This window comes from Halichoeres trimaculatus, unplaced genomic scaffold, assembly GCF_033239565.1.
Source record: "Halichoeres trimaculatus isolate MK-OKI-2021-1 unplaced genomic scaffold, fHalTri1.1 fHalTri1_scaffold_1, whole genome shotgun sequence".
Lineage (NCBI taxonomy): Eukaryota > Metazoa > Chordata > Actinopteri > Labriformes > Labridae > Halichoeres > Halichoeres trimaculatus.
The window spans coordinates 11349557-11421645 of NW_027437179.1; the positions used below are offsets into that span (position 1 = coordinate 11349557).

Below are 72089 nucleotides of genomic sequence, written 5' to 3' on the forward strand. Positions count from 1 at the left end.
CTTGTCCACCTGGCCAGTCGAACAGCCACTTTTAGAATACAGTTGGTCCAGAGGTACCTCACAGGACCTCCAGACTTAGTATGGAGGGATGTGGCCAGCTGCATCTTCAGGCATGTGAGTAACCTGGGGCTGGATGCTGCGTTGTTTTTAACTGATCTTAATTTTTTAAAGTTAAATGGGTTACCAAAATTTGATCAGGGTGTTTTTAAATCATGCACCCTGTTCAAGTTTAAAAGAAATGAGAAATGTGACTCTCTGCTCTGGTTGTTGATGGAGCCTTGAATTCATGGTGCCAGACTGGATGTGTGTTGCAGCTCTCTTCCAGGACTGATGGGGGCACTGACTGGCTCCCAGACGGTAACTTTGAAACAGCTGGTGGATGCTGCAGGACCAGACCTTTTGGACGTGGAGGCTGTGGGTACTATGATAAGTATGCACTCTGCCAGACTGATTAAGAGGAGCCTGGAGCTCTGGATACAAAAACTGTCGAAAAAAGAGAGACACCTCCTTCAGCTGTACGGAGAGGGGCGAGTCCAGCCTGAGCCCACAGACCCTTTCCCTGATCTTACCTTCTGCCTCGACCTCTCTGACCTCAGTGGTCCCCTCCTGGCTGTCAGTGGAGCGAAAAAGATGACTCTCCACAGTACAGACAGAAAGCTGCTGTACATGAACTGTGTTAAAGTTATCCATAAGAAAAACCTGAATGACAGACCCTTGTGTGTGTGGACAGACAGACTGGCAGGACACACACCTCACTGGAGAGTTTTATATAAGCCTCCATTGAAAAAAAGAACTGGTGACCTCCAGTGGAGGATTTTGCATGGTGCGATCGCCACCAACAGTTTTTATCAGTCACAAACCCCACAGTTTTAGATAAGTGTCCTTTTTGTGGTCTGTCTGAGAATGTTGTTCATGTTTTTACTGAGTGCAGGAGACTTCATCCTTTTTTTACCTTTTTAACTGGAGTTTTTAATCTTTTTGATGTTGTATTCTCTGGCCCTGTTTTTCTCTGTTGCATTGAGTACAACAGGAAGAATAAATTTAAGTGCCAAATTTTAAACTTTTTAATTGGTGAAGCCAAAATGGCTATCTACCTCACTCGGAGAGACAGGCTGCAAGGTGGATCAGGGCTAGATCCTGTGGCCTTGTGGAAGTGCAACATTAAAGCCAGGCTGAGGCTTGAGTTTCAATTCCACAAGGCCATGGGAAAAGTGGATGAATTTTTACTGTTGTGGGGCTTTAAAAACATTTTGTGTGAAGTACAGGATGGAAAACTAAATCTGAAAAATTGTCTGTGCTGAGTAGATGATAAACCTAAAGTAGCTGTTTGTTGAATTTTATTGTGAATAAAGTGTTTTGTTAAAAATAAAAAAAAAATCTTCTTCTTCTTCTTCTTCTTCTTCTTCTTCTTCTTCTTCTTCTTCTTCTTCTCCTTCTTCTTCTTCTTCTCCTTCTTCTTCTTCTTCTTCTTCTTCTTCTTCTTCTTCTTCTTCTTCTTCTTCTTCTTCTTCTTCTACTACTACTACTACTAAGAGTAAGAGTCACAGTGAGCTAAGAGCTGAGCAGGCGAGCAGACCAAAGTGAGCGTCAGATCAGAGCTAACACCAGTGTTCCTGCTCACATTCATCCAGAGCTGCTTTCATCAGCAAACACACACACACACACACACAAACACACAAAAACACACACACACATATACATACTCACACCCTGACTTATACGCAAATTTTATGTTTTCAGATCCGGATCCAGGGCCACCTGTTGTAGGGATTCTTTTTGGAGTTCTTCTTCCTGTTTTTGCTATTTTTGGGTTTGTACTCTGGAGATACAGAAAGGTAAGTTCAAATGTGCAAATTCAATTTATTCAAATGATTCCCGAGAATTTCCTGTTTAGAGTCTCAACTTTCTTCACTTTTTGTAGGCCCAACAGAAGATTCAATATCTTCAAGAGCAGAACGAAGCTCTTCAAAAGCAGGGTAACTCTCCACCTCCTGACTCTGGGGTCGTGTGAAGTCGGCTGCTCTGACGTGTTCTTGGCTGTGTATGATCAGGTGTTTGTGAAGACATGAAGACCAGTAGAGGATGACATTTCAATCTAAATGACCCAGTTCAAGAGAAACTGGATTAAACTTTAACCTTCACTGAGTTCTGTTTATAACATAGCTCAAAACTGAGGAGTTCAGACCAAATGAAACTGATCACACTTGAAGGATCAGGTGACTTTAAAGCAACCAGGAGAGTCCTGTAAGAGGACTTGTGTCTGCACCTTCAGCTCAGAAGAGGCTGAAACATTTGTCCATTCATTTAAGAGCCTGAGCTTAGATTTCACTGACAGGGAAAACAAATTAAGTCATGTTTTGTCTTCAACACAGAGTTCAGATCTGAGCAGAAGAAGGACTTCACTCTGAGCCTTGAATAAGTGTCCATAAGAAACAAACCAAAACCCAAACTGTGTGTGTGTTTATTTGTATGAATGTGAATGAATAACTGAGATAATGAAGCTTTTTCTACCTAAAGTGTATGACCTGAATCTGCTGCTGTTTTTATCTGTTAAAGCTCTGAACTGATGTAGACATGGACTTTAAAATCAGCTGACTTTCTTTCTGCTGTAAATAAATGTGAATATTTATCAGATAAAGTCAAATGTACTGAGACTGATTTTTCTCTGTTCATATTTGTGTTATTGACATGATTTGTGCTGAGCCTGTGTTTCTTCTTTACTTGGTTCAGGTGTTAATCCAGAATTTGACATTTCTCATGAGTGTCATTTCACACACTGCTTCATGGTTTCTGTACAAACCTTTGAATAAAACAGGAAACATGCCAGACTGTGTGCTGGGACTGTTCTTCATGTGTCTGTGCTCAAACTGTGATAAAGACACTAAAGTGGACCTCCCCCATCCACTGAAAGCTGAACTCACCTCTTAAAAGAATTGTTACCTCTTCCTCTCTATATAATGTGTTTCTCTGATGTCAGATGACAGAGCAGAAAATAGAGGTCTATTGTGTCTGCAGCTCCCCCTGGTGTTGGCTGTAGGGAGAACATATTCAGCACCAAGGACAGTTCTGAAGCTGTTTCTCCTTCATGGAGCTTCAAATAATGAGTTTGTGTAGTACATAAAAACAAATAAATAAAAATAAAATGGGAATGGGACGTTGTGTAAAATATTAAATGACAAAATAGAATGATTTGTAAATGTCATGAACACATTTTCACAGTCAGATTAAAAAATTCTTTAACGTATATTTAAGATGAGCTGATTTTTAACAAGAGAGATACATAATTATACAGAATAATGTTGCTTTTTTAATGATCATACAGAACATGAGGTGATGCATTAGCATATGAAGTTTGTGTTTCCTGTGTTTCTCTTTCTGGTCTTATCACTGCCAGTCTTGTCACAGTTTTGCTGCTGACTGATAGTTCTCTTGTGCCCCACCTCACATTGCTGTGAGATTATTTCCAAATTTGTTTTATGGTTAAAAAATGATTTTATAGTATGTTCTGGTATCATTTATGAACTGTTATCACAGCTTAATGTGCAAACAGCTGATTAGACAGCCATACTTTTACTTTTTTCTGCATTATTTTTCTTCAACAGTGTGGTAAAATTATTCTGTCAAGTAAGATAAAGGATCAGACTTTTTTCACAACTGATAATCTGACAAACTTTTTCTCTCCACAGTTTTTTCAGTCATGAGCTGGTTCAGTAGAAATGTGGCTTTTATTGTGAAAGGAGTTTTCAGGAAGTATTACTAAGGGATTCATGTGTTGTCTCTGTGGTCTCTGAGCTCAGCTCTCAGTCAGATGTGTATCAGTGTGTGTTCCTCACAGAGCTGTTAGAGTGATGGTGAATCTTCAGGAGACATCAACAACTATGAAGCTCCTTCCTCTCGTCTGTCTTTGTCTGGTGACTCGCTCTGGATCAACGTTTACTGATGAAAATGGTAAGAAAACTAACGGCTCATATTGACTCTGAATTCTTTGAGATGAAATGTGTGAAGAAATGTCCAAACATGAAGTCAGGAAACAGAAAAGGACCGAGTTTATCAGAGGAGGAGGGAGAATGGTAGCACCTGAAGCTGTTAGCATTAGCATTTAGCTCCATTTGAAAAGAAGGAGCATTAATACAGTTTGTAATATGTGTCCTAATAATTATCACTGTTCAATATTTACACATCAGCCTCCATAACACAGCTGACGTCATGAAATGACAGCTTCAGCCGTTTAACAGACATGCTCAGTGTGATGATGTTGGTGATAGATGAGGGAGTGGATGTGTGGGGCGTCTCCTCCATCCTGCAGACACTAAACTGCAGCATCACTCTGATATGGACCATGAGAAAGAAGAACTGGGGACATGTCTGCTGGGACCTGATCTGTGAGGGTCAAACAGAGTTATATTGACTTTAAAAGACTATGAAATAAAAGTCAGACTGAAGGTTAATGGACTAGAGGGACCAGAGGAAGAAGTTTCAGCCCCTTATTCTTTCAAATCTTTAATTCAAAATTCTTTAGTGTCTAGTTAGGACAGTGTAAATCATGTGTGTGTTTGTCTCTCAGGTCCAGTGGTGGTGACAGAAGACAGTGATGTAGTTTTACCCTGTTCCCTCAGCTCCAAGGAGAACCTGGAGTCAGCGCTGTTTGACTGGAAGAAAGACTTGGAGAAGGGAAAGGAGGAGAGGGTGTTCATGTATAATGCTGGCCTTTACTCTGGCAGAGACTTTGATGATCAAGATAAACAGTTTAAAGGTAGAGTCTCAATTTTTCAAGAGGAACTGAAGAACGGCAACTCCTCCATAAAGATCACAAAGACCAAGGTGTCTGACAGTGGAACCTACACCTGTATTTTCCCCAATCTTCAGCACAGCCCAAAGTTCAGCGTTCAGCTTGTTGTTGGTGAGTTCTTTCATCAAACTCTTGGAGATGTTTCAGATTTACTGTGAGGACTGGTCGAGTGAGGACCATCAAGTTTTTTACATTTCACCCATTCTTTTAAATCTTATTCTACATGTATTTTGATTTCTCTTTATTTGCATATCTGCCTCTTAAACACTTCCTGTTTAAACTGTTTAATAATAACTCATGGGACACATTGTCATTAACATTAGAGCAAAGGAAAAACTGTGAGGTTTCATCAGCTCTGTAGAGAAAAATCTACAGAAATGAGAATTAATAAAGTAAAACAACTCAATAGTTCAATATCTTTACACAGCACATATCAGTGAAAGAACAATCAGAAACTACAAGAACCAGTTTGAATTTGACAATATTTACTTATTTCTGATTCAAGATCATTTGCCAAGAGTGTCTGTTTTCTCCTTTCTTTTTTATATTTCTGTCCTTATGCACTTATTCGTGAGTTAAAAAAAAAAGTCATGTTTTAAAGCAGAGCATCCACCTGAAGTTACACATGATTCCTGTGTCTCATCTCAGGTGTGCAGACTGAGGCTGATCTAAGATGTTTTAGAAAGTGCAGTACAGAGAATCTCCAGCAGGTGTCCACAGAGCTCTCAAACACTTTCACAGAGTTGTGCACAGAACATGTACTTCATTAAAATACTTGATAAAATATTTAAATATTTTTGATTCAACTCCTTAAAAATACTCCCAATAGATGAAAAAAATATTTACACCAGCACTTGTAGATTTATTGTACTACTCTAAAACAGTAAAGTTTATTTACAGACGGACCGAAGAGGCTCAGGTGAGCTTAGGCTGAGTTAATTAATTAAGGCTACTATTGTGAACAAATGATTTTAAACTAAGCCATTCAAAATCATGCAAAAAAAAAACTCACTCATTAAGCAAGTGCATATTTGTTTGAGTAAAAATGCTGATCCAACAAGACTAAAGATGGTTATTGATCATCTTAAAGAAGCGTTGGACATAAATATTTCCTTTTCTATTTATATTGATTTACTTCTGGTACAGACTCATGAAGCAAGATGTAATATTTTACTCAAAGAGCTTTAAATAAGCATGTAGCTTTAGTTTTGTATTGTTAAACAAAGCCAGGTGAGCTCTTAGTCCTTGTTTAAAATCTCTGTGCAGCAGAACTATATACAAAAAAGGGCCGGACTACTTATTTCACTCTGTAATATAAAGTGGGTAAGATAAATTACGTCCCATAAATGTTTGAGGCCAACATTAGAGAATGATTAACATGCTTGCTCTGACCATTTAACACTAATCTTACAGTAACAACACAAAGCAGTCTCATGCTACAGAATGAAGATTGTTTCGTCAATCAGAGACTTTATTTGATCTTTTAGGGAGTCAAATGAAATGTATGAAATGTCTTATTTTAATAACAGTGATGTCTGTATGACATGTTAATGTATTACCAAAGCTCTCTAACTTTGACTATGTTTTGTTTTTTTCTTTCAGAGTGTATCTTAACTGCTTGAGTTTTGACAAAATCATGTATATTTTTGTTTCCCTTCAAACAAATTTGAACTAGTTTATGATTATTTGACATTTAAAAAACTATAAATGTTCATTCTGTCATTGTGAATGTAAACTCTCTGAGGTGTCAGTAAGTACATTATCATGACTTGAATCCTCAGTGTAGACACTCTGGGAAATAATTTAATGAATATATTATAATTTCTTTTTATTTCCTTTTCTCTGTTTTTATCTTTCGGATAAAATTAAACTATCATAATAGCGGCTATCAGACTGAAATTCACAGAATATTTCTCTCAACTTGTCTCTAATGTCTGTGTTAAATTTCATGTTGACAGATTGAAGCTGCTCTGAGATATTTTAGAAAGTGCAGTACAGAGCATGTCCAGCAGGTGTCCACAGAGTTCTGTAAACTTTTACAAAGTTACCAAAAGAAGATATTTAACCTTTCTGATTAGATGAAACAAGAGTATGAAAATTTGTCTTAGTGTTTAATTAAACAGTAAAAAGACAGACTAAGTATTTATATTATGCTTATCGTCATTAGTATTAATGAATAAAGTTTAAAACCAAACATAAGAAACATTTTTCTGATATAAAAACGTCCCACCATAACAGAAAGTCCGTCAGCGGTAACTTCTGTTGATGGTCAGGCAGGTGGTTTCGGTGGTTATGAACTCGGAGTGTTTTCTCTGTACTGGCTTTCTATTGGCTGATTAAAACAATCAGTCAGACAAAGGAGGCGCTCGTGGAGGATGCTGTTCACTGATTGGCTGTTGGGGTTAAAGTTCCAGAATCTTCGTTCCTGTAGATTGTAGAAAAATGCTGATTGGTTCATTTTCTCACGGGGCGTTTACTGATTTCAAAGATAGTAAATATGATTGGTCAAAACTGTGTTGGTGATTTAACGTCAACAATTATAAACTATATCGGAAGTTTAATGAACGTCTCTAATCCTTTCCAGTGACAGGTTTGAGCTTTGTTTAATCATTTTATTTACCCGTGGTTTGGCAAACATAGGCTGTTTATAAGGGACGCAGTGTTTTTTCTTCATAATCAGTCACGTTTGATTAAAATTGTTCAGTTCCAGTCCTGGAAACACATTTAACAGTGAATTGTCAGGGTGGCTGAAAAAGCTACAGACGGATCACAGCTGCAAAGTGAAAGCTGACTGCTGTGAAGACAGGTTTTATTTTTTGGAAATTACTTATTCTATGGATCATTTGAGTCCTCACGGTCTGAAACGAGGTCCAACGTGTGTAATTTGACTTTACAGCCACAATAAATTACAGTTTATATGTATTAATTCTTCCTGAGGTGAATTTCTCTGGTCGCGTACAACCTCCGCATGTTAAGAGATTAAAGGACAGAGGAGAAGATTGCTCAGGTGAGTTCAGATTGGAATATCAGCCCCGTGTCTTACAGGTGTACCCTGAGTTCAGCCACACATGTATGGTATCATTCACACGCCTTAAAATCTATAACTGATTTGTTATATTATCCTACCATTTAGAGGATTATCAAGATTCATACTTTAGGAATACACGTTAACCCACAACACCAAAAAGTTTACTATTCTTCTCAGTTTTATTAAACAGAACAATAAGTTTGTAGAAATGCAAATGTAACACATTTGGGGAACCAGTGACATCATTGACCTGCTCTGATATGATGGGGAAATGTGTAAAAATCACTGATATGGTTAGTCCGTTATTTAGTGGAATGACAACAATTGAGGCATTTTAAAAGTTTGTTTAATCATTTTACCTTTGCTTTTTTTTTGCAGAAAGCAAAGGTGCAAAAACTAATACGAAAATTCCACTTTAAGCAAATAACTCAGTTCCTAGAGAAAATGGGTCAGCTATTAGAGATAACTAAAAAATGAACAGACAGTGTCTTTCCTGTTTGCTGCCCTCTCATGGTGGCCGAATGACAAACCTGGCTGTGTTGAACAGTGTTGATGAAGGTTGCTGATGTAACTGTTTTATTCCTTCTATTTAGGCACATGTCCAAAACCATTGACCAAGCAAATTAAGACGACAAATGACTGGTGGCAGCTGCAGTGTGTTGTCAGAGGAGCGTCTCCTAAACCTGTGGTAGAGTGGAAGGACAGTTCTGGAAACATCCTTCCTGCTGAGGATCCAGAAATCACAGAGCGAGGAGGCCGCTATGACATCATCCTCCAAACTACTGTGAGGAAGAGTGACAACTACAGCTGTGTAGTTACACAGGAGGAGTTTTGCCATCAGCTGCATGATGACATCCTTGTGCACCTACCTGGTGAGTTTTCTTAAGTAGTTGTTTGCCATTAAGATAGTTAAAACTTTTTTTTATTGTAATTGAGTTCAGACACAAAACCATGAAATACATGGGCACAGTTTTAAATCTCAAATCTAAAAAAAACAATCTTCCAGAAACTGGTCAATACACTTCAAAGTATTGTGAGGGAAAAGTATAGACTGACTTTTTATTCTGTGGAAACGTTCCAGAAGTTCACCTTTTGTCCTGTTTGACTGTTCTGGACCATACATTGTACACTGTAAACCTAGATAGGTTGAGTTTACTTCAAAAATGCTCGTTAACTAGCCACCTAAAAAAACAACAAGTAATGAAATATAAAAACTAAATTTTATTTAACTCAATATCTTAAGTAGTTATATTTATCAAGTAAAATCATTCTACTGAATGTCTTAAATCAAATAAACCTGAAGCCTATTTGTTGAAAATTTAAATATTAAGTTATGTTAAAAAAAATCATTGTAAAACATAATAATTTGACCTTACTGAAAACCTAAAGATGTCATATCAATTGATTTGCCTTGTGATTTCAGTAAATGTAATAATAAGAAAAAATGAAGCAGATCTGAACAATTAAATTAAATAACATTTTAAAGTGCAGCTGGATCTCATATCCACGGCGTTCCCTCCTCACTCATGGTTACAAACACCTTTACAACAAAAATCAGCTCTAATTTGATAACTTTGGTAACCGTGGGTGAGAAGAGAAGGCAGTAGATATGAGACCCTACTGTACAAAGAAATATTGTTCTTCAGGAGCACAGGTTGTCTGTGCTCCACGGCACTGACTGGTGTGGGGTCTTTTACCTATTGACTCTTGCAGTGTGCTTAATGATTAATATATTAAATCAAATGTTAGACTGGACCATCATGCTTTTTTGGCCAATTTTGAAATTAAGGGTAAAAAGATTTATTTATTTTTGACACAGTCAGTCCACACCGCGTAGAGCACAGACAGCTGATCGACGAGCTCACACAGCTTGTCCATGCTGTGACACAGAGACAAACAGTCAATGTCATGTGGAGCACAGCCTGTGCCACTGCTCCACTGCTCCACATCTAGGAATACAGCAGGGTCTCATATTGACTGCGTCCCCTCCTCACTCACGGTTACAAAACGCAGTCACATTCGTTTATTCATTTTCTGAACTGCTTATTCTGTTCAGGGTTGCTGGCGGCTGGAGCCTATCCCAGCTGTCATTGGGTGAGAGGCGGGTTACACCCTGGACTGGTCGCCAGCCAATCACAGGGCTGACACAGAAACAGACAACCATTTACGCACGCACTCTCACCTATGGACAATTTAGGCTCAATCCCAAACCGCCCCCTACACACTCTCCCTACACACTAACCCTCCATTTGCGCGTTCTCGTGGAGGGTCCGCCACATTAAGGGCCGTCCCAAACCACGTAGTGCGGAGGGGAAGTGGACCATTCAGTGCCTAAACAGCGAGCCTGCATCGATGCACACTTTCGACGACTTTGACAGGAAGTGCAACGGTGAAACGGAGGAGGAAACAACATACAGATATAAGTGCCGCATGTATCAAATATGTTACCTCTATCACACTAACAGAAACTCACAAGAAGTGTGTTTTGTGTAAAAAGATTGCACAAAACAAGCAAATCTTACTGTATAGTGACGTTTGATATTGTCATGCAGCCCTGGCACTAAAAATGTGGCACAGTTGGCATTATTAATTCATTAGTTTGATTGGAAATGTCAGATGGTGATAGCATTGAAAGATGTGGAATTACTCAAAATCATTAGATTTATGATGTAAATCCTGTCATTGTAACAGCTTCTGATTTTATGATTGTAGAGGAGGAAAAAACGAGACAGCTGGTGCGGCTCCAAACTGCGAATGATTCTCGTTTCACACACACACAAGAGGCATGGGAGCAGGTATCTGCCCTATCCCAATGAAATCCATATGTGTCACTGTTATCTCTGTGTCAATCTAAGCATCATTTTGGCAACATGCAGCTGCCATCAGTCTTGCACAGCGATCAAAGCAACTCACAATCTGTGCCCCAGCATAACAGCGATACACCAGGAGTGTCTTTCTGTCTTTCTTTCCATGGTGACAAGGATTTTTCCGTTTTCCGGTGAAGTGAAGAGGGCCTCTCATTTCTACCAGTCATGTTTATACCCTCCCCCTTCAATTAAACTGCCCTCCACAGCCAGGAGTGCAACTTCATTTGGAGTGACACTTGATAGTGAAGGGGTAGTGTGGGATTGAGCCTTAGAGTGTTCAATTAACCTGATGAGCATGTATTTGGACTGTGGGAGGAAGCCGGAGTACCTGGAGAGAACCCACGCATGCACGGGGAGAAAATGCAAACTCCACATCACATCACACTCCCATCGGCAAAACTGGGAATCGGACCGGTGATCTTCTCACTGTGAGGCTGCAGTGCTAACCGTTGTGCCACCGTGCAGCCCCGATACAGACCAAACTAATGATTTTAAGTTGTGCTTACTTAAACAGTAACCAAATTTTAATCTACTCAGAAATAATTTTCAACACTGAAAACTCAGACATTTGAGTAAATTGAACTCGCCAACAAATTTTAAGTTTTCTTAGCTTAATCCAATGGAGTAATTTGAACTTGAGCTCAGCTGATCTTGTAGAAACACTCAGTCAGATCAGATCAGGCTTTGTTCAGTTTAAGTCCTGAGTCTCTTGCAAAGTGGACGTGTTAATTACAGAGCCATCCATGTTTGTTAAAGACAGGAGCTTTTCCTGATGTGTCAGATCCAAAATGTTTAATAAACCAGTGTGAAGAGGAGACACATTCCTATGGTAACACATTTTTACCTCTAGTCAATGCAGAATGTTTCTGTACATACAGAGATAAAAGATAAAAGATCAACAAAACTCAACAACACTCAGAGCCATAATGTGCCAAACAACAAAACTATAAACATCACCTTTAAAATTCATTGTTCTGTCTTCTCTTCTTTCTGTTTAATCGGGGGCAAAATGAGAATCACAAGGATCAATTTACAAACTTTTAATATTTAATTTAATTCAGGTTTTAGAAAAACAGATATCCATATTAAACAACAAACACTTTCTTTGGGGAGCTCAACCACAGGACTGAGGCTAAAATTCATGTGTTCATGAGTGGTGAGTCTGACAACTTTATCTTTAAGTTGGTTTTTTAGGAAACAAATAATGTCTGAGAGAAAATATCAAAGAGACTTTTCTCTGTCAAACCTGAGGTCGGTCACATGAACACACTCCGTTGGTCTGTGTGTTTCCATCTGATTTTAGCTCAGGTCTGTGTTTTCAGTGTTTCAGAAGTTTCTGTGCATAAATCCACCTTATGACAGCACATTCAACAGATACATGTAGTTTATAGGAACATTTATACCCAGATATTAGAATTATTTTATGTTATACCCAGTCTAACTCCTTATTTTATATTTGCTCTCTGTCACTTTGTTTTGTGCACCATGAAACTCTTGATTTGGAAACCAAACTGCTGCAGAATGAAAAAGAAATAATCCTTGAATGTGTAACTACAGCTCTGAATTAAATGTGTTCATGTTAACAAGTCCTTCCAGTTGACCTGGTAGTTTGAAACTTTTCCTCTCACTAACTTTAACTATGAGGAGTAACTGAGGAGCAGCTGACTGAACTGGTTTGATACAGAAACACAAAAATTGACCTGATCACAGTGAACAGAGGAGCAAAAACTATTTACTGAGACACTAAAACACTGCTGGATTTCATTAAGATAAATTTATATATATTTCGTGTATTATGATGCAGAGAAAACTACTGCTGTAGTTGATGCACAGGTTTGAATATTCCTGGATTAAACTCCTTCATGTTGCTGCTCTGAATGTGTTTTTCAGAGTTTCGTGGTGTGTATTTACTCTCTGACAGAAGTCTGTGTGAGGTCTCTGAGCAGAAGAGCAGCACAGTGCAGTTTATCTTTATATCAGTAAAGCTCCCTGTCTCATCAGCCTCCTTCATTCATTGTTCCCTGCATTGCATGTTGAGAAACTTCAGGAGCGCCTCAGACGTCATATTTCTGTCACATGATTTTCAGTTTATTCTCAGAAGCTGGTGTTTAAGTCTGACCACATCAAAACCAAAGCAGATAATTGAAGCCTGCAGCTCACCTCCTCTCACTCACACTCAGAGCATCAGGAGCAGGACTGACACTGGCACAGTGATGAGAGAGTTTAGTTCAGTCTAAGGGTCACGTCCCATTTGAACCGTACAGATCTGAATAGATCAGCAGCTCATGCTCTCTCCAGCTCTGCAGACTGTGCTTGTTCTGCAGGATGGACAGGATGTTTGGGGTCCAGCAGCTCCTCAGGCTGCTCTCACATCTACTTTACCTTCTGAAGGTTTTTATCATGTATTTCATAAAGACTTTGACAAAGTACAGAGCACATTTAGAAACTAAGAACAGAGTGTTGGTGTCAGAGACCTGTTCACAGTCCAAGAGTTTGTCTGATTAGAAACAGCTGTGAGTAAAATGTGCTCCATCACAGCTCCATCAGTCTCTGTGAGCTCAGAGAGGAATCAGACTGAACTCTGTGACAGCCTCAGAAACAAAGTGAGTGAAGGACAGGTGAGTTAGATCAGACAGGTGAGCTTAATGAAGGAGCACTGAGTGTGTGTATCATCCACACAGTGAGCCCTCACACCATCCACACCTTCAACAACCAATGCTTTATATTAGATTAATTTATTGTTAGAGCAGATTTTTTTCATGTTTTTCTGAAAAGTTAATGATTGAATGAAATCTTTACCAACACAGGTTCAAGGTAAAGTTTTAGGTGTTGTCTGAACTTCTTCACTGTCTGTTCTCCTTCATGATGAGAGTCAGACAATGTGTTTAAAGCTGTGAGTAGTCAGACATTTTCACAAGTTAAATCTGAAGCTTGAAGCTCTCTTAAACAAAGCTTTAATGTGTGGTGTAGATTTCCATGATACATCCCAATTATTGTCTATAATCCCCAAAAATCTTGAGCCTGAATCTCAAACTGCTCAGTTCACCTTTATAATGCTGCTGCTGCTGTCTTAAAAACACTCTCTGTGTTTACAGATCCAGCTGCTGAATCGTCTGGTAGTCTTTTTATTTTGTTTTATATTAAAATGATTTAAATCTGAGAATGTTATTCATTTTAAAACAGAGGGTGTGTTGTGCTTTTTTGGTCTTAATTCTGTCCCTCTGGTGCCCCCGTAGTAAAATAATCTCTATTTTTCCTCTCTCTGGGCCTGTATTCACAAACCATCCTAAGACTAAAAGTAGCTCACAGTGACGTCATTCTTAGAAAAATCTCAAAATTTCTCAGATTCTAAGATTTTTATAAGAATTTTCTCTCATTAAGATTAAAGTTATTCACAAAGCAACTTGAGCCTTAAGAGAGCTCCTAAGGTGAAAAACTGTGAGGAGGAGAGAGGAGGACTTTAAGAAGCCAAGAAGTGAACACTCATACTGGTGATTTTACAGTTTATTCATTACTAGAGGCACAGAGCGCTTTTTTTCCTCATCTTTTTCCTGATCTGTACCAACCAATCACAGCTTTAAGGAGACTGTTAGTGTGTCCCAAATCGCATACTTCCATACTGTGTACTCAAAATTTTCAAATTGAGTGTACTAAGCATACTATATACTCACTGGCTTAGTGCGCAAATTTTGAGGGTGTAGTGCTGTCTTAAATCGCATACTGCCGAGCGCCGTACTTACCGGAAATGACGACATGATGTCGACCTCTTCTTCTTCTACGTCTAATTGTGACCGGCTTCCAGCGGGTTTCCGCCAAACACTGCCACTATTTGCCAGCGAATTTTCAAAGCCTTTTCAGTAGTATATCAAACACAGCTAATAACACGATCAGCGGTGTAGAGTTTATTAATGGGGGTCGGTGCAGCTGACTGAAGCTACCAAGAGAGCTACCGGGGCGCTATGGCAGTTAAAATACATCCACAAATTAAATGTCTGAGTGGTGCTTCTGGTCATGTATTCATTGTGCAGGGTCTAACCCGCTTGTTATTATATTTACCTGGTTCACCGGGTAATGCTAGGGCCCCGGTAACTGTTAGCCCAATGAGCTTTGGCATTTGAGATAGCTGTTAGCTCAACTAGCATTAGCATAGCCCAGTGTTTCTCAAATCTGGTCCTGGGGACCCCCTGCCCTGCATGTTTTAGATGTTACCCCACTCCAGCACACCTGATTCAAATGAATGGCTCGTTATCAGGCTCCAGTAGAGCTTGATGACGAGCTGATCATTTGAATCAGGTGTGTTGGAGTCGGGTAACATCTAAAACATGCAGGGCAGGGGGTCCCCAGGACCAGATTTGAGAAACACTGGCATAGCCTATCATTCGCAGAACAAAACAAACAAAAACAAGTTACATCACATACACAACGTCAGCAGCTGATGGTGCTTGGTGGAAACAACACGTGTAAAAACAACATCAATAACTTACATTTATACATTGCTGCCAGAGGATGAAATGAGTGCGTTAAGTGTCCACAGGTGCATACTCAAAATCCGGGCCGATTTGAGTACATCATCCTGGTACTTTTGCGTACTCATTTTTCGCATACTATGCATACTGCTTTTCATTTTTACGCAGTATACTCAAAATTTTGATTATTTGAGTATGGAACTATGCGATTTGGGACGCACTATGTGTCATACCTAGCAACAGGATCAACCACACCTCCTCACTAAGATCAAAGTTTCTGTCTCCTCTTTGCTCAGAGCTGCTCTCAGAAACTTCCTGAATCACTCTGAAGATAAGATTTCTTGTTAGGAGTTTTCAGGCTGAGTTAGGATCTCTCTGAGAGGACTCTGAGAAGCTTTGTGTTTACGGCCCTGGTGTTTTATAAACCCTCATTTCAGCCTCTGTCTGAGACTCTGCTCTTTAGCTGCTGTCGCTTTAAGGCTCCCTGCTCCACAAACCCTCTTCAGTCTGATTGGACAGAGGCTTGTCAGGGGTGGAGCTATGAGCAGGTTTTGGTGTTTGGGTCCCGCCCCTCCAACGTGTCATGAACCAGTCAGTAGATCCTTCTGTGATGAGCCCATCATTTTCTCAGGTCTTGTTCAGATCTGGTTCAGTTTCTCCAGCAGCCTGTTTCTGATGGAGAGATCTTCCTGGATGAAGACAGATGGAGGGTTTGTTTTCAGGCTGAGTCAAAGTTTAGCTTCACTCTGACTCAGACTGAACTTTGTGGATTCACAGAGGAAAGATGAAGAGTTTTAGTGACTCCAGGAGAATCACAGCGATCTGTAGTTTGTGGTCATCTTTGAGTCTTCCTGATCAGAAACACAAACCCAGGTTAATATTTCACCCAGGAGAGACTTCATCATCAGGAAACTAAATCTACCTCACAGGTTCAGAGAAGGATGAGAAATGATGAAGCTCTGTGTGATGGGACTCCATCATGAGTCCAGACACAGGTGGAGGTGCAGGAGGAGGAGCTGAGGAGAGTAGAGATACAAGAGTAACAACTTTCTCCTTCTTCTTCTTCTTCTTCTTCTTCGTGTGGGAGGAGTGTGAAAGGAGAGCGGAAGAGCGAGGAAAGTTTGAGCTTTGTTTTTTCTATCTTTTTCTGTCTATTTTTCTGTGAATTCAGTCACTTAGTTTCGTTTGTCTGTAGAGTCTTTATTTGTCGGGTTTATTTCAGTTTTGGGGGGATTTGTGTGCTTTTACCTGGCCAGGTGTTGACTGGCAGGTCGGCGTGGTCATGGTGGTGAGCGGCGGAGGCTTCTCTCAGCTGACACGGGAGCACGGCGTTAAAGTCGCTGCGGGCTCTCCGTGCACCGTGGAGGAAGTGGCTCTGGCCGTTGGTGAGGTGATCGGGCATGGGGCAGTTAAATCTGCTGCTCGGATAAACGGTGCAGTGGTTTTGTTTGTGGAGAAGGTTGAGCAGGCTCATTTGCTGGTCGAGGCTGGCATTTCTGTGAATGGACTGCTCGTCCAGTTGCTCCCACTGACTCTGCCAGCGACGAAGATCACACTCTCAAACGTACCCCCGTTCATCAGTGATGAATTCTTGTGCAGAGAATTATCACGGCATGGGAAAGTGGTTTCCCCCATAAAAAAGGTGCTGTCAGGCTGTAAGTCTCCTCTCCTAAAACATGTTGTCTCCCACCGGAGACAACTGTTTATGATTTTGAACAACAGGGATGAGGAGTTCAATATTGGGTTTCGTGTGAGAATGGATGATTTTGATTATGTGCTTTTTGCTACATCGTCCAACATGAAATGTTTTGGTTGTGGTGAGGAAGGACATGCGATCAAAGCATGCCCTCAGCGAGCCGGCATGACTCCACCTGGCGCAGCCTGAGCGCGCAGGGACCCGGTCCGCTTCAGCCGGGAAGGCCGGCGCCGGGGGGCAGCATCCTGCTGCAGAGCTGCAGGAGGCAGCTGTCAGCAGTCCTGCTGCAGCAGCCTCTGAACCAGGCAGCAACAAACAGGCAGGAGATGAAGTGAGTGGAGAGGGGGAGAGTGTCATAGGAGAGACAGGTGAAGGGAGTGGAGCACAGAGAAGAGAGCTGTGCGCAGTGAGGGAGGGTGAGACAGAGTGTGAGTTAAACAAGGTGGGTGAGACAGGTAAAGTGAGAGAAGTAGGTGATACAGGTAAGTTTGGTGAGACAGGTGAGGTGAAAGAAGCAGGTGAGACAGGTCAAGCATGTGAGGCAGGTGAGGTGAGGGAGGTGTGTGGAGCAAAGGGAGGAGAGGAAAATGAAGTGACTAAAGAACAGTTGGGTGAAATTGGTAAGGTGGTGAGCTGCAGTCAGGCAAGAGTTTCAGGTAAGGGTGAGGTTAGTGTAACAGGTGAGACAGGTGAGGCTACAGAGCCGATGGAGGGTGAGGTCTCTGCTGCCCCTCCAAAAAGGCGCAGTAAGAGGAAGAATGTGGTGGCAGCAGCTAAAGCCAGCAAACAGGCCAGTAAACAGATGAGTGGTTTGGAGGTGCAGTCTGACATCAGTGACAGCGAGGGCTGGATCTCTGATTGCAGTGACTTTTCACCAACACACACACAGTTATCCAGTCAGGAGCAGGTGTACTCAGCCAAGATGTTTAAAACCTTCCTGCAGCAGACAAAATGTATGAAGTGTGTAAATCTAGAGCATTATTTCCCAGACAAAAATGTTTTTTATCATTCAGCCAGACACCACATTAAGACAAAAGTTGAATCTGGCTTCACTGAACAAGAAGTATTTAGACTGAAGAAAATAATATTCAAAGTCAGAAAAGAAATTTGTTAAACATTTTTTTTTAAATGACAAATTTAAATTTGATGCTTTTTTTATTGGCTGTTATCAGTATAGTTTTTAACCTCTCACCCACTATGAACATTTTTAAAATCGGGTCTTTAAACCTGAACGGGGCCAGAGAGGAAAGAAAGAGAGCATTTGTTTACGAGACAGTCAATCAGAAAAAAGTGGATGTTTTATTTTTGCAAGAAACACACAGTGATGACAGCAATGAGGTGGACTGGCGCAGAGAGTGGAGAGGAGACGTGATTTTAAGTCACCACACCACACAAAGTGCGGGGGTGGGCTTTCTGTTCTCCAGAGCTTTTACCCCAAAGTCTACAGAGGTGCAACACATCATCCAGGGAAGGTGCCTTTTAGTGCGAGCTGTTTTTGAGCATTTTAATGTAGTTTTTATTAATATTTATTCTCCAAACAACGGTGCAGAGAGGAAACATTTCTTTGAAAGTGTCACAGAGAAATTAAAGGATTGTGGGTCAGCTGATTACGTTTTTCTAGGCGGGGATTTTAATTGTACAGAAAATGAGCTTTTAGATCGCAATCACACAGAGCCTCATCCAGCATCCCAGCAGGCGTTAAGACGGCTGGTCTCATCCCATGGCCTGGTGGATGTATGGAGAAGGATGCACGCAAGCTCCAGGCAGTTCACGTGGTCCCACATTAGTGGAAACAGGGTTTCATTAGCACGCATTGACCGTTTCTATTGTTTGAAGCATGATTTTAATATTTTTAAAACATGTAAGATTTTACCAATGGGTTTTACTGATCACTCTTTGCTCTTATGTAGTGTTTTTATTCAAAACATTTTACCTAAAAGCGCCTACTGGCGTTTTAATTCAGTTTTAACCATGGATCATAGTTTTAGAGGGGCACTTATTTATTTTTGGACTGACTTTAGGCAGAAGAAAAATGATTTTACCTGTCTAAGACAGTGGTGGGACCACGGAAAGCTCCAGATTAAATTATTATGTCAACAGCACACTCTCAATGTTACACAGGACATCACCAGATCGATCAGAGATCTGGAGACTGATGTAGTGGAACTAGAGCAGTTGAGTGAGTCCACAGGAAATCGAGCATATGTTGAAATTTTCAAGTCTAAAAAGATGGCTTGAGCCAACCTGCTGGACACCAGAGTACAAGGTGCACTTGTCAGGTCCCGAGTCCAGACCATCACGGAGATGGATGCTCCCTCTAGCTTCTTTTTCAGTTTGGAGAGGAAGAACAGTCAGAGGAAGGCGATTCACTCACTGCAGTCGGACACAGGGCAGGAACTGAGCGAGCCAGGCCAGATCAGGCAGAGAGCGCTGGGTTTTTACTCTGCTCTGTATACCAGTGAGTACAAGGAGAACGAGGAGCTCATGGAGGAGTTCTGCAGTGGACTGCCTCAGGTCTCTGGGGAGACCAACTCAAAGCTGGAGAGCCCTCTGTCTGTGCAGGAACTGCACGTGGCCCTGCAGAGCATGCAGAGCTGCAAAGCCCCAGGCATCGATGGCCTAACTGTAGAGTTTTATAAAGCCTACTGGGACATCTTTGCCAATGACTTATTGGATGTTTTTAATGAATGTATGGCTGCTGGTTCTCTGCCTCTCTCATGCAGGAGAGCCATCATCACCCTCCTGCCAAAAAAGGGAAATCTACAGGAGATAAAAAACTGGCGCCCAGTGTCTCTCCTCTGCACTGATTATAAGATCCTCTCCAAAGCTATAGCCAATCGGCTAAAAGAGGCTATGGAGCAGGTCATCCATCGGGATCAGACGTACTGTGTACCTGGCAGGTCCATGGTAGATAATATCTACCTAATTCAGGATGTTTTGGAAGTCTCCAGTTCATTGGGTTTAAATATTGGCTTGATCGCATTAGATCAAGAAAAGGCATTTGACCGTGTTGAGCACTGCTTCCTTTGGCAGACAATGAGGAGGTTTGGGTTTAGCACTGGTCTCATTGCTAAGATCCAGGTGCTGTACAAAGACATTGAGAGTGTGCTGAAGGTAAATGGCAGCTTGTGTGCCCCTTTTAGGGTGTATAGAGGTGTTGGGCAGGGCTGTGCGCTGTCGGGGATGCTCTATGCACTCTCCCTGGAACCCCTTCTCCAGAAAATACGCTCGAGTGTTCAAGGTCTGTTTTTATCTGGTTTTAATAGTAACATTACTTTGTCTGCCTATGCTGATGATGTTGTTGTTTTAATTAAAGACCAGCAGGACGTTGACACTTTAGCTCATGTCACAGCAAGTTTTGCTGCAGTCTCTGCTGCCAAAGTAAACTGGGAAAAATGTGAAGCTGTTGCAGTGGGTGAATGGCACAGAGGTCTGCCACTTCTCCCTCAACACTTACGTTGGAAAAGGGATGGTTTCAGATACCTGGGTGTTTTTTTTAGGACAAGAAAACATAATGAGAAAAAACTGGGACAATATCATTGAAAAAATAGAGAACAAGCTCAATAAGTGGAAATGGCTTCACCCACAGATGTCTTACAGGGGGAGGGTGCTGGTTTTAAATAACCTGATGGCCTCACTGCTCGGGCACAGGCTGGCCTGTTTGGACCCACCATCAGGCCTTTTAGCTCAAATCCAGAGTAAAATTGTGAATTTCTTTTGGGATGGGTTTCATTGGGTGCCACAGTCTGTGCTGTTTTTATCCAGAGAGGAGGGGGGCCAGGGCCTTGTCCACCTGGCCAGTCAAACAGCCACTTTTAGAATACAGTTTGTCCAGAGGTAGCTCACAGGACCTCCAGACTTAGTGTGGAGGGATGTGGCCAGCTGCATCTTCAGGCGTGTGAGTAACCTGGGGCTGGATGCTGTGCTGTTTTTAACTGATCTTAATTTTTTAAAGTTAAATGGGTTACCAAAATTTTATCAGGGTGTTTTTAAATCATGCACCCTGTTCAAGTTTAAAAGAAATGAGAAATGTGACTCTCTGCACTGGTTGTTGATGGAGCCTTTAATTCATGGTGCCAGACTGGATGTGTGTTGCAGCTCTCTTCCAGGACTGATGGGGGCACTGACTGGCTCTCAGATGGTAACTTTGAAACAGCTGGTGGATGCTGCAGGACCAGATCTTTTGGACGTGGAGGCTGTGGGTACTATGATAAGGATGCGCTCTGCCAGACTGATTAAGAGGAGCCTGGAGCTCTGGATACAGAAACTGTGGAAAAAAGAGAGACACCTCCTCCAGCTGTACGGAGAGGGGCGAGTCCAGCCTGAGCCCACAGACCATTTCCCTGATCTTACCTTCTGCCTCGACCTCTCTGACCTCAGTGGTCCCCTCCTGGCTGTCAGTGGAGCGAAAAAGATGACGCTCCACTGTACAGACAGAAAGCTGCTGTACATGAACTGTGTTAAAGTTATCCATAAGAAAAACCTGAATGACAGACCCTTGTGTGTGTGGACAGACAGACTGGCGGGACACACACCTCACTGGAGAGTTTTGTATAAGCCTCCATTAAAAAAAAGAACTGGTGACCTCCAGTGGAGGATTTTGCATGGTGCGATCGCCACCAACAGTTTTTATCAGTCATAAACCCCACAGTTTTAGATAAGTGTCCTTTTTGTGGTCTGTCTGAGAATGTTTTTCATGTTTTTACTGAGTGCAGGAGACGTCATCCTTTTTTTACCTTTTTAACTGGAGTTTTTAATCTTTTTGATGTTGTATTCTCTGGCCCTGTTTTTGTCTGTTGCATTGAGTACAACAGGAAGAATAAATTTAAGTGCCGAATTTTAAACTTTTTAATTGGTGAAGCCAAAATGGCTATCTACCTCACTCGGAGAGACAGGCTACAAGGTGGATCAGGGCTAGATCCTGTGGCCTTGTGGAAGTGCAACATCAAAGCCAGGCTGAGGCTTGAGTTTCAATTCCACAAGGCCATGGGGAAAGTGGATGAATTTTTACTGTTGTGGGGCTTTAAAAACATTTTGTGTGAAGTACATGATGGAAAACTAAATCTGAGAAATTTAGCTGTTTGTTGAATTTTATTGTGAATACAGTGTTTTGTTAAAAATCAAAAAAAATCTTTTTGTCTTCTCCTTCTTCTTCTTCTTCTTCAGGAGCAAAGTGAGTGTCAGATCAGAGCAAACATCAGTGTTCCTGCTTACATTCATCCAGAGCTGCTTTCATCAGCACACTCACACTCACACCCTGACTCATGTAAACTCTGTGTTTTCAGATCCAATCAGGCCACCTGTTGTATGGATTCTTTTTGGACTTCTTCTTGCCGTTCTCGCTGTTCTCGCTATTGTTGGGTTTGTACTCTGGAGGTACAGAACGGTAAGTTCAAATGTGCAAATCCAATTTATTCAAATGATTCCTGTGAATTTCCTGTTTAGAGTCTCAACTTTCTTTACTTTTTGTTGGTCCAACAGAGGAATCAATATCTTCAAGAGCAGAACGAAGCTCTTCAAAAGCAGAGTCAGTCTCCACCTCCTGACTCTGGGGTCCTGTGAAGTCGGCTGCTCTGGCGTGTTCTTGGCTGTGTATGATCAGGTGTTTGTGAAGACATAGAGACCAGTAGAGGATGACATTTCAATCTAAATGACCCAGTTAAAGAGAAACTGGATTAAACTTTAACCTTCACTGAGTTCAGTTTATAACAGAGTTCAAAACTGAGGAGTTCAGACCAAATGAAACTGATCACACCTGAAGGATCAGGTGACTTTAAAGCAACCAGGAGAGTCCTGAGAGAGGACTTGTGTCTGCACCTTCAGCTCAGAAGAGGCTGAAACATTTGTCCATTCATTTAAGAGCCTGAGCTTAGATTTCACTGACAGGGAAAACAAATTAAGTCATGTTTTGTCTTCAACACAGAGTTCAGATCTGAGCAGATGGACTTCACTCTGAGCCCTGAATAAGTGTCCATAAGCAACAAACCAAAACCCAAACTGTGTGTGTGTTTATTTGTATGAATGTGAATGAATAACTGAGATAATGAAGCTTTTTCTACCTAAAGTGTATGACCTGAATCTGCTGCTGTTTTTATCTGTTAAAGCTCTGAACTGATGTAGACATGGACTTTAAAATCAGCTGACTTTCTTTCTGCTGTAAATAAATGTGAATACTTATCAGATAAATTCAAATGTACTGAGACTGATTTTTCTCTGTTCATACTTGTGCTATTGACATGATTTGTACTGAGCCTGTGTTTCTTCTTTACTTGGTTCAGGTGTTAATCCAGAATTTGACATTTCTCATGAGTGTCATTTCACACACTGCTTCATGGTTTCTGTACAAACCTTTGAATAAAACAGGAAACATGCCAGACTGTGTGTTGGGACTGTTCTTCATGTGTCTGTGCTCAAACTGTGATAAAGACACTAAAGTGGACCTCCCCCATCCACTGAAAGCTGAACTCACCTCTTTAAAGATTTGTTACCTCCTCAAAGTTCCCCTGACACCTTTAGGAACTTTACAGAGCTCCATTTGTTCATATTGTTACAGTTAGATTAAAAAATGCTCTGCCACAAGGTTAAAATGAACTTTTTAAAAAGATATATTCACAATGATTACAGAAAAATAATGCCTTTAGTAACTTTATAGAATGTGATGCTTTGATGTCTGATGCCTTTAGAGCAGAAAATAGAGATCTATTGGGTCTGCAGCTCCCCCTGGTGTTGGCTTTAGGGAGAACATATTCAGCACCAAGGACAGTTCTGAAGCTGTTTCTCCTTCATGGAGCTTCAGATAATAAGTTTATGTTGTGCATAAAACCATATAAATAAAATGGGAATGGGACGTTGTGTTAAATATTAATAGACACAAAATACAATTATTTGTAAATGTCATGAACACGTTTTCACAGTCAGATGAAAAATTCTTTGACACAAAATTAAAATCAGCTTTTTATTTTTAAAGAGAGATACTTAAATATTGTAGAATGTTTAGTTTTGTTTTAAGTAATTTTTACAGAACATGGGGTGATGCATTAGCATCTGGAGTTTGTGATTTCTGTGTTTCTCTTTCTGGTCTTATCACTGCCAGTCTTGTCACAGTTTTGCTGCTGACTGATAGTTTCTCTAGTGCCCCACCTCACATTGCTGTAAGGTTATTCCCAAACATGTTTTATGGTTAAAAAATGAATCTATAGTATGTTCTGGTATCATTTATGAACTGTTATCACAGCTTAAGGTGCAAACAGCTGATTAGACAGACATACTTTTACTTTTAATCTGCAGTATCTTTCTTCAACACTGTGATAAAAATATTATTTCAAGTATGATAAAGGATCAGAATTTTTTTCACAACTGGTAATCTGACAAACTTTTTGTTTCCACAGTTTTTTTCTCAGTCATGAGCTGGTTCAGTAGAAATGTGTCTTTTATTGTGAAAGGAGTTTTCAGGAAGTATTACTAAGGGATTCATATGATGTCTCTGTGGTCTCTGAGCTCAGCTCTCAGTCAGATGTGTATCAGTGTGTGTTCCTCACAGAGCTGTTAGAGTGATGGTGACTCTTCAGGAGACATCAACAACTATGAAGCTCCTTCCTCTCGTCTGTCTTTGTCTGGTGACTCGCTCTGGATCAACGTTTACTCATGAAAATGGTAAGAAAACTAACGGCTCATACTGACTATGAATTCTTTGAGATGAAATGTGTGAAGAAATGTTCAAACATGAAGTCAGGAAACAGAAAAGGACCAAGTTTATCAGAGGAGGAGGGAGAATGGTAGCACCTGAAGCTGTTAGCATTAGCATTTAGCTCCATTTGAAAAGAAGGAGCATTAATACAGTTTGTAATATGTGTCCTTATAATTATCACTGTTCAATATTTACACATCAGCCTCCATAACACAGCTGACGTCATGAAATGACAGCTTCAGCCGTTTAACAGACATGCTCAGTGTGATGATGTTGGTGATAGATGAGGGAGTGGATGTGTGGGGCGTCTCCTCCATCCTGCAGACACTAAACTGCAGCATCACTCTGATATGGACCATGAGAAAGAAGAACTGGGGACATGTCTGCTGGGACCTGATCTGTGAGGGTCAAACAGAGTTATATTGACTTTTAAAGACTATGAAATAAAAGTCAGACTGGAGGTTAATGGACTAGAGGGACCAGAGGAAGAAGTTTCACCCCCTTATTCTTTCAAATCTTTAATCTAAAATTCTTTAGTGTCTAGTTAGGACAGTGTAAATCATGTGTGTGTATTTGTCTCTCAGGTCCAGTGGTGGTGACAGAAGACAGTGATGTAGTTTTACCCTGTTCCCTCAGCTCCAAGGAGAACCTGGAGTCAGCGCTGTTTGACTGGAAGAAAGACTTGGAGAAGGGAAAGGAGGAGAGGGTGTTCATATATAATGCTGGCCTTTACTCTGGCAGAGACTTTGATGATCAAGATAAACAGTTTAAAGGTAGAGTCTCATTTTTTCAAGAAGAACTGAAGAATGGCAACACCTCCATAAAGATCACAAAGACCAAGGTGTCTGACAGTGGAACCTACACCTGTATTTTCCCCAAACTTCAGCACAGCCCCAAGTTCAGCGTTCAGCTTGTTGTTGGTGAGTTCTTTCATCAAACTCTTGGAGATGTTTCAGATTTACTGTGGGGACTGGTCAAGTGAGGACCATCAAGGTTTTCACATTTCACCGATTTAAAAAAAAAAATCTTATTCTACATGTATTTTTATTTCTCTTTATTTGCATATCTCTGTTTTAAACACTTCCCGTTTAAACTGTTTATTAATAACTCATGGGACACATTGTCATTAAAATTAGGAGCAAAGGAAACACTGTGAGGTTTCATCAGTTCTGTTGGTGCCAAGAAAAGGCTACAGAAAGTAGAATTAATAAAATAAAACAACTCAATAGTTTAACATCTTTACGCAGCACATATCAATGAAAGAACAATCAGAAACTACAAGAACCAGTTTGAATTTGACAATTAATACTTATTTCTTATCCAAGATCATTTGCCACAGTTTTGTCTGTTTTCTCCTTTTTTCTTTATCTTTCTGTCCGTATGCACTTATTGGTGAGTTTAAAAAAGAAGAAGAAAAAAAAAAGTTGTGTTTTTAAGCAGAGCATCCACCTGAAGTTACACATGATTCCTGTGTCTCATCTCAGGTGTGCTGACTGCGGCTGATCTAAGATGTTTTAGAAAGTGCAGTACAGAGAATCTCCAGCAGGTGTCCACAGAGCTCTCAAACACTTTCACTGAGTTGTGCACAGAACATGATAGATTTCGTTAAAAAACTTCCTAAAATTCTAAAATATGTTTGATTTAATTACTTAAAAATACTTCAAAAACATGAATAAATATTCACACAAGCACGTCTAGATTTATTGTACTACTCTAAAACAGTAAAATTTATTTACAGATAGACTGAAGAGCCTCAGGTGAGCTCAGGCTGAGTTAATTAAGGTTTGTATGGTGAACAAATGATTTTAAACTAAACCATTTAAAATCATGCAAAACCAAAACTCACTCATTAAACAAGTGCATATTTGTTTACATAAAAAAAATGATCCAAAAAACTAAAGATGGTAATTGATCATTGTAAAGAAGCAGTGGGCATAATTAGGGCTTAATTTGTTTATATTGATTAACTTTTTGAACAGCCTCATGAAGCAAGATGTAATATTTTACTCAAAGAGCTTTAAATAAGCGTGTAGCTATATCTTTGTACTGTTAATCAAAGCCAGGTGAGCTCTTAGTCCTTGTTTATAATCTCTGTGCAGCAGATCTATATACAAAAAAAGGGCTGGACTACTTATTTCACTCTGTAATATAAAGTGGGTTAAATAAATTACATCCTATAAATGTTAAAGGCCAACATTAGAGAATGATTAACTTGCTCTGACCATTTAACACTAATCTTACAGTAACAACACAAAACAGTCTCATGCTACAGAATGAAGCTTGTTTCTTCAATCAGAGACTTCATTTTATCTTTAGGGAGTCAAATGAAATGTATGAAATGGCTTGTTTTAATAACAGTGATGCCTGTATGCCATGTTAATGTATTACCAAAGCTCTCTAACCTTGACTATGTTTTGTTTTTTTCTTTCAGAGTGTATCTTAACTGCTTGAGTTTTGCCAAAATCATGTATATTTTTGTCTCTCTTCACACAAATTTAAACTAGTTTTTTTATTATTTGACCTTGAAAAATACTATAACTGTTTTTTCTGTCATTGTGAATGTAAACTCTCTGAGGTGTCAGTAAGCACATTATTATTACTTGAATCCTCAATGTAGGCACTATGGGAAATAATTTGATGAACATATTATTATTTGTTTTCATACCTTTTCTTTATTTAAATCTTTTGGATACAATGAAATAATCATAATAAGGTCCATCAGACTGAAATTCACAGAATATTTCCTTCAACTTGTCTCTAATGTCTGTGTTAAGTTTCATGTTGACAGATTGAAGCTGCTCTGAGATATTTTAGAAAGTGCAGTACAGAGCATGTCCAGCAGGTGTCCACAGAGCTCTGTAAACGTTTACAAAGTTACCAAAAGAAGTTATTTAACCTTTCTGATGAGATGAAATGAGTGAATGAAAATTTGTCTACGTGTTTGATTGAACAGTAAATACAGACTAAGCACTTATATTATGATTTTCGTTATTAGCCTAAATGGATAAAGTCTAAAACCAAACATAAGAAACGTTTTTCTGATATAAAAACGTCCCACCATGACAGAAAGTCCGTCAGCGGTAACTTCTGTTTATGGTCAGGCAGGTGGTTTCGGTGGTTATGAACTCGGAGTGTTTTCTCTGCAGTGGCTTTCTATTGGCCAATTACAACAATCAGTCAAACAAAGGAGGCGCTCGTGGAGGATGCTGTTCACTGATTGGCTGTTGGGGTTAAAGTTCCAGAAGCTTCGTTCCTGCAGATTGTAGGTAAATCCTGATTGGTTCATTTTGTCACGAGGCGTTTACTGATTTCAGAGACAGTAAATCTGATTGGTTAAAACTGTGTTGGTGATTAAACGTCAACAATTATAAACTATATCGGAAGTTAAATGAACGTCTCTAATCCTTTCCAGCGACTGGTTTGATCTTTGTTTGATCATTTCATTTTCCCGTGGTTTGGCAAACATAGGCTTTTTATAAGGGACGCTGCGTTTTTCTTCAAAATCAGTCATGTTTGATTAAAATTGTTCAGTTTCAGTCCTGGAAACACATTTAAGAAACTCATGCCATAGAAACAGATGTGTCAATGTGGAGGAGTCGGTGGGGGAGAAATGTATTGTTTTCCTTTGGTAGCATCAGATCAACAGGGGTCGCTGTATTACAAGGAAACTTTAAAGGAAACATTATCAAACACTTTTCAGACACAAATGGCAGATGGATAATCCTTCTAATTGAAGTTGATCATTTTCAGTTTATAATTGTGAATATATATGCCTCTAAAAGTAAACAAAACAACGCAAGTATATTTTCAACAAAAGAAAACAAAATTATTCAGCTGTCACAAACATTTCCCATTGCCAGAGTATTATGGGGAGGAGACTTTAATACCGTGATGGATTAAAGTTTGGACAGATGGCCTCCTGAAAACAGAGTAATGAATGAATCAGGAAATAATTGTGACAGATTGGCCCTCTTTGACATCTGGAGGCATAGAAACCCAAACCAAAAAACATACACCTGAAGTACTAAAGATAGCTCTCAACAAGGTCTCTTCAAGGTCTCATTAAATTGATTCCTAAACCAAAAAACGATAAACTGATTATTGATAATTGGAGACCTATCAGCTCCTTAAACAACGATGCTTAAATATTTGCCATGATATTCGCTAAAAGATTTAAATCTGGACTGAATGATATAATTGACGAAGAACAATCTGGCTTCATGCCTGGAAGAAATATATGCAAAAATATACGTTTAATATTAGATATGATTGACAACAATGAATATATTTTAGAGGAGAGTTTTGTTTTATTTGTTGATATTTACAAAGCATTTGACAAAATAAGTCATCAATTTATGTTTAAAACGATAGAATGTTTTGGTTTTGGAAATTACTTTCAGAAAGTGGTTAAAACTCTTTATAATGGATGCAATAGCTCTGTCAAGCTAGCTCACTGCACTACTCCCAGATTTGACATCTGTAGAGGAATAAGACAAGGATGTCCTCTAAGTCCTTTCTTGTTCCTCCTAGTAACCCAAATTATGGCTGTGCATATTTAAAAAAGTCCATTCCAGGGTATAACTGCTCTGAACAGAGAATTTAAGTTGGCTCAACTGGCTGATGATACCACAGTTTTTCTATCCAGCAGGCATGAGGTGATAAAAGCTGTTGACTGTATTGAGGAATTCTCTTGTTGTCTCAGGTCTAAAAATGAAGTTAAACAAATCTGTGTTATTTCCACTAAAGGAATGTGATCATTCTCTAGTGTATAGTATTCCTTTGAAGGAAAACGTTACATATTCAGGTGTTATTGATAAAATGGAAAAAACTTGCAGCAACTTCAATTTTGATCATATAGTGGAACAAATAGATCAAAAATTAACATGTAGTTAATGAGAGACCTCTCACTGAATGGCAGGGTATTACTCTCTAAAGCAGAGGGGATAAAAATATATATATTTTTAATACTTACTATTCCTGATCAGTAAGGCTCTGAAATGGTCAGGGGCAGTGAACTAGTCATATTGATTATTGATTATTTGGACAAACTATCGCTTATGACAAGCCCTGAATCAAGTGTGGCTTGCTTAAAGTCTTCCAGCGCGTCGCCATCCTTCGATATCTTTAAAGTTAATATTACTGAGAAACATTAAAAGCTGCGTCAAGAGTTGCCAAAAGGGTTTCTCTGTGGGAGAAAATCGAGCCAAATGCCATCATAGACACCATGAGTATTTCATGCTCCACCTCATCTAATCCCATTTCTTCCAGAAATTTTGTAATACATTTTATTATACACAGATCTTTCTCTCTTAGTGTCTTCATTCACTAATCAGAATCTCAAACCATCATCTACCGCCTCAACCAGCAATCCTACCAAGGCTCATCCTCAAGAAACATTATTTAGGAATTGATTTATTTTGATTAGTATACTGACATTATTGCTTATTCTTTCACAACATCTTGGGATGATTTCGTGACTATTTTCCATAATTTTCTTACCACAGCGACCATACCAGGTGCTCACCTTTCTTGATTCCGTAAAGTTACGGACAACCATTCCAGACTGTTTCAGACTGCATGTAATGCTGTAAAGCTGATATGAAATGTGCTGAGACTTCATGTTGAATCCTTTCAGCGGTAACTTTTATCTGCTGCTGTCAAACAGCCGTGGTCATTAAGAACTACATTTCCCTCTGAAATCTGGAGACATAGAAGGTTTTTTGTAACTTTCCTCATTTTCCTTCTGCTCTCCTGCAGGATGTTCCAGCAGGGTGAGGAGCCTCGTTTCACCATCGAGCAGATTGACCTCCCCCAGAGGCTGAGGAGGACCGGGATCACACAGGTGGAGGTCCTCCACACCCTGGACACACTGGACCACCTGAACCGGAAACATGGACACAAGCTGACCCACAAACCCTCCTACATGCCTCCCTCGTCTTCCTTATCTTCTAGCGCCCTCACAGCCTCTTCCTCCATGACGTCCACAGCAACACAGACAACTTTCCCCGACAACTGACTGTCGCTGTCCCCTAACAGCAACTTTGACAACAGCTCTCCTCTTCTGCCCATTCCAGTCGCCTCACCTGTGGCCATGGCAGCAGTAGCTCAGAACGGGTTGGTTGCAGTGACAAACGGGAAGCTGTCACCACCCTCTGGTTTCCTGTGGGTGTGGTTAGTGGTGGTGTGACAGCGCCAGGCTACGGGTTTGAGACCACTGAGGAGGACATGGACATTGATGACCAAGTGGAGGACTTAGTGAGGTAAGACAGTAATCCACAGATCGAGTTTATCATCACATTACGCTGTTTGGACAAAGCCTGAAGCTCCAGTCAGAAACATCTGATTTCATTAAACTGGTTCTGAGCTGTTGACGCACATGAAAAGGAGCTTTACGGAGTCGTTTGACACTTCTCTTTATTTTTATGCACTAGATGCGAAAAATATCATTGACTTCAGTAAGACAACTCGCGCATCAAACAAGGCTGAGCATCACTACACTCTAACTGGGACAGGGGACAGTGCTACCATGCTAGTTCAACCAATAGCTAAAATGAAGTGAGTGAAGAGGTCAAATCACAATTTGATCTGACCTCTTCACTTAATCTCCTCACAGTGAACTTTTTTTTATTATTCCTGTTCCTAAAAACAGGTGTTGCAGCACACAGACACGATCACTTAATCCTACATTTCCCAGATGAGCCTCTGCTGGTTGTACTGTTGGGTCATCCCTGGGGCAGTGGTGTGTACGAGGTGGGGGGTCCCACTCATGGTCCAATTGTTGAGAAATGCATTAAAGTGCCAGTTTGGGAGTCAAAACACATGCTAAAATGTCCTCTTGGGAGCCAAAATGCATGTAAAAGTGCCCCCTGGTTAGCAGAACACACTAAACTGCCCCCTTGGGTGGTTTAAACATGATAAACTGCTTTCTTGGGTGGCAAAAAAGCCTCAGTAAAAAAATCAAATAGTTCATTCAACGATGGCTTTGTCCTGTCAGCAGCAGGTCACAGCATATAATCCTATTTTTGCCAGAGCTGTGGCACGTTAATTTTATAAAAAGCAGATCCAGTTGAACAGGAAGTTGTGCTCAGAAACCACCTAAAAATGCTCAATGACTTTTAACATAAAAACAAACCATTGGGAGGTTTTATCGTCTGATAATCTTCAAATAGTTACCAGTGAATAGTGAATTCCATTTTTGCTTAAAATGCCTGTCCCTAGTCCTGCCACATCCAGAAAATATTTGGACGCAGAGATTCAGTGTATGTGATGCACTTGTCTTCAAAAAGTCTGATCACACTGCACTGGAGGATCCTCGTGCTGACTGGCCATTGTGGTGTAAATGATTTACTAAAGACCAGGGCCTGTGTGTACGTTCAGCCATTAAACAAACAGGACCATTAGTCCTAACGTTCTATTAACGTTTGTTTGGCTTCAGTGTTAGCTGCATGCACGACTGCAAATAACTGTCCAGTTAAATAATTACACCATGAAAGAGACGCAGGTACAGATTACGTCATAATTCAGGGGGGGCTCCTGAAAAACGCATCAAACAAATTCAAACTGCACATGTCTACCAATCATAAACTGCAATAAACTTGGAGAGAGGTAACAGTATGACTGAGAAAAGATCAAGAAAATGTTTTATAGCTGGAAAAAACGACATATTGTTACAAGAATGCACAAACAGCTGTTAACCGTGAGTCAATAATGTAAACAAAGAGAAAGAGAAAGTTTGGCGACCTTGAACAGAATAAATGCGTGTGGTGTTTCTGAGCGCACAGTAGAAAACCTCAATAATAAAATCAGGAATATGAAAGCTGTTTTGTGAAATTAGCGCTGCAGCAATGCTCCAGTACCTTGATTAATAACTTTTAAAGCAGTTTATGAACGCCAACATTTCACCACACACATCTTGGAAGGACCCAGACGCATTAAATCATAAGCAAACCAAACTTATAAAACTGACAGCAGTGAGCCTCGCCGGCTTGTCTCCCTCTGTTCACTGAAAGAATGTGTCTCCTAAATCTTAAGTTGCTGTATGGTTACACATTGCCACCTTCCCAAGGATTGTCCACTGTCTTTGCATATTTCATCTCAAACTGTAACGTATCGCGCGATGTCCGCCTTTATCCCTTCTGGGATGAATAAAGTATTTTTATCTTATCTTAAACAGCCGAACAGTCGCTGTTATGCTGCTGTTAGCGCCTGTAATGGTGGGGTTTACCTCCATTAAACTTAACGCTCCTTTTGGCCGTGAGCCTGGCTCATGCATACCACCAATCAACTTTTTTTCCCCGTTAGTACAAACAGTCCGTTTTTCCAAACAAAGGCTTGTCATGCAATCAGGCCCAGATTTTTTTTAACTCTTGCGAATGATACAAATGAAGCTGGAAAGTATTGAACGTGTCAGGATTTGAGCCATTCTAATGCACAACACGCTCCATTTGCACGATCTGTGGTGTGACTACCACATCAGATAAAGAGACGATCAGCAGCGGCCTGCCTCAGTCAGAAAGATAAAGTGATGATGACTTTAAAAAGAAAACAACAACTTGGCTTGAAAAATCCACAGTGCTGCTAGAGACAGAAAAGAGAGATGCTCACTGTTCCTCACTTTATTTCAGCTGCTGGTTTAGGTCAGGAACAGCTTGTCCCTGAACTGTCAGGATAATGGAAGTATTTGGCCGAGTCGAGGTAAAATTAGTGCACTGATTTTTATTTCACATAATAAAAAAAAGACTTATCAGTTTTATGGTTTCTTTTTAATGCTGCAAAACCTGCAGACAGAGTGATGATGGTGGGAAATGACATGCGGGGAACAGGCTGGATTCAAACCCAGGCCACCTGCTCAAGGTTGAAACTCAAGGGGCAGGACCTAGACCACTAGGCCATCTGCGCCCTGAGAAACCCTTATTTGACAGTAAGGACTGTACGACATGACAGATCATCAGTATAAGTTTCAGAATTTAAAATCTGCTTGTTTAGAGTGTTATGGGCTGGGGGATTAATAGTTTTCACTCATTAGAACGCTCGACCCTGACTACGACACGATGCAGACAGTAGAGTAAGTACGTGTCAATGAGCTTCAGTGTTATATGAGGTCTATCTGCAGCCTCCACCACACACTGAATCTGAACATAATACAAGGATTAATATCTTAAAGTATCAACAAGACTGTACATAGCCACACACACACACACACACACCACACACACACACACACACACACACACACACACACACACACACTAAAAACGTATTAACTTGTCGATAGTCCACACAGAGACACAGGGAGGTGCTAAGTATGTCTGCTTTCTGTTAAAGTGGTTTATTTCCCAGCCTGCTGCATGTCTCTTCTCCGCCCTGAGTCACAGCGTCTTTACTGCTAACTCTCCTCATTCACAGATCAACATATACTCACGCTTGTGAGGCTCTCAAAAAGAAAAAAAAAATTTTGTTGTTGTCCCTAGCAGACAGACAGGGAGCTGAGCAAAGACAGCGATATCAGCTGTATTTTTATATTTGGGGCGTTGACAGCACGCTTTCTGCAGATACACTCATCTCATCTAGATTGTTAATTATAACTCAGATACTTCAGCGAGGTTTCTGTGCCAGCGCTGTGTTCAGATTGATAATTAAAAGTCAATTTAATGATTTAGGGTGCCCAGGAGCTCATTTTTTGCCGTGGTATCAGAACAGATATCTATAGTTTGATTTTTCTGCTACAGTCACATAATTAAGAGGGTTTCATTGTTGGGTCTTGGACCATGAGCTTTTCCAGGCAATATTTGGTGACAGCTGCAAAGAAAATATTTCTTCATCAGGCAGAAGCCTTAACCAGACTTGTTGGTGGAAAACTATCTGCCACAGCTGATGGGTGTGAGGACAATGTTTTCTTTCCTTTGGTGTTAACTCCAGACTCTCCTCTCTGCTTGCAGGAGGGACGGTGCTGTGATCGAAGAGGAGATTAAGTCCTTCCTCGCCAACAGGCGGATCTCCCAGGCTGTGGTCGCTCAGGTAACAGGTGAGTGTCAGCGTCAATTATCGCAAGAGCTGACCTGCAGATATCCCCATATGGGGATACATGTATATATGTATTGTTAATTATCAATGAGTTTCAGCTGAGTTGAGTCACGTGTACCTGCTTCTATTTAAATGGCTTCTCACTGATCACTGTGTAAAGTCTGATGAAGAGCGTTTCTGCTCAAAACGTCACTTCTAATAAACTATTGTTTTGGGAGCTAGTTTTTGGTGTGCAGATCTCTTTACTCATTTTTCATATATTGCAGGTTTACAAACTTTTTAGTTAACATCACAGTCTAATCAACAAATTAATGACTGTCGGCTCGCGTAGCTGTAGCGGTTACTCTATTTAGTGTGTAAATGCTTATTGTGTATGCGTACACAAAAAAATTAATGCAGTGACACGATTTGTATCCACCGTAATTGTCCTGATAACCTTTCCAGAGGGGGTTTATTGAGCCATTGCAGGTAGTTTAGTAAAAATCTGGACCGTATTCATTGAACATATTGCCAAAGCCCTACAGGTTACTCTCCAACAGCACCACCTGCTGGTGCGACAAAAGTTGGCAGTCAGTAGACAAGCCTGCACATGCACACACAAGGAGGCTGTACTCACTAGGAGCAGATAGGTAAAGCTGCCACTGCTTTTTGTATTATTTACATTGTGTGCATTCTTGAGGAAATGTAAGTGTTTTAACTTTTGTTTATTACGTAAGCCTGAAGCGGAGATGGTTCATTTATTTTTTTACCCCCATTTTCTGAAGGTCATGATTTAATTCTGTGGTGGACTTGAAACATATAATTTGGGGGTGATCTTTTCCCCTAAAGTTCAGAGAGTGTAGTAAAAAAAATAAACAAACCATTCTACATAGGGCTTCCATAGTTTTTGGAAAATTTAGTTAATGTTTCAATTTGTGTTTTTTTTTCTGGACACATACAAATTTCAGCTGTTGTCCAGCTTGTTCCAGGATTAATATTGTAACAGTTTAGTAGCAGTGTGCGTCAGTGGATGTTTGATTTATCTGTTCAGCGGCGAGTAAGAATTTTGTAATACATTTTATTATACGCAGATCTTTCTCTCTTAGTGTCTTCATTCACTAATCAGAATCTCAAACCATCATCTACCGCCTCAACCAGCAATCCTACCAAGGCTCATCCTCAAGAAACATTATTTAGGAATTGATTTATTTTGATTAGTATACTGACATTATTGCTTATTCTTTCACAACATCTTGGGATGATTTCATGACTATTTTCCATAATTTTCTTACCACAGCGACCATACCAGGTGCTCACCTTTCTTGATTCCGTAAAGTTACGGACAACCATTCCAGACTGTTTCAGACTGCATTACGCTGTGTGAGTTACATATTGTGCCTTCTGATCAATGTCAAGTGTCCTTGCAGCACAAACGTATTACCGTACTAATAAAATATTTGACTTATGTTTACAGTAGAAGGACCTGCAATGCCATTATGGGGTGCACAAGGAAAGGTGGTAGACTATCAAAGGAGGATCTGTGGATAAGGGCTGGTGGTGAACAGCGTGTAATTAAGGAATTATTAGATTCACAAATAACAAAAGGGGAAACATCTTGGAACCCTCAAGTATGGCCAGAACTTTAAGTTTGTTTGTTTTCCGTCAACCAGGAGAGGTTAAAGAAATGGCTATATGTTTCATGGCTGCAAGACAGGCGAGGGGTTAGGACAGCAACCCAACAACTAATGTCACAAGCTGTTGTGCATGTTGGAGGCCATGTTTGCTCCAGTAAATCAGTGCATACATCCACCACAGACACAAGCACAGAAAATTTGGATGAAGTGAAGAGTGATGAGAGTTCCATTCATGACTATGAGGCAGACCAGGGTGGAGGAAATCAGAATCCTGATGACCTTGAAGACCTGCAGGAGTTAACTGCAAATACTGCAACAAATACAGATTCTGCAATTGAGACTTTTACAGTGACAGATACAGGTGAGGAAAATTTGGACGAAGTGGAGAGTGAAGGAAGTGCTGTCCTTGATACTAATTCTTGCCTGGATGGAAAACATCAGCTCAGTAAAGTTAAGAGCTACACCAACAAAACATCACCTGTAAAAAACATCCCAAGTACAAGTGAAAAAGATCAGTTCAGACCAACTCAACCCGGACCTAAAAAAAATTTAAAATCCACATAAAGAGAAGCAAATGGGGCAAGATCAAACCAGGCCAAGGGCAATTAAAACTCAGGAAGTCATGGACACATGTCTTGTACAGTAGCTTTCAAAAGCACAACCCTTGCTGTTCTCTTGCATTCAAGTACCAGCATTTTAGAGCACCTAAGAGCCGAAAGACTTCATCACCTTACATCAAAATAAAAGCAGTGTGCATGTTTTCATCATGCAATGCCAAATACTTCTATGATATGCCAAACAAACCCACCAAAAATGCAAAAAAGATAACATTTCACGTGTCTCGAAGTGGCAAAGTGGCACATTTATGTGATGAGACGAGGGCAAGGCCAGCCAGCAATCAGAGGAGAGGAAAAATTGCAAAGGCAGTCACTGGTGGTGTGAGTAACGCTTATTTTCAGATGCTGGGGAAAACGCCATCACTGGAGCTACTTGCTGGTGACCTCAACCGAGCACTCTCAAAAGACATCCTCAAAGTTGTGTCCGCAGAGATTAGCAGAAGCACAAGGCTTCATGATGACATGGTAATGGAGCTAATGGTAACACAGCAAATAATGAAATAGTCTGATGCTGGTTACATTTTCTGTCCAGGGTAAATCCAACATTTGCAAGTGGATCCCTTCAGTGTCCACTATACTGAGCAAGGACTTGCCATTTTTGCTGCTCATCTACGGCAAAAGTCTCCAGTGACCCTCTTCCTTGATGCCACAGGTGGTGTTGTGTGCTGGCTCCCCAACCAACCCAAGAGGGTTCTGTATTATGTCCTCTGTTTGCCAGGTGATGGCAAAAACAGACCACCTCTTCCTGTCAGTGAAATGGTCACCAATGACCACATCATGGCCAATCTGTCCTTTTGGCTAATGAAATTTTTGACAAAAGTAAAAAAGATCACTGCCATTAAAGTTAGGCAAGTGGAAACTGACTACAGTTGGGCCCTAATGCAGGGTGTTTTGCTGGCCTTCAACAAGCAAGATATTTTGGGATACCTGGAGATGCTGTGTAAAATCATCCAAGGCTCTTTTACAAAAAAAGAGCTGCAAACCATCACAGTGCTACACCTGTGCTCAGCACATATCCTGAAAGTGGTCTCTGTTTCCTCTTCCAGGAAGACCAGAGATAAAGGCCTGAAGGAATCTGTGAATCATTGTGTGGCACATTTGATAAATAGCAGCAGTCTGAATCCTGCAGTACAATTTTTTGGCCACATGGGTAGGATTTTTGGAGGTAGGTTCTCCCCTAAAGAAGTAGAAGAGAGCTTGGAGGTCATCAAAGGCTGCATCAAGAGCAAGACCAATCTGGATGATTCCAGCACTCAGCCACTGAAGACACAACCTGAGCTACCAAAGAGAGCCAAGACTGTTCTTTCCATTTCACTATTTCTTAAGTTTTTTGAAGGGGTCCTGGAAAGTAACCAGTCCAATGTGCCAGATGCCAATGGAAAGTGTGAGGAGAACCCATACTACTGTCCTGATATCATCAGTGTTTTGCTGCAGGATTACATGGGGATCTTCCCACTTAATTCAGGCCTTATGCTGCAGGATCTATGCAGATATGCAAGTGATGCAGATCCGAGAAAAGTTGATACAGCAGACACCAAAACAAGGCTTACTAACTGACATGTTGAAAATTGGTTTTCAATCACAAAGAACCAGTTTCTACTCAGGGAATGCTTCCTCAGACCTGGCTCTTTCATTCGGAAGCTGCATATCTCTCTGTGTGAATGCTACAAGGAACACATCTTGCAGCATGGCCTTGATCGGGTGCTGTTGGGCAGACCATTGAAAGACACAAAAGAACATACTGAAGAGCAATGGGGAAAACATAGTGTGCCTGCAGCTCCGAAAAGGACAAAATATTTCCACCCACCCAGATCCCAGCTCCAATGGGAGTGAAAAAGACACATCCAAAGACAACAGATGAAGACCTATAAAAAAGTATGTAATAAAGATGCATTGTCAGATTTAAAAAAATGGATAATTACAAGACCTCTGCAGGTCAAATGCTGCAACTACTTTGTTTAAAATGTAATATTTATTTCAAAGATTGAACATGTTGGCGCTACCCAAGTAGCTGCCTGTTGCAGCAGCTCTCTCGTCTTTGTCTGTTTCTTGTCATTTTTTTCGTCTCTTTTTCGTCATCTTTGTATTTGGAGTGGATCATTTCTTTGAATGGTTCATTGTTGGTCACGGACACCAAACTTTTTGTGGCTTCAGCGATATTTTTACTACTTTTCTCCTGTGTTTGTCTGGAGATCCTACATGTAACCATGGCTGCATTGTTTACATGCGAACTCAGCTGTTAGCAGCCTGTAGCATGTCAATGCTAACTAGTGTAGGGCTTGATGATTTCCCTCGAGCTGAGGAGGAGGAGGTGAGGACGACGTGCCGGTTCTCGGATGTGAGCTGGGAGATGACGACGTGGACCTGTCTTTCCATCCATCGTTGTTGGGAATGTGGGATCTAGCTCCGGGGGATGGACGAGCTAGCCGTGATAACCCAGCGGCATCGTGCTGTTCATGGACGTGGCTGACGGAGCTGACATCGGACGTCGGCGACACATCGGAGGAGCTTCGCCTGCTGTGAGCAGACAGGATCCAGGAGACAGAGAATGAACAGACTGCTGGGGAGGCTCAGTCCTGGACCCTGTGGAGGTGGAGACTGGCTGGGCTGGAGAGTGGTGGACGAGTGGTGGATGGGAAGTCGTCATCTAATTTCTTATGGACCTTTTTGCACTTTCTATACTCTTTCTTACTTTTGTTTTCTTGAGTGCTGCGGTGACTCCTGAATTTCCCCTCGGGGATAAATAAAGTATTTTCTATTCTATTCTATTCAATTCTATTCTATTCTATTCTATTCTATTCTATTCTATTCTATTCTATTCTATGTTCTTCTCATTCTCATAAATTGATATGTTGATGTTTATAAGATATAGGCTTCTTTACTGTAAGTCAAACACTTACACTACTTTATCATATTTAATTTTCCTGCGTACATGTTGTGCATATTCTTTGATTTGCTTGATTTAATTCTGATTTATGTGATTTTATTTTTCAGAAGGTCGTTAAAAGGTCAAAAATTGGTTCACAACAGAGCACAGGAGACACTGGACAGGTATGGCATTATATTTTCAAAAGTTTTCTGTTCTGTTGGGCAGTTTACAAATCCTCCTTATATTCTGACTTAAGCAGATCTACCTCTTAAATATCATAGATTTAGACTTGCAGCTAAAGATGACCAACAAAAAGGGGATGACCAGACAATCACCACTTCAACAACAACAACAACAACATCATCAACAACAACAACAACAACAGCAACAACAACAGCAGCACAATTGGTATTGGTGTTTTGTTTTTTTTGTTTTGATTGAATCTATGATCTGATCTATGAAACATAGATGTTTCAGCTTAATTTTAGGGGAGTTGTCATAGGATTCATGTCTAATACAGTCAGCTGTGTCAACTCATGTAAATATGTTTTGACTTGTATAAACCTGTATGTTGATTTCATATCCATTACTTACCAAGTCTTAAATCAACCATGAGGCAGTTTTTAGAATTGCAATATTTCAGTTTTTAGTGAAAAAGACCACTGCTCATGTTTTGGCGAGGAGAATCCAAAAGGACAGGAAGGAATGACAAAATGGGTGAGTGTACTTTAAAAAATTATATATTAAAATAAGTTTGATGACAGATCATTCATCAATAAATGAAAACAGATGTGATCTAATTATCTTTGTAATAACAGTGTACAGTATACAAGTGTTCAAAATCTAATACTGTTGGATAACTGATTTTAATTTTTTTTCCAGATTTAATGCACAAAATGCAAAAGGTGGTACCACCCATGTTGTGTGGGAATGTCAGATTCAGAGTGGCACCTCAAACAAAATGTGACATCATAAAAATGGCAATGTGGCCTCTGTTGATTTCAGAAAGGTATTGAGTATCAGAAAACTTTGAGCACTGACATTGCAACTTTATCTTTAAATATATACCCTTTAGGCAAACTATCTAATTCATTTATAGATGTAACCAAGGCCATCATGGACAAAGGATCACAAGAGTGACGTTCAAAAACATCAGGTGAATCCTGTGTTTTTCTTGTTTGAAATATTTTTCTTGTTTGTTCTAAAAAAATAAAAAAATAAATGACTTAATTACACATGCATTGTCTCTTCCTTTAATGACCATGAAATCAAAAAAGAAACATGATCACGGAATAAGTTGTTCACACAAATCAGTAAAAAAACAAAACATAAAACAATAGCCTGAAAAAAGTACGACAGATTGTTAGGTACTGAGTAGGTAATTCATATTTTTTTAGGGGAAAACATGTTTGTAAAAGGGTCATAGTGACAATCTTGACGGATGACAGTAGAAGTTGGTAAGTTGAAATTCCAAACTATTTCAAAATTTAAAAAAAGAAAATAATCAGTTATGTTCAATGATAATTGATTGTTTCTAAGATAAATTTACATGATTTTCTGTGAGATAATGGTTGTGAAAAATCAATATTCACCTCACAAACAGATGACAAATAGATTGAGGTTGGTAGTTTGAACTTCCTGTGAGCTATTTCAAAATTAAACTGAGAAATAGTCCCCAATTAGGTCAATATTGACTAATTATTTTTGGGACACATTACTTGATTTTCTGGAAAATAATGGCTGTGAAAGATCAGTGCTGACCTGAAAAACAGATATGAAGTTGGGTTTTGTGTGTGTGTGTGTGTGTGTGTGTGTGTGGGGGGGGGGGGGGGGGATTTATAATAAGATGTACAACAATTAAGATGTATAATAAGTTTTTTAAAAGACCGTATTTATGTGTTTTGTTTTATATTTTCTGTCATTGTCTTAACTGAAAATTCAGACATAGAAATTTTATGATGGTCCCTAAGCGCCCCGGCTGCCGCACGCTACTCCGACATTCAGCTATGTTTTTTGGAGTTTTCGCCACTACTGCCGAGGTTGGTGAGTTGATGAGACCTGTGAAATGTTTGATTTACTTATCTGTACAATATAAGACCAACCTGGCTGGAACGGTTTTCGTGGCGCTATAAAGATTTGAAACAGAAAAAAACAGCAAATCTTGAATATAAAACAAAATTTACTGCGCCAGAGTATGACACGGCTTGAATGGCCAGTGTGACTGCGCAGGAGACTACGTATAAATGAATAGTGGAGGAGGAACGATATTTGAACATCTCGAAAAGAGTCAACCAAACAAAGTTTATTTGTAGCTCTTAACACATTAACAGTGTGCAGTGATTCCCCAACAATTTGTGGCAGGATGATGTGTCTGATCCATGCTTCATTATGAGCTGCATTGTCAGCCAGTGACCTCATGGTGGCACTCGATAAAAGGGAGTGTTGGCGGCCTCCTCTCCCTCTTGCTCTGGCCGTCCTCGTCACTTCCGGGTCCCGTCGTTCCTTTCGTCTCGCTGTTGCCGGTGCAGATATTGTCGATCATTTGCAAAGTAACTGTCTTAACCGGTTAGAGCCACCGTAGTTGCTGGGTGTTGTATTGTGTTTGCACCAGCAGTGGGCAGAACTGATTTGGTTTTATGTTGGATGCCTACCATGAGATATGTGTTCCCTCAGTTACGGCTGGATAGTAAATGTTCAAGAGAACTTATCGTCTCGTCAGTTAGACTCCTTCCCACCAAGTTATCAAGTTCCTTAAACAACTATTTACATGGTGTCCGAATGTGAACGGACTCATCGCCCGTGAGTATCCTCCCTGCATTCCACCGAGCTCTAAAAGTGTTGGAGAAAGCGCTAATGCTAAAGCTAGCCGGAGCTACGTCGCTGAAATGGCAGAGTGATTTCGCAGACCAGGCCCTGTTGTGTTTGATGGGAATGTCGCCGAGAGCTGGCGGATGTTCGAGAGGGAGTACGACATCTTTATTGCCGCAGCACACTTAAATAAACCTGCAAGGCCCAAGGCATATGTCCCCCTCAATCTAGCGGGACCGGAAGCCATAGAGCGGGAACGTTCGTTAGTTTATGCAGCTTAAGTGCGCGAACCGGGTGAAAATGGAGCAGTTATCAGCCCTGCGGAGTCCAGAGAGGACCCAGAGTGTTTGAAAAAGAAATTTCGGGAAATCTGCAACCCCCAAAACAACAGAACCATGGAGAGGCACCGGTTTCATTCAAGAAATCAGAGACAAGGTGAGAGTCATTCATCAGTGATTTAAGGATTAAAGCTAAGAGCTGCTATTTTGGAGATTTGACTGATGAGCTGATCTGTGACCGAATCGTGTGTGGCATTACCAGTTATGTTTTGAGAAAGACGCTCTTGAGAGACAGTGACCTGAGTCTAAATAAAGCGATAACCGTCTGCCGCATTCATGAAATGACAGAGGAAAGCAGTAAGACGTTAGCCACACAAGTAATCAATGTTGACGGCATAAAGTCAGTTTCGCACAGAAAGCATCAGCCCAAATCACAAACACTCTCCCCGCCCAGAACGATCTCTAACTGCAATAACTATGGGGGTAGCCATGCAGCTAAGCGGGAAAAGTGTCCAGCGATAGGACAGCAGTGTCACAACTGCAAGAAACTGAACCATTTCAAGAAATGCTGCAAGTCTAAACCACGCAACTAGTCCACCTTAAATAAAAGGACTACATGACACTCAGTGCATGAAGTGGCGGTAGAAGAGCCTGTCACATGCAGCGAAGAGACATTTTATGTGTACGGTGTTGACACTAGGCTTGTCACGATACTGGATTTCTAACTTCGATACGATATTTTGAAAAATATTGATTTTCTATACAATTTTCGATACCACCCAACAAGGACTTGACGTTAACATTTTTGCTCACCAGCCACTGTGGCTAGTTGTTAGCCAAATTTATTAGCCACTCAGCATTTTCACTAGCCACAATTTTGTTGTTGGATAATTTTGTTTAACATGATGAAAGCAGACAAAAACATGCTAAAGTTTTCTTGAACTAGATTTACAATTTTTTAAAATGTGAATGACCTCTGTTTACACTTAAATCAAGACTACAAAAATGTTTAACCCCATTATCAGGTATTAAGTTCCAAAACGGTTGTGCTCCTTTAATATGGAAATATGCAGACAATTAAGACAAAGTAATTAAAGGAGGAGTTTAATATTGCATTGAATGAAATTTGTTATGCTTGAAGGTTAGTTGAAAAGATAAAAACTAAACTGAAAAACTAGCAAGAAAAAATGTCTGCTTAGATATTTATTCACAACAGTAATTTATCAGTAATAAACTAAGTACCATACTTTCTGGACTATGTCACTTAGTAGTATTATTTTACATTTTTTAAAGTCGTATCAATCTCAACGGTACCAATTTTGATACTTTTTTGTGCTCATTTGGTAAAAAAAATATGAATTTGTTTAACAGTATTTTTTGTGTTTTTCAATTTGACATATATATTCTTTAATATATAACCTTGTAATGCTGTGTTCATGTCCAGCATGGTCAATCTCCTACTCTTCCACTTCCTCACAGTCACAAAGATGCATTTAGGTACCTAAACATGGTACCTTTTGATTTTTCATGAATCGGTACCCGGTACTTTTGACAGATTTCGGTCGGTACCTATAAAAGTACCTAATTCGGTACCCATCACTACATATAACTGTTATAAATGTTCATTAGGAGGTTTAAATATTGTTCCTTCAGCTCCTCGTATCTGCGACCAGTTTCTCTTCTCTACGTGCACTCCTCTCCTCTCCCCCTCCCCTCCCCTGCTCTGGGTGAGTGTTGCTGGTGAGATCGGTGCAGTGTGAGTTTAAATGAGCTCCGTCCTCACTTTTAAAAAGTCAGAGGAGTTTTGGCGCTAGTTTGTGACTTAAACCCCGGAATCTTTTTACAATAGAGAGCTAAAAAGACGTGAGTGAAGTTTTAAATCACGTTATCAGGAGCTAAACACTGTGAGCTGTCAGGCTGTCCAAGACAGAGGCTCGAGACGAGCGCGTCCATTGAGCAAACACTGTGTGCAGACAGTGCTCATGGGAGTTGTAGTTTCGTCGTCTCATAGTGCAATGGGTTTAGTATTTCAGATGCCGTTTCATTAAACCACAATGAAATAATTCAACCCGCCAAAGTGGCTTGTAGGTGTTACCCGCTACAGCTGGAATTCAGTGTAAGCCAGCGTCTTTCTCTCTCACTCTCAACTACGAGGCAGGACTCAGGGAGGGGGGGGGTGCATGCACTCAGTGTGCCCTCTGTGTGTATGTTTTGACCCCGGCACAAGTCTAACCTGGGAAAGATGTTGAGTAACAATCAAACAATACTAGGGGAACTTTATATGGAATAATTTGCTAAATTTCAGGATCGATATTTACCAATGAAATGATATTTTTGAAAACATTACTTGATTCAGGATGCATTTTTCTCACCTGGGATGGCATGGGCTTCCACGGGGGACACATATTTCATGTAATTTCAGCCAAACTGAAAAGTTGAATTTTGGCTCCAAATTTCAGGTCCTGAGCTCACTGTGGTAAAACCAGTTATAGAGGTTTTAGCCCTCAGACTTGATTCAGGATGCATTTTTCTCACCTGGGATGGCATGGGCTTCTTCGGGGGACACACATTTCATGTAAATTTCAGCCAATGTGAAAATTTGATTTTTGGCTCCAAATTTCAGGTCCCGACCTTACGTTCTGAGCTCAATGTGGTAAAACCCAAAAACAGAGGTTTTAGCCCTCAGACTTGATTCAGGATGCATTTTTCTCACCTGGGATGGCATGGGCTTCCACAGGGGACACATATTTCATGTAATTTCAGCCAAACTGAAAGTTTGATTTTTGGCTCCAAATTTCAGGTCCCGACCTTACGTTCTGAGCTCAATGTGGTAATACCCAAAGCAGAGGTTTTAGCCCTTAGACTTGATTCAGGATGCAGTTTTTTCACCTGGGATGGCATGGGCTTCTTCGGGGGACACATATTTCATGTAAATTTCAGCCAAACTGAAAATTTGATTTTTGGCTCCAAATTTCAGGTCTGGACCTTACGTTCTGAGCTCAATGTGGTAAAACCCGAAAACAGAGGTTTTAGCCCTCAGACTTGATTCAGGATGCATTTTTCTCACCTGGGATGGCATGGGCTTCCACAGGGGACACATATTTCATGTAAATTTCAGCCAATGTGAAAATTTGATTTTTGGCTCCAAATTTCAGGTCCCGACCTTACGTTCTGAGCTCAATGTGGTAAAACCCGTTACTGAGGTTTTAGCCCTTAGACTTGATTCAGGATGCATTTTTCTCACCTGGGATGGCATGGGCTTCCACAGGGGACACATATTTCATGTTATTTCAGCAAAACTGAAAATTTGATTTTTGGCTCCAAATTTCAGGTCCGGACCATACATTCTGAGCTCAATGTGGTAAAACCCGTTACTGAGGTTTTAGCCCTTAGACTTGATTCAGGATGCGTTTTTCTCACCTGGGATGGCATGGGCTTCCACAGGGGACACATATTTCATGTAATTTCAGCCAAAGTATAAATTTGATTTTTAGCTCCAAATTTCAGGTCCCAACCTTACGTTCTGAGCTGAATGTTTTAAAACCTGTTATAGAGGTTTTAGCCCTCAGACTTGATTCAGGATGCATTTTTCTCACCTGGGATGGCATGGGCTTCCACAGGGGACACATATTTCATGTTATTTCAGCCAATGTGAAAATTTGATTTTTGGCTCCAAATTTCAGGTCCCGACCTTACGTTCTGAGCTCAATGTGGTAATACCTGAAAACAGAGGTTTTAGCCCTCAGACTTGATTCAGGATGCAATTTTTCTCACCTGGGATGGCATGGGCTTTTACAGGGGACACATATTTCATGTAATTTCAGCCAATGTGAAAATTTGATTTTTGGCTCCAAATTTCAGGTCCCGACCTTACGTTCTGAGCTCAATGTGGTAAAACCCGTTACTGAGGTTTTAGCCCTTAGACTTGATTCAGGATGCATTTTTCTCACCTGGGATGGCATGGGCTTCCACAGGGGACACATATTTCATGCAATTTCAGCCAAACTGAAAATTTGATTTTTGGCTCCAAATTTCAGGTCCCGGACCTTACGTTCTGAGCTCAATGTGGTAAAACCTAAAAACAGAGGTTTTAGCTCTCAGACTTGATTCAGGATGCATTTTTCTCACCTGGGATGGCATGGGCTTCTTCGGGGGACACATATTTCATGTTATTTCAGCCAAACTGAAAATTTGATTTTTGGCTCCAAATTTCAGGTCCGGACCTTACGTTTTGAGCTCAATGTGGTAAAATCCGTTATAGAGGTTTTAGCCCTCAGACTTGATTCAGGATGCATTTTTCTCACCTGGGATGGCATGGGCTTCCACAGGGGACACATATTTCATGTAATTTCAGCCAATGTGAAAATTTGATTTTTGGCTCCAAATTTCAGGTCCCGACCTTAAGTTCTGAGCTCAATGTGGTAAAACCCGTTAAAGAGGTTTTAGCCCTCAGACTTGATTCAGGATGCATTTTTCTCACCTAGGATGGCATGGGCTTCTTCGGGGGACACACATTTCATGTAATTTCAGCCAATGTGAAAATTTGATTTTTGGCTCCAAATTTCAGGTCCCGACCTTACGTTCTGAGCTGAATGTTTTAAAACCTGTAATAGAGGTTTTAGCCCTCAGACTTGATTCAGGATGCATTTTTCTCACCTGGGATGGCATGGGCTTCTTCGGGGGACACACATTTCATGTAATTTCAGCCAAACTGAAAATTTGATTTTTGGCTCCAAATTTCAGGTCCGGACCTTACGTTCTGAGCTCAATGTGGTAAAACCCGTTATAGAGGTTTTAGCCCTCAGACTTGATTCAGAATGCATTTTTCTCACCTGGGATGGCATGGGCTTCTTCAGGGGACACATATTTCATGTTATTTCAGCCAAACTGAAAATTTGATTTTTGGCTCCAAATTTCAGGTCCCGACCTTACGTTCTGAGCTCAATGTGGTAAAACCCGTTACTGAGGTTTTAGCCCTCAGACTTGATTCAGGATGCATTTTTCTGACCTGGGATGGCATGGGCTTCTTCAGGGGACACACATTTCATGTAATTTCAGCCAAACTGAAAATTTGATTTTTGGCTCCAAATTTCAGGTCCCGACCTTACGTTCTGAGCTCAATGTGGTAAAACCCGTTACTGAGGTTTTAGCCCTCAGACTTGATTCAGGATGCATTTTTCTCACCTGGGATGGCATGGGCTTCTTCAGGGGACTGACATTCCATGTCATTTCAGCCAAACTGAAAATTTGATTTTTGGCTCCAAATTTCAGGTCCCGACCTGACGTTCTGAGCTGAATGTGGTAAAACCCGTTATAGAGGTTTTGGCCCTCAGACTTGATTCAGGATGCATTTTTCTCACCTGGGATGGCATGGGCTTCTTCAGGGGACACACATTTCATGTAATTTTAGCCAAACTGAAAATTTGATTTTTGGCTCCAAATTTCAGGTCCGGACCTTACATTCTGAGCTCACAGTGGTAAAACCTGAAAACAGAGGTTTTAGCCCTCAGACTTGATTCAGGATGCATTTTTCTCACCTGGGATGGCATGGGCTTCTTCCGGGGACACATATTTCATGTAATTTCAGCCAAACTGAAAATTTGATTTTTGGCTCCAAATTTCAGGTCCCCACCTTACGTTCTGAGCTCAATGTGATAAAACCCGAAAACAGAGGTTTTAGCCCTCAGACTTGATTCAGGATGCATTTTTCTCACCTGGGATGGCATGGGCTTCTTCAGGGGACACACATTTCATGTAATTTCAGCCAATGTGAAAATTTGATTTTTGGCTCCAAATTTCAGGTCCCGACCTTACGTTCTGAGCTCAATGTGGTAAAACCGGTTATAGAGGTTTTGGCCCTCAGACTTGATTCAGAATGCATTTTTCTCACCTGGGATGGCATGGGCTTCTTCAGGGGACACACATTTCATGTAATTTCAGCCAATGTGAAAATTTGATTTTTGGCTCCAAATTTCAGGTCCCGACCCTACGTTCTGAGCTCAATGTGGTAAAACCGGTAATAGAGGTTTTAGCCCTCAGACTTGATTCAGGATGCATTTTTCTCACCTGGGATGGCATGGGCTTCTTAGGGGGACACATATTTCATGTAATTTCAGCCAAACTGAAAATTTGATTTTTGGCTCCAAATTTCAGGTCCCCACCTTACGTTCTGAGCTCAATGTGATAAAACCCGAAAACAGAGGTTTTAGCCCTCAGACTTGATTCAGGATGCATTTTTCTCACCTGGGATGGCATGGGCTTCTTCAAGGGACACACATTTCATGTAATTTCAGCCAATGTGAAAATTTGATTTTTGGCTCCAAATTTCAGGTCCGACCTTACGTTCTGAGCTCAATGTGGTAAAACCGGTTATAGAGGTTTTGGCCCTCAGACTTGATTCAGAATGCATTTTTCTCACCTGGGATGGCATGGGCTTCTTCAGGGGACACACATTTCATGTAATTTCAGCCAATGTGAAAATTAGATTTTTGGCTCCAAATTTCAGGTCCCGACCTTACGTTCTGAGCTCAATGTGGTAAAACCTGTTATAGAGGTTTTGGCCCTCAGACTTGATTCAGAATGCATTTTTCTCACCTGGGATGGCATGGGCTTCTTCAGGGGACACACATTTCATGTAATTTCAGCCAATGTGAAAATTTGATTTTTGGCTCCAAATTTCAGGTCCCGACCTTACGTTCTGAGCTCAATGTGGTTAAACCGGTAATAGAGGTTTTAGCCCTCAGACTTGATTCAGGATGCATTTTTCTCACCTGGGATGGCATGGGCTTCTTCGGGGGACACAGATTTCATGTAATTTTAGCCAAACTGAAAATTTGATTTTTGGCTCCAAATTTCAGGTCCCGACCTTACGTTCTGAGCTCAATGTGGTAAAACCCGTTACTGAGGTTTTAGCCCTCAGACTTGATTCAGGATGCATTTTTCTCACCTGGGATGGCATGGGCTTCCACAGGGGACACAGATTTCATGTTATTTCAGCCAAACTGAAAATTTGATTTTTGGCTCCAAATTTCAGGTCCCGACCTTACGTTCTGAGATCAATGTGGTAAAGCCCGTTATAGAGGTTTTAGCCCTCAGACTTGATTCAGGATGCATTTTTCTCACCTGGGATGGCATGGGCTTCTTCGGGGGACACACATTTCATGTAATTTCAGCCAATGTGAAAATTTGATTTTTGGCTCCAAATTTCAGGTCCCGACCTTACGTTCTGAGCTCAATGTGGTAAAACCGGTAATAGAGGTTTTAGCCCTCAGACTTGATTCAGGATGCATTTTTCTCACCTGGGATGGCATGGGCTTCTTCGGGGGACACACATTTCATGTAATTTTAGCCAAACTGAAAATTTGATTTTTGGCTCCAAATTTCAGGTCCCGACCTTACGTTCTGAGCTCAATGTGGTAAAACCCGTTACTGAGGTTTTAGCCCTCAGACTTGATTCAGGATGCATTTTTCTCACCTGGGATGGCATGGGCTTCCACAGGGGACACAGATTTCATGTTATTTCAGCCAAACTGAAAATTTGATTTTTGGCTCCAAATTTCAGGTCCCGACCTTACGTTCTGAGCTCAGTGTGATAAAACCCGAAAACAGAGGTTTTAGCCCTCAGACTTGATTCAGGATGCATTTTTCTCACCTGGGATGGCATGGGCTTCCACAGGGGACACAGATTTCATGTTATTTCAGCCAAACTGAAAATTTGATTTTTGGCTCCAAATTTCAGGTCCCGACCTTACGTTCTGAGCTCAATGTGGTAAAACCCGTTAAAGAGGTTTTAGCCCTCAGACTTGATTCAGGATGCATTTTTCTCACCTGGGATGGCATGGGCTTCTTCGGGGGACACACATTTCATGTAATTTCAGCCAAACTGAAAATTTGATTTTTGGCTCCAAATTTCAGGTCCCGACCTTACGTTCTGAGCTCAATGTGGTAAAACCCGTTATAGAGGTTCTAGCCCTCAGACTTGATTCAGGATGCATTTTTCTCACCTGGGATGGCATGGGCTTCTTCAGGGGACACATATTTCATGTAATTTCAGCCAAACTGAAAATTTGATTTTTGGCTCCAAATTTCAGGTCCCGACCTTACGTTCTGAGCTCAATGTGGTAAAACCCGAAAACAGAGGTTTTAGCCCTCAGACTTGATTCAGGATGCATTTTTCTCTCTTGGGATGGCATGGGCTTCTTCGGTGGACACATATTTCATGTAATTTCAGCCAAACTGAAAATTTGATTTTTCGCTCCAAATTTCAGGTCCCGACCTTACGTTCTGAGCACAATGTGGTAAAACCTGAAAACAGAGGTTTTAGCCCTCAGACTTGATTCAGGATGCATTTTTCTCACCTGGGATGGCATGGGCTTCTTCAGGGGACACATATTTCATGTAATTTCAGCCAAACTGAAAATTTGATTTTTGGCTCCAAATTTCAGGTCCCGACCTTACGTTCTGAGCACAATGTGGTAAAACCTGAAAACAGAGGTTTTAGCCCTCAGACTTGATTCAGAATGCATTTTTCTCACCTGGGATGGCATGGGCTTCCACAGGGGACACATATTTCATGTCATTTCAGCCAAACTGAAAATTTGATTTTTGGCTCCAAATTTCAGGTCCCGACCTTACGTTCTGAGCTCAATGTGATAAAACCGGTTATAGAGGTTTTAGCCCTCAGACTTGATTCAGGATGCATTTTTCTCACCTGGGATGGCATGGGCTTCTTCGGGGGACACACATTTCATGTAATTTCAGCCAAACTGAAAATTTGATTTTTTGCTCCAAATTTCAGGTCCCGACCTTACGTTCTGAGCTCACTGTGGTAAAACCTGAAAACAGAGGTTTTAGCCCTCAGACCTGATTCAGGATGCATTTTTCTCACCTGGGATGGCATGGGCTTCTTCAGGGGACACACATTTCATGTAATTTCAGCCAATGTGAAAATTTGATTTTTGGCTCCAAATTTCAGGTCCCGACCTTACGTTCTGAGCTGAATGTTTTAAAACCTGTAATAGAGGTTTTAGCCCTCAGACTTGATTCAGAATGCATTTTTCTCACCTGGGATGGCATGGGCTTCTTCGGGGGACACACATTTCATTCAATTTCAGCCAAACTGAAAATTTGATTTTTGGCTCCAAATTTCAGGTCCCGACCTTACGTTCTGAGCTCAATGTGATAAAACCCGAAAACAGAGGTTTTAGCCCTCAGACTTGATTCAGGATGCATTTTTCTCACCTGGGATGGCATGGGCTTCTTCGGGGGACACATATTTCATGTAATTTCAGCCAAACTGAAAATTTGATTTTTGGCTCCAAATTTCAGGTCCCGACCTTACGTTCTGAGCTCACTGTGGTAAAACCGGTTATAGAGGTTGTGGCCCTCAGACTTGATTCAGAATGCATTTTTCTCACCTGGGATGGCATGGGCTTCCACAGGGGACACATATTTCATGTAATTTCAGCCAAACTAAAAATTTGATTTTTGGCTCCAAATTTCAGGTCCCGGATCTTACGTTCTGAGCTCAATGTGGTAAAACCCGAAAACAGAGGTTTTAGCCCTCAGACTTGATTCAGGATGCATTTTTCTCACTTGGGATGGCATGGGCTTCTTCAGGGGACACATATTTCATGTATTTCAGCCAAACTGAAAATTTGATTTTTGGCTCCAAATTTCAGGTCCCGACCTTACGTTCTGAGCTCAATGTGGTAAAACCCGTTATAGAGGTTTTAGCCCTCAGACTTGATTCAGGATGCATTTTTCTCACCTGGGATGGCATGGGCTTCTTCGGGGGACACAGATTTCATGTAATTTCAGCCAATGTGAAAATTTGATTTTTGGCTCCAAATTTCAGGTCCCGACCTTACGTTCTGAGCTCAATGTGGTAAAATCCGTTACTGAGGTTTTAGCCCTCAGACTTGATTCAGGATGCATTTTTCTCACCTGGGATGGCATGGGCTTCCACAGGGGACACATATTTCATGTAATTTCAGCCAAACTGAAAATTTGATTTTTGGCTCCAAATTTCAGGTCCGGACCTTACGTTCTGAGCTCAATGTGGTAAAACCCGTTATAGAGGTTTTAGCCCTCAGACTTGATTCAGGATGCATTTTTCTCACCTGGGATGGCACGGGCTTCTTCGGGGGACACACATTTCATGTAATTTCAGCCAATGTGAAAATTTGATTTTTGGCTCCAAATTTCAGGTCCCGACCTTACGTTCTGAGCTGAATGTTTTAAAACCCGTTACTGAGGTTTTAGCCCTCAGACTTGATTCAGGATGCATTTTTCTCACCTGGGATGGCATGGGCTTCCACAGGGGACACATATTTCATGTAATTTCAGCCAAACTGAAAATTTGATTTTTTGCTCCAAATTTCAGGTCCGGACCTTACGTTCTGAGCTCAATGTTTTAAAACCCGTTATAGAGGTTTTAGCCCTCAGACTTGATTCAGGATGCATTTTTCTCACCTGGGATGGCATGGGCTTCTTCGGGGGACACACATTTCATGTAATTTCAGCCAATGTGAAAATTTGATTTTTGGCTCCAAATTTCAGGTCCCGACCTTACGTTCTGAGCTGAATGTTTTAAAACCCGTTATAGAGGTTTTAGCCCTCAGACTTGATTCAGGATGCATTTTTCTCACCTGGGATGGCATGGGCTTCTTCGGGGGACACACATTTCATGTAATTTCAGCCAATGTGAAAATTTGATTTTTGGCTCCAAATTTCAGGTCCCGACCTTACGTTCTGAGCTCAATGTGGTAAAATCCGTTACTGAGGTTTTAGCCCTCAGACCTGATTCAGGATGCATTTTTCTCACCTGGGATGGCATGGGCTTCTTCAGGGGACTGACATTCCATGTCATTTCAGCCAAACTGAAAATTTGATTTTTGGCTCCAAATTTCAGGTCCGGACCTTACGTTCTGAGCTCAATGTGGTAAAACCCGTTATAGAGGTTTTGGCCCTCAGACTTGATTCAGGATGCATTTTTCTCACCTGGGATGGCATGGGCTTCTTCAGGGGACACACATTTCATGTAATTCTAGCCAAACTGAAAATTTGATTTTTTGCTCCAAATTTCAGGTCCCGACCTTACGTTCTGAGCTCAATGTTTTAAAACCTGTAATAGAGGTTTTAGCCCTCAGACTTGATTCAGAATGCATTTTTCTCACCTGGGATGGCATGGGCTTCTTCGGGGGACACACATTTCATGTAATTTCAGCCAAACTGAAAATTTGATTTTTGGCTCCAAATTTCAGGTCCCGACCTTACGTTCTGAGCTCACTGTGGTAAAACCTGAAAACAGAGGTTTTAGCCCTCAGACCTGATTCAGGATGCATTTTTCTCACCTGGGATGGCATGGGCTTCTTCAGGTGACACACATTTCATGTAATTTCAGCCAATGTGAAAATTTGATTTTTGGCTCCAAATTTCAGGTCCCGACCTTACGTTCTGAGCTGAATGTTTTAAAACCTGTAATAGAGGTTTTAGCCCTCAGACTTGATTCAGGATGCATTTTTCTCACCTGGGATGGCACGGGCTTCTTCAGGGGACACACATTTCATGTAATTTCAGCCAAACTAAAAATTTGATTTTTGGCTCCAAATTTCAGGTCCGGACCTTACGTTCTGAGCTCAATGTGGTAAAACCCGTTATAGAGGTTTTGGCCCTCAGACTTGATTCAGGATGCATTTTTCTCACCTGGGATGGCATGGGCTTCTTCAGGGGACACATATTTCATGTAATTTCAGCCAAACTGAAAATTTGATTTTTTGCTCCAAATTTCAGGTCTCGACCTTACGTTCTGAGCTCAATGTGGTAAAAACCGTTACTGAGGTTTTAGCCCTCAGACTTGATTCAGGATGCATTTTTCTCACCTGGGATGGCATTGACTTCCACAGGGGACACATATTTCATGTAATTTCAGCCAAACTGAAAATTTGATTTTTTGCTCCAAATTTCAGGTCCCGACGTTACGTTCTGAGCTCACTGTGGTAAAACCTGAAAACAGAGGTTTTAGCCCTCAGACCTGATTCAGGATGCATTTTTCTCACCTGGTATGGCATGGGCTTCTTCAGGGGACTGACATTCCATGTCATTTCAGCCAAACTGAAAATTTGATTTTTGGCTCCAAATTTCAGGTCCCGACCTTACGTTCTGAGCTCAATGTGGTAAAACCCGTTACTGAGGTTTTAGCCCTCAGACTTGATTCAGGATGCATTTTTCTCACCTGGGATGGCATGGGCTTCTTCGGGGGACACACATTTCATGTAATTTCAGCCAATGTGAAAATTTGATTTTTGGCTCCAAATTTCAGGTCCCGACCTTACGTTCTGAGCTCAATGTGGTAAAATCCGTTACTGAGGTTTTAGCCCTCAGACTTGATTCAGGATGCATTTTTCTCACCTGGGATGGCATGGGCTTCCACAGGGGACACATATTTCATGTAATTTCAGCCAAACTGAAAATTTGATTTTTGGCTCCAAATTTCAGGTCCGGACCTTACGTTCTGAGCTCAATGTGGTAAAACCCGTTATAGAGGTTTTGGCCCTCAGACTTGATTCAGGATGCATTTTTCTCACCTGGGATGGCATGGGCTTCTTCAGGGGACACACATTTCATGTAATTCTAGCCAAACTGAAAATTTGATTTTTTGCTCCAAATTTCAGGTCCGGACCTTACGTTCTGAGCTCACTGTGGTAAAACCTGAAAACAGAGGTTTTAGCCCTCAGACCTGATTCAGGATGCATTTTTCTCACCTGGGATGGCATGGGCTTCTTCAGGGGACTGACATTCCATGTCATTTCAGCCAAACTGAAAATTTGATTTTTGGCTCCAAATTTCAGGTCCGGACCTTACGTTCTGAGCTCAATGTGGTAAAACCGGTTATAGAGGTTTTGGCCCTCAGACTTGCTTCAGAATGCATTTTTCTCACCTGGGATGGCATGGGCTTCTTCAGGGGACACACATTTCATGTAATTTCAGCCAATGTGAAAATTTGATTTTTGGCTCCAAATTTCAGGTCCCGACCTTACCTTCTGAGCTGAATGTTTTAAAACCTGTAATAGAGGTTTTAGCCCTCAGACTTGATTCAGAATGCATTTTTCTCACCTGGGATGGCATGGGCTTCTTCGGGGGACACACATTTCATGTAATTTCAGCCAAACTGAAAATTTGATTTTTGGCTCCAAATTTCAGGTCCCGACCTTACGTTCTGAGCTCAATGTGATAAAACCCTAAAACAGAGGTTTTAGCCCTCAGACTTGATTCAGGATGCATTTTTCTCACCTGGGATGGCATGGGCTTCTTCAGGGGACACATATTTCATGTAATTTCAGCCAAACTGAAAATTTGATTTTTGGCTCCAAATTTCAGGTCCGGACCTTACGTTCTGAGCTCAATGTGGTAAATCCCGTTATAGAGGTTTTGGCCCTCAGGCTTGATTCAGGATGCATTTTTCTCACCTGGGATGGCATGGGCTTCTTCAGGTGACACACATTTCATGTAATTTCAGCCAATGTGAAAATTTGATTTTTGGCTCCAAATTTCAGGTCCCGACCTTACGTTCTGAGCTGAATGTTTTAAAACCTGTAATAGAGGTTTTAGCCCTCAGACTTGATTCAGGATGCATTTTTCTCACCTGGGATGGCACGGGCTTCTTCAGGGGACACACATTTCATGTAATTTCAGCCAAACTAAAAATTTGATTTTTGACTCCAAATTTCAGGTCCGGACCTTACGTTCTGAGCTCAATGTGGTAAAACCCGTTATAGAGGTTTTGGCCCTCAGACTTGATTCAGGATGCATTTTTCTCACCTGGGATGGCATGGGCTTCTTCAGGGGACACATATTTCATGTAATTTCAGCCAAACTGAAAATTTGATTTTTTGCTCCAAATTTCAGGTCTCGACCTTACGTTCTGAGCTCAATGTGGTAAAAACCGTTACTGAGGTTTTAGCCCTCAGACTTGATTCAGGATGCATTTTTCTCACCTGGGATGGCATGGGCTTCCACAGGGGACACATATTTCATGTAATTTCAGCCAAACTGAAAATTTGATTTTTGGCTCCAAATTTCAGGTCCCGACGTTACGTTCTGAGCTCACTGTGGTAAAACCTGAAAACAGAGGTTTTAGCCCTCAGACCTGATTCAGGATGCATTTTTCTCACCTGGTATGGCATGGGCTTCTTCAGGGGACTGACATTCCATGTCATTTCAGCCAAACTGAAAATTTGATTTTTGGCTCCAAATTTCAGGTCCCGACCTTACGTTCTGAGCTCAGTGTGGTAAAACCCGTTACTGAGGTTTTAGCCCTCAGACTTGATTCAGGATGCATTTTTCTCACCTGGGATGGCATGGGCTTCTTCGGGGGACACACATTTCATGTAATTTCAGCCAAACTGAAAATTTGATTTTTGGCTCCAAATTTCAGGTCCGGACCTTACGTTCTGAGCTCAATGTGGTAAAACCCGTTATAGAGGTTTTAGCCCTCAGACTTGATTCAGGATGCATTTTTCTCACCTGGGATGGCACGGGCTTCTTCGGGGGACACACATTTCATGTAATTTCAGCCAATGTGAAAATTTGATTTTTGGCTCCAAATTTCAGGTCCCGACCTTACGTTCTGAGCTCAATGTGGTAAAACCTGAAAACAGAGGTTTTAGCCCTCAGACTTGATTCAGGATGCATTTTTCTCACCTGGTATGGCATGGGCTTCTTCAGGGGACTGACATTCCATGTCATTTCAGCCAAACTGAAAATATGATTTTTGGCTCCAAATTTCAGGTCCGGACCTTACGTTCTGAGCTGAATGTTTTAAAACCCGTTATAGAGGTTTTAGCCCTCAGACTTGATTCAGGATGCATTTTTCTCACCTGGGATGGCATGGGCTTCTTCGGGGGACACACATTTCATGTAATTTCAGCCAAACTGAAAATTTGATTTTTGGCTCCAAATTTCAGGTCCCGACCTTAGGTTCTGAGCATAATGTGGTAAAACCCGTTACTGAGGTTTTAGCCCTCAGGCTTGATTCAGGATGCATTTTTCTCACCTGGGATGGCATGGGCTTCTTCGGGGGACACATATTTCATGTAATTTCAGCCAATGTGAAAATTTGATTTTTGGCTCCAAATTTCAGGTCCCGACCTTACGTTCTGAGCTGAATGTTTTAAAACCTGCAATAGAGGTTTTAGCCCTCAGACTTGATTCAGGATGCATTTTTCTCACCTGGGATGGCATGGGCTTCCACAGGGGACACATATTTCATGTAATTTCAGCCAAACTAAAAATTTGATTTTTGGCTCCAAATTTCAGGTCCGGACCTTACGTTCTGAGCTCAATGTGGTAAAACCCGAAAACAGAGGTTTTAGCCCTCAGACTTGATTCAGGATGCATTTTTCTCACTTGGGATGGCATGGGCTTCTTCGGGGGACACATATTTCATGTAATTTCAGCCAAACTGAAAATTTGATTTTTGGCTCCAAATTTCAGGTCCCAACCTTACGTTCTGAGCTCAATGTGGTAAAACCCGTTATAGAGGTTTTAGCCCTCAGACTTGATTCAGGATGCATTTTTCTCACCTGGGATGGCATGGGCTTCTTCGGGGGACACACATTTCATGTAATTTCAGCCAAACTGAAAATTTGATTTTTGGCTCCAAATTTCAGGTCCGGACCTTACGTTCTGAGCTCAATGTGGTAAAACCCGTTATAGAGGTTTTAGCCCTCAGACTTGATTCAGGATGCATTTTTCTCACCTGGGATGGCACGGGCTTCTTCGGGGGACACACATTTCATGTAATTTCAGCCAATGTGAAAATTTGATTTTTGGCTCCAAATTTCAGGTCCCGACCTTACGTTCTGAGCTGAATGTTTTAAAACCCGTTACTGAGGTTTTAGCCCTCAGACTTGATTCAGGATGCATTTTTCTCACCTGGGATGGCATGGGCTTCCACAGGGGACACATATTTCATGTAATTTCAGCCAAACTGAAAATTTGATTTTTTGCTCCAAATTTCAGGTCCGGACCTTACGTTCTGAGCTCAATGTTTTAAAACCCGTTATAGAGGTTTTAGCCCTCAGACTTGATTCAGGATGCATTTTTCTCACCTGGGATGGCATGGGCTTCTTCGGGGGACACACATTTCATGTAATTTCAGCCAATGTGAAAATTTGATTTTTGGCTCCAAATTTCAGGTCCGGACCTTACGTTCTGAGCTCAATGTGGTAAAACCAGTTATAGAGGTTTTAGCCCTCAGACTTGATTCAGGATGCATTTTTCTCACCTGGGATGGCATGGGCTTCCACAGGGGACACATATTTCATGTAATTTCAGCCAAACTAAAAATTTGATTTTTGGCTCCAAATTTCAGGTCCGGACCTTACGTTCTGAGCTCAATGTGGTAAAACCTGAAAACAGAGGTTTTAGCCCTCAGACTTGATTCAGGATGCATTTTTCTCACCTGGGATGGCATGGGCTTCTTCGGGGGACACATATTTCATGTAATTTCAGCCAATGTGAAAATTTGATTTTTGGCTCCAAATTTCAGGTCCCGACCTTACGTTCTGAGCTGAATGTTTTAAAACCTGCAATAGAGGTTTTAGCCCTCAGACTTGATTCAGGATGCATTTTTCTCACCTGGGATGGCATGGGCTTCCACAGGGGACACATATTTCATGTAATTTCAGCCAAACTAAAAATTTGATTTTTGGCTCCAAATTTCAGGTCCGGACCTTACGTTCTGAGCTCAATGTGGTAAAACCCGAAAACAGAGGTTTTAGCCCTCAGACTTGATTCAGGATGCATTTTTCTCACTTGGGATGGCATGGGCTTCTTCGGGGGACACACATTTCATGTCATTTCAGCCAAACTGAAAATTTGATTTTTGGCTCCAAATTTCAGGTCCGGACCTTACGTTCTGAGCTCAATGTGGTAAAACCCGTTATAGAGGTTTTAGCCCTCAGACTTGATTCAGGATGCATTTTTCTCACCTGGGATGGCACGGGCTTCTTCGGGGGACACACATTTCATGTAATTTCAGCCAATGTGAAAATTTGATTTTTGGCTCCAAATTTCAGGTCCCGACCTTACGTTCTGAGCTGAATGTTTTAAAACCCGTTACTGAGGTTTTAGCCCTCAGACTTGATTCAGGATGCATTTTTCTCACCTGGGATGGCATGGGCTTCCACAGGGGACACATATTTCATGTAATTTCAGCCAAACTGAAAATTTGATTTTTTGCTCCAAATTTCAGGTCCGGACCTTACGTTCTGAGCTCAATGTGGTAAAACCCGTTACTGAGGTTTTAGCCCTCAGACTTGATTCAGGATGCATTTTTCTCACCTGGGATGGCATGGGCTTCTTCAGGGGACACACATTTCATGTAATTTCAGCCAAACTGAAAATTTGATTTTTGGCTCCAAATTTCAGGTCCGGACCTTACGTTCTGAGCTCAATGTGGTAAAACCAGTTATAGAGGTTTTAGCCCTCAGACTTGATTCAGGATGCATTTTTCTCACCTGGGATGGCATGGGCTTCTTCGGGGGACACACATTTCATGTAATTTCAGCCAATGTGAAAATTTGATTTTTGGCTCCAAATTTCAGGTCCCGACGTTACGTTCTGAGCTCAATGTGGTAAAACCCGTTATAGAGGTTTTAGCCCTCAGACTTGATTCAGGATGCATTTTTCTCACCTGGGATGGCATGGGCTTCCACAGGGGACACAGATTTCATGTTATTTCAGCCAAACTAAAAATTTGATTTTTGGCTCCAAATTTCAGGTCCCGACCTTACGTTCTGAGCTCAATGTGGTTAAACCCGAAAACAGAGGTTTTAGCCCTCAGACTTGATTCAGGATGCATTTTTCTCACTTGGGATGGCATGGGCTTCTTCGGGGGACACATATTTCATGTAATTTCAGCCAAACTGAAAATTTGATTTTTGGCTCCAAATTTCAGGTCCCGACCTTACGTTCTGAGCTCAATGTGGTAAAACCCGAAAACAGAGGTTTTAGCCCTCAGACTTGATTCAGGATGCATTTTTCTCACCTGGGATGGCATGGGCTTCTTCGGGGGACACACATTTCATGTTATTTCAGCCAATGTGAAAATTTGATTTTTGGCTCCAAATTTCAGGTCCCGACCTTACGTTCTGAGCTCAATGTGGTAAAACCCGTTACTGAGGTTTTAGCCCTCAGACTTGATTCAGGATGCATTTTTCTCACCTGGGATGGCATGGGCTTCTTCAGGGGACACACATTTCATGTAATTTCAGCCAATGTGAAAATTTGATTTTTGGCTCCAAATTTCAGGTCCCGACCTTACGTTCTGAGCTGAATGTTTTAAAACCTGTAATAGAGGTTTTAGCCCTCAGACTTGATTCAGAATGCATTTTTCTCACCTGGGATGGCATGGGCTTCTTTGGGGGACACACATTTCATTCAATTTCAGCCAAACTGAAAATTTGATTTTTGGCTCCAAATTTCAGGTCCCGACCTTACGTTCTGAGCTCAATGTGATAAAACCCGAAAACAGAGGTTTTAGCCCTCAGACTTGATTCAGGATGCATTTTTCTCACCTGGGATGGCATGGGCTTCTTCGGGGGACACATATTTCATGTAATTTCAGCCAAACTGAAAATTTGATTTTTGGCTCCAAATTTCAGGTCCCGACCTTACGTTCTGAGCTCAATGTGGTAAAACCGGTTATAGAGGTTGTGGCCCTCAGACTTGATTCAGAATGCATTTTTCTCACCTGGGATGGCATGGGCTTCTTCAGGGGACACAGATTTCATGTAATTTCAGCCAATGTGAAAATTTGATTTTTGGCTCCAAATTTCAGGTCCCGACCTTACGTTCTGAGCTGAATGTTTTAAAACCTGTAATAGAGGTTTTAGCCCTCAGACTTGATTCAGGATGCATTTTTCTTACCTGGGATGGCATGGGCTTCTTCAGGGGACACATATTTCATGTAATTTCAGCCAAACTGAAAATTTGATTTTTGGCTCCAAATTTCAGGTCCCGTCCTTACGTTCTGAGCTCAATGTGGTAAAACCCGTTACTGAGGTTTTAGCCCTCAGACTTGATTCAGGATGCATTTTTCTCACCTGGGATGGCATGGGCTTCCACAGGGGACACATATTTCATGTAATTTCAGCCAAACTAAAAATTTGATTTTTGGCTCCAAATTTCAGGTCCCGACCTTACGTTCTGAGCTCAATGTGGTAAAACCCGAAAACAGAGGTTTTAGCCCTCAGACTTGATTCAGGATGCATTTTTCTCACTTGGGATGGCATGGGCTTCTTCAGGGGACACATATTTCATGTAATTTCAGCCAAACTGAAAATTTGATTTTTGGCTCCAAATTTCAGGTCCCGACCTTACGTTCTGAGCTCAATGTGGTAAAACCCGTTATAGAGGTTTTAGCCCTCAGACTTGATTCAGGATGCATTTTTCTCACCTGGGATGGCATGGGCTTCTTCGGGGGACACACATTTCATGTAATTTCAGCCAAACTGAAAATTTGATTTTTGGCTCCAAATTTCAGGTCCCGACCTTACGTTCTGAGCTCAATGTGGTAAAATCCGTTACTGAGGTTTTAGCCCTCAGACTTGATTCAGGATGCATTTTTCTCACCTGGGATGGCATGGGCTTCCACAGGGGACACATATTTCATGTAATTTCAGCCAAACTGAAAATTTGATTTTTGGCTCCAAATTTCAGGTCCCGACCTTACGTTCTGAGCTCAATGTGGTAAAACCCGAAAACAGAGGTTTTAGCCCTCAGACTTGATTCAGGATGCATTTTTCTCACTTGGGATGGCATGGGCTTCTTCAGGGGACACATATTTCATGTAATTTCAGCCAAACTGAAAATTTGATTTTTGGCTCCAAATTTCAGGTCCCGACCTTACGTTCTGAGCTCAATGTGGTAAAACCCGTTATAGAGGTTTTAGCCCTCAGACTTGATTCAGGATGCATTTTTCTCACCTGGGATGGCATGGGCTTCTTCGGGGGACACACATTTCATGTAATTTCAGCCAAACTGAAAATTTGATTTTTGGCTCCAAATTTCAGGTCCCGACCTTACGTTCTGAGCTCAATGTGGTAAAATCCGTTACTGAGGTTTTAGCCCTCAGACTTGATTCAGGATGCATTTTTCTCACCTGGGATGGCATGGGCTTCCACAGGGGACACATATTTCATGTAATTTCAGCCAAACTGAAAATTTGATTTTTGGCTCCAAATTTCAGGTCCCGACCTTACGTTCTGAGCTCAATGTGGTAAAACCCGTTATAGAGGTTTTGGCCCTCAGACTTGATTCAGGATGCATTTTTCTCACCTGGGATGGCATGGGCTTCTTCAGGGGACACACATTTCATGTAATTCTAGCCAAACTGAAAATTTGATTTTTTGCTCCAAATTTCAGGTCCCGACCTTACCTTCTGAGCTCACTGTGGTAAAACCTGAAAACAGAGGTTTTAGCCCTCAGACCTGATTCAGGATGCATTTTTCTCACCTGGGATGGCATGGGCTTCTTCAGGGGACTGACATTCCATGTCATTTCAGCCAAACTGAAAATTTGATTTTTGGCTTCAAATTTCAGGTCCGGACCTTACGTTCTGAGCTCAATGTGGTAAAACCGGTTATAGTGGTTTTGGCCCTTAGACTTGCTTCAGAATGCATTTTTCTCACCTGGGATGGCATGGGCTTCTTCAGGGGACACACATTTCATGTAATTTCAGCCAATGTGAAAATTTGATTTTTGGCTCCAAATTTCAGGTCCCGACCTTACCTTCTGAGCTGAATGTTTTAAAACCTGTAATAGAGGTTTTAGCCCTCAGACTTGATTCAGAATGCATTTTTCTCACCTGGGATGGCATGGGCTTCTTCGGGGGACACACATTTCATGTAATTTCAGCCAAACTGAAAATTTGATTTTTGGCTCCAAATTTCAGGTCCCGACCTTACGTTCTGAGCTCAATGTGATAAAACCCTAAAACAGAGGTTTTAGCCCTCAGACTTGATTCAGGATGCATTTTTCTCACCTGGGATGGCATGGGCTTCTTCGGGGGACACATATTTCATGTAATTTCAGCCAATGTGAAAATTTGATTTTTGGCTCCAAATTTCAGGTCCCGACCTTACGTTCTGAGCTCAATGTGGTAAAACCCGTTACTGAGGTTTTAGCCCTCAGACTTGATTCAGGATGCATTTTTCTCACCTGGGATGGCATGGGCTTCTTCAGGGGACACATATTTCATGTAATTTCAGCCAAACTGAAAATTTGATTTTTGGCTCCAAATTTCAGGTCCGGACCTTACGTTCTGAGCTGAATGTTTTAAAACCTGTAATAGAGGTTTTAGCCCTCAGACTTGATTCAGGATGCATTTTTCTCACCTGGGATGGCATGGGCTTCTTCGGGGGACACACATTTCATGTAATTTCAGCCAAACTGAAAATTTGATTTTTGGCTCCAAATTTCAGGTCCCGACCTTACGTTCTGAGCTCACTGTGGTAAAACCTGAAAACAGAGGTTTTAGCCCTCAGACCTGATTCAGGATGCATTTTTCTCACCTGGGATGGCATGGGCTTCTTCAGGTGACACACATTTCATGTAATTTCAGCCAATGTGAAAATTTGATTTTTGGCTCCAAATTTCAGGTCCCGACCTTACGTTCTGAGCTCAATGTGGTAAAACCTGTTACTGAGGTTTTAGCCCTCAGACTTGATTCAGGATGCATTTTTCTCACCTGGGATGGCATGGGCTTCTTCAGGGGACACATATTTCATGTAATTTCAGCCAAACTGAAAATTTGATTTTTGGCTCCAAATTTCAGGTCCGGACCTTACGTTCTGAGCTGAATGTTTTAAAACCTGTAATAGAGGTTTTAGCCCTCAGACTTGATTCAGGATGCATTTTTCTCACCTGGGATGGCATGGGCTTCTTCGGGGGACACACATTTCATGTAATTTCAGCCAAACTGAAAATTTGATTTTTGGCTCCAAATTTCAGGTCCCGACCTTACGTTCTGAGCTCACTGTGGTAAAACCTGAAAACAGAGGTTTTAGCCCTCAGACCTGATTCAGGATGCATTTTTCTCACCTGGGATGGCATGGGCTTCTTCAGGTGACACACATTTCATGTAATTTCAGCCAATGTGAAAATTTGATTTTTGGCTCCAAATTTCAGGTCCCGACCTTACGTTCTGAGCTGAATGTTTTAAAACCTGTAATAGAGGTTTTAGCCCTCAGACTTGATTCAGGATGCATTTTTCTCACCTGGGATGGCATGGGCTTCTTCGGGGGACACACATTTCATGTAATTTCAGCCAAACTGAAAATTTGATTTTTGGCTCCAAATTTCAGGTCCCGACCTTACGTTCTGAGCTCAATGTGGTAAAACCCGTTACTGAGGTTTTAGCCCTCAGACTTGATTCAGGATGCATTTTTCTCACCTGGGATGGCATGGGCTTCCACAGGGGACACATATTTCATGTAATTTCAGCCAAACTAAAAATTTGATTTTTGGCTCCAAATTTCAGGTCCCGACCTTACGTTCTGAGCTCAATGTGGTTAAACCCGAAAACAGAGGTTTTAGCCCTCAGACTTGATTCAGGATGCATTTTTCTCACTTGGGATGGCATGGGCTTCTTCGGGGGACACATATTTCATGTAATTTCAGCCAAACTGAAAATTTGATTTTTGGCTCCAAATTTCAGGTCCCGACCTTACGTTCTGAGCTCAATGTGGTAAAACCCGTTATAGAGGTTTTAGCCCTCAGACTTGATTCAGGATGCATTTTTCTCACCTGGGATGGCATGGGCTTCTTCGGGGGACACACATTTCATGTAATTTCAGCCAAACTGAAAATTTGATTTTTGGCTCCAAATTTCAGGTCCGGACCTTATGTTCTGAGCTCAATGTGGTAAAACCCGTTATAGAGGTTTTAGCCCTCAGACTTGATTCAGGATGCATTTTTCTCACCTGGGATGGCATGGGCTTCTTCGGGGGACACACATTTCATGTTATTTCAGCCAATGTGAAAATTTGATTTTTGGCTCCAAATTTCAGGTCCCGACCTTACGTTCTGAGCTCAATGTGGTAAAACCCGTTACTGAGGTTTTAGCCCTCAGACTTGATTCAGGATGCATTTTTCTCACCTGGGATGGCATGGGCTTCCACACGGGACACATATTTCATGTAATTTCAGCCAAACTAAAAATTTGATTTTTGGCTCCAAATTTCAGGTCCGGACCTTACGTTCTAGGCTCAATGTGGTAAAACCCGAAAACAGAGGTTTTAGCCCTCAGACTTGATTCAGGATGCATTTTTCTCACCTGGGATGGCATGGGCTTCTTCGGGGGACACACATTTCATGTAATTTCAGCCAAACTGAAAATTTGATTTTTGGCTCCAAATTTCAGGTCCGGACCTTACGTTCTGAGCTCAATGTGGTAAAACTTGTTATAGAGGTTCTAGCCCTCAGACTTGATTCAGGATGCATTTTTCTCACCTGGGATGGCATGGGCTTCTTCAGGGGACACATATTTCATGTAATTTCAGCCAAACTGAAAATTTGATTTTTAGCTCCAAATTTCAGGTCCGGACCTTACGTTCTGAGCTCAATGTGGTAAAACCCGTTATAGAGGTTTTAGCCCTCAGACTTGATTCAGGATGCATTTTTCTCACCTGGGATGGCATGGGCTTCTTCGGGGGACACACATTTCATGTAATTTCAGCCAAACTGAAAATTTGATTTTTGGCTCCAAATTTCAGGTCCCGACCTTACGTTCTGAGCACAATGTGGTAAAACCCGTTACTGAGGTTTTAGCCCTCAGACTTGATTCAGGATGCATTTTTCTCACCTGGGATGGCATGGGCTTCCACAGGGGACACATATTTCATGTAATTTCAGCCAAACTAAAAATTTGATTTTTGGCTCCAAATTTCAGGTCCGGACCTTACGTTCTGAGCTCAATGTGGTAAAACCCGAAAACAGAGGTTTTAGCCCTCAGACTTGATTCAGGATGCATTTTTCTCACCTGGGATGGCATGGGCTTCTTCGGGGGACACATATTTCATGTAATTTCAGCCAAACTGAAAATTTGATTTTTGGCTCCAAATTTCAGGTCCCGACCAAACGTTCTGAGCACAATGTGGTAAAACCTGAAAACAGAGGTTTTAGCCATCAGACTTGATTCAGAATGCATTTTTCTCACCTGGGATGGCATGGGCTTCCACAGGGGACACATATTTCATGTTATTTCAGCCAAACTGAAAATTTGATTTTTGGCTCAAAATTTCAGGTCCCGACCTTACGTTCTGAGCTCAATGTGATAAAACCCGTTATAGAGGTTTTAGCCCTCAGACTTGATTCAGGATGCATTTTTCTCACCTAGGATGGCATGGGCTTCTTCGGGGGACACACATTTCATGTAATTTCAGCCAAACTGAAAATTTGATTTTTGGCTCCAAATTTCAGGTCCCGACCTTACGTTCTGAGCTCAATGTGATAAAACCCGAAAAAAGAGGTTTTAGCCCTCAGACTTGATTCAGGATGCATTTTTCTCACCTGGGATGGCATGGGCTTCTTCAGGGGACACATATTTCATGTAATTTCAGCCAAACTGAAAATTTGATTTTTGGCTCCAAATTTCAGGTCCCGACCTTACGTTCTGAGCTCAATGTGATAAAACCCGAAAACAGAGGTTTTAGCCCTCAGACTTGATTCAGGATGCATTTTTCTCACCTGGGATGGCATGGGCTTCTTCGGGGGACACACATTTCATGTAATTTCAGCCAAACTGAAAATTTGATTTTTGGCTCCAAATTTCAGGTCCCGACCTTACGCTCTGAGCTCAATGTGGTAAAACCCGTTACTGAGGTTTTAGCCCTCAGACTTGATTCAGGATGCATTTTTCTCACCTGGGATGGCATGGGCTTCTTCAGGGGACACATATTTCATGTAATTTCAGCCAAACTGAAAATTTGATTTTTGGCTCCAAATTTCAGGTCCCGACCTTACGTTCTGAGCTCAATGTGATAAAACCCAACACAGAGGTTTTAGCCCTCAGACTTGATTCAGGATGCATTTTTCTCACCTGGGATGGCACGGGCTTCTTCAGGGGACACAAATTTCATGTAATTTCAGCCAAACTGAAAATTTGATTTTTGGCTCCAAATTTCAGGTCCCGACCTTACGTTCTGAGCTCAATGTGGTAAAACCCGTTACTGAGGTTTTAGCCCTCAGACTTGATTCAGGATGCATTTTTCTCACCTGGGATGGCATGGGCTTCTTCGGGGGACACACATTTCATGTTATTTCAGCCAAACTGAAAATTTGATTTTTGGCTCCAAATTTCAGGTCCCGACCTTACGTTCTGAGCTCAATGTGATAAAACCCAACACAGAGGTTTTAGCCCTCAGACTTGATTCAGGATGCATTTTTCTCACCTGGGATGGCATGGGCTTCTTCAGGGGACACAAATTTCATGTAATTTCAGCCAAACTGAAAATTTGATTTTTGGCTCCAAATTTCAGGTCCCGACCTTACGTTCTGAGCTCAACGTGGTAAAACCCGAAAACAGAGGTTTTAGCCCTCAGACTTGATTCAGGATGCATTTTTCTCACTTGGGATGGCATGGGCTTCTTCGGGGGACACATATTTCATGTAATTTCAGCCAAACTGAAAATTTGATTTTTGGCTCCAAATTTCAGGTCCCGACCTTACGTTCTGAGCACAATGTGGTAAAACCTGAAAACAGAGGTTTTAGCCATCAGACTTGATTCAGAATGCATTTTTCTCACCTGGGATGGCATGGGCTTCCACAGGGGACACATATTTCATGTAGTTTCAGCCAAACTGAAAATTTGATTTTTGGCTCCAAATTTCAGGTCCCGACCTTACGTTCTGAGCTCAATGTGATAAAACCCGTTATAGAGGTTTTAGCCCTCAGACTTGATTCAGGATGCATTTTTCTCACCTAGGATGGCATGGGCTTCTTCGGGGGACACACATTTCATGTAATTTCAGCCAAACTGAAAATTTGATTTTTGGCTCCAAATTTCAGGTCCCGACCTTACGTTCTGAGCTCAATGTGATAAAACCCGAAAAAAGAGGTTTTAGCCCTCAGACTTGATTCAGGATGCATTTTTCTCACCTGGGATGGCATGGGCTTCTTCAGGGGACACATATTTCATGTAATTTCAGCCAAACTGAAAATTTGATTTTTGGCTCCAAATTTCAGGTCCCGACCTTACGTTCTGAGCTCAATGTGATAAAACCCTAAAACAGAGGTTTTAGCCCTCAGACTTGATTCAGGATGCATTTTTCTCACCTGGGATGGCATGGGCTTCTTCGGGGGACACACATTTCATGTAATTTCAGCCAAACTGAAAATTTGATTTTTGGCTCCAAATTTCAGGTCCCGACCTTACGTTCTGAGCTCAATGTGGTAAAACCCGTTACTGAGGTTTTAGCCCTCAGACTTGATTCAGGATGCATTTTTCTCACCTGGGATGGCATGGGCTTCTTCAGGGGACACATATTTCATGTAATTTCAGCCAAACTGAAAATTTGATTTTTGGCTCCAAATTTCAGGTCCCGACCTTACGTTCTGAGCTCAATGTGATAAAACCCAACACAGAGGTTTTAGCCCTCAGACTTGATTCAGGATGCATTTTTCTCACCTGGGATGGCACGGGCTTCTTCAGGGGACACAAATTTCATGTAATTTCAGCCAAACTGAAAATTTGATTTTTGGCTCCAAATTTCAGGTCCCGACCTTACGTTCTGAGCTCAATGTGGTAAAACCCGTTACTGAGGTTTTAGCCCTCAGACTTGATTCAGGATGCATTTTTCTCACCTGGGATGGCATGGGCTTCTTCGGGGGACACACATTTCATGTTATTTCAGCCAAACTGAAAATTTGATTTTTGGCTCCAAATTTCAGGTCCTGACCTTACGTTCTGAGCTCAATGTGATAAAACCCAACACAGAGGTTTTAGCCCTCAGACTTGATTCAGGATGCATTTTTCTCACCTGGGATGGCACGGGCTTCTTCAGGGGACACAAATTTCATGTAATTTCAGCTAAACTGAAAATTTGATTTTTGGCTCCAAATTTCAGGTCCCGACCTTACGTTCTGAGCTGAATGTTTTAAAACCTGTAATAGAGGTTTTAGCCCTCAGACTTGATTCAGGATGCATTTTTCTCACCTGGGATGGCATGGGCTTCTTCGGGGGACACACATTTCATGTAATTTCAGCCAAACTGAAAATTTGATTTTTGGCTCCAAATTTCAGGTCCCGACCTTACGTTCTGAGCTCAACGTGGTAAAACCCGAAAACAGAGGTTTTAGCCCTCAGACTTGATTCAGGATGCATTTTTCTCACTTGGGATGGCATGGGCTTCTTCGGGGGACACATATTTCATGTAATTTCAGCCAAACTGAAAATTTGATTTTTGGCTCCAAATTTCAGGTCCCGACCTTACGTTCTGAGCACAATGTGGTAAAACCTGAAAACAGAGGTTTTAGCCATCAGACTTGATTCAGAATGCATTTTTCTCACCTGGGATGGCATGGGCTTCCACAGGGGACACATATTTCATGTAGTTTCAGCCAAACTGAAAATTTGATTTTTGGCTCCAAATTTCAGGTCCCGACCTTACGTTCTGAGCTCAATGTGATAAAACCCGAAAAAAGAGGTTTTAGCCCTCAGACTTGATTCAGGATGCATTTTTCTCACCTAGGATGGCATGGGCTTCTTCGGGGGACACACATTTCATGTAATTTCAGCCAAACTGAAAATTTGATTTTTGGCTCCAAATTTCAGGTCCCGACCTTACGTTCTGAGCTCAATGTGATAAAACCCGAAAAAAGAGGTTTTAGCCCTCAGACTTGATTCAGGATGCATTTTTCTCACCTGGGATGGCATGGGCTTCTTCAGGGGACACATATTTCATGTAATTTCAGCCAAACTGAAAATTTGATTTTTGGCTCCAAATTTCAGGTCCCGACCTTACGTTCTGAGCTCAATGTGATAAAACCCGAAAACAGAGGTTTTAGCCCTCAGACTTGATTCAGGATGCATTTTTCTCACCTGGGATGGCATGGGCTTCTTCGGGGGACACATATTTCATGTAATTTCAGCCAAACTGAAAATTTGATTTTTGGCTCCAAATTTCAGGTCCCGACCTTACGTTCTGAGCACAATGTGGTAAAACCTGAAAACAGAGGTTTTAGCCCTCAGACTTGATTCAGGATGCATTTTTCTCACCTGGGATGGCATGGGCTTCTTCAGGGGACACATATTTCATGTAATTTCAGCCAAACTGAAAATTTGATTTTTGGCTCCAAATTTCAGGTCCCGACCTTACGTTCTGAGCTCAATGTGATAAAACCCAACACAGAGGTTTTAGCCCTCAGACTTGATTCAGGATGCATTTTTCTCACCTGGGATGGCACGGGCTTCTTCAGGGGACACAAATTTCATGTAATTTCAGCCAAACTGAAAATTTGATTTTTGGCTCCAAATTTCAGGTCCCGACCTTACGTTCTGAGCTCAATGTGGTAAAACCCGTTACTGAGGTTTTAGCCCTCAGACTTGATTCAGGATGCATTTTTCTCACCTGGGATGGCATGGGCTTCTTCGGGGGACACACATTTCATGTTATTTCAGCCAAACTGAAAATTTGATTTTTGGCTCCAAATTTCAGGTCCCGACCTTACGTTCTGAGCTCAATGTGATAAAACCCGTTATAGAGGTTTTGGCCCTCAGACTTGATTCAGGATGCATTTTTCTCACCTGGGATGGCACGGGCTTCTTCAGGGGACACAAATTTCATGTTATTTCAGCCAATGTGAAAATTTGATTTTTGGCTCCAAATTTCAGGTCCGGACCTTACGTTCTGAGCTCAATGTGGTAAAACCCGTTACTGAGGTTTTAGCCCTCAGACTTGATTCAGAATGCATTTTTCTCACCTGGGATGGCATGGGTTCCACAGGGGACACATATTTCATGTAGTTTCAGCCAAACTGAAAATTTGATTTTTGGCTCCAAATTTCAGGTCCCGACCTTACGTTCTGAGCTCAACGTGGTAAAACCCGTTATAGAGGTTTTGGCCCTCAGACTTGATTCAGGATGCATTTTTCTCACCTGGGATGGCATGGGCTTCTTAGGGGGACACACATTTCATGTTATTTCAGCCAATGTGAAAATTTGATTTTTGGCTCCAAATTTCAGGTCCGGACCTTACGTTCTGAGCTCAATGTGGTAAAACCCGTTACTGAGGTTTTAGCCCTCAGACTTGATTCAGAATGCATTTTTCTCACCTGGGATGGC

General features: G+C 41.3%; 1 protein-coding gene and 1 long non-coding RNA gene across 2 annotated transcripts; both read left to right on the forward strand.

Moving 5' to 3' along the window:
* Positions 1-3774: 3774 nt before the first annotated feature.
* Positions 3775-5756, forward strand: LOC141797470 (CD276 antigen homolog). The gene is made up of 2 exons (XM_074678830.1): positions 3775-3948; positions 4565-5756. The coding sequence occupies exons 1-2, from the start codon at positions 3849-3851 to the stop codon at positions 4945-4947; spliced, it is 483 nt and encodes a 160-aa protein (XP_074534931.1). The 5' UTR covers positions 3775-3848; the 3' UTR covers positions 4948-5756.
* Positions 5757-30525: 24769 nt separating this feature from the next.
* LOC141796978 (uncharacterized) lies at positions 30526-35919 on the forward strand. Its single transcript, XR_012598914.1, has 3 exons — positions 30526-30793; positions 34472-34557; positions 35833-35919. It is a non-coding gene; the product is annotated as an uncharacterized LOC141796978 (long non-coding RNA).
* Positions 35920-72089: the final 36170 nt, after the last annotated feature.

Excerpts from the sequence above, each read along its gene's own strand:
- LOC141797470 (XM_074678830.1), top strand. The coding sequence starts at position 3,849 with ATGGTGAATCTTCAGGAGACATCAACAACTATGAAGCTCCTTCCTCTC. Across the intron at positions 3,949-4,564 it reads AACGTTTACTGATGAAAATG|GTCCAGTGGTGGTGACAGAA; the intron begins GTAAGAAAACTA and ends TTTGTCTCTCAG.